Here is a 72,089-nt window from a genome sequence, read left to right on the forward strand (position 1 = left end):
TTCCATACTGACAGCTGGAGGACAACAGCCAGTTCACATACTGAGTGAAAGCCCTGACTGTATGAGGGGTGCTCAGTGCACCATCTGGAATCACTTGTAGGGAGGGGAGAAGGGTTGTTTCCTAGTGGATGTGTGTTCACATCACTAAAGGACCCCCTCTGCCGTTTCAGCAAAAAGACCAAGAGCTGATGGGCCATGGAGACTGAACTTCCTGCTGACCCCCAGAGGTGATCTGAGGGGGAATTTGGGGAAGTTTGGACTGATGGTACCTGTTCTGTGAAGAAACAGGTCTTCAGGCTCCAGGGTGGTCAATCCTGCACCTTTCACCAGCGTTAATTTTCCTAAAAGGAAAGAACACAGGAAGCACCAACACAAGCCAGACAGATTGCAACCTCAATCCAGTGTACTAATAATACTTAGCACTGTACATTACTGTAATTTTACTTACAACATTAACTAATAAATCCTCACAACACCCCTGCGAGGTAGGGAAGTGCTATTGTCCCCATTGTACAGATGGGGAAACTGAGGCACAGAGAGGAAAAGTGACTTGCCCAAGGCCACACAGCAAGGCATTGGCAGAGCTAAGATAAGAATTTAGGTGTTCCTGGCTCCCAGCCCCATGCTTATTTCTCTAGACCATGCTGCCTCTCTGGAGATTAGGAACCCAGGAACCCCTTCTAAAAGTAATGTGTGGAATTGTTGACCATTCACAATTTTTATTGGCAGATAATTATTCCACAGTTTAATCCCTGTACTGTGCAGTGCACCTCATACCCTTCAGAGTTCCACAGCACTCCCAGAACTCACTCCCCCAGCATTGAGACTGCTGTTTAGGAGTATCACAGGGTGCTCTGTGCTTTTATTAAAAAGATGTTTAGACTGGGTTTAATTGGCATTGGTTCTGGAGTACGTGAACTCCTACAGGGCCTCAAAATACAGAGCCGGAGAGGAAGGCACAAGGGAACTGGTGAAAGGGGAATCTGCTTCCCCTCCTGAAGTGGCCAACAGCTCTCTTAGTTTTCTGGCTCTGTAGAATTCCAGTGATCGCTACCAGTAGGAAATGCTTGTCTCCAGTTTGTTGGTTGGTAAATCATAGCCTCAGAGATGTTTTCTTCAGTGCAGAATTGCAGTGAGCACTCAGTCCAAGGCTAAAGATGTGCCTCTCTTCGCTTCTTCCAACCTTCTGCCACTGTCCTGGAATCAGGCAGGCTGCAGCCACTGTGCTCTCCCACTGAGGCGTCTGGGTTATGACCACTGTGCTGCCAAGCAGCCAAACCCAGAGTCTGAGTCTCTTCTAAAACTGGGATTAAATTAAGAGTGCTCGAGGGAGGCTGGAGAGATGGGGACAGAGTGAAGCAAATGGACAAATCCACCCAATGAGCAACTGGGAAGGAAATGTCCCCCTTGTCACTGAAGCAGGTTCCTGTTTACAAGGCTTCTTTCTCCCTCTGGGAACATCTGCTAAGCTTCATCTCGGTCAGCTGGATATACCGTATGACATTGGTATCTGCAGGGAAAGAGGACACACGCACTCACCATGATTACAACTTCCAGTGAGAAACTTACGAACAGCTACACACTCTCCTGCTGCTGTTCGTCATGTCTCCTTTTTATAAATACTGCACCTGAAGTTACTGGGCCGTAGGTACTGCCCCCACCCCCAAGAAAGGCCCTCTGGGTCAGTACCCTGTCACCTCTATGGAACAGAAATCTGCTCTTTGCTCACTATCCCTGCTCTAAAATCTTTGTCCAGACCTTGGTGAGCTTTTGCCCTGACTATTGTAACCTTCTCCTCTCCTACCTGCCTTCTCCCCAATCCACTCTATTCAATATGTTAAGTCATCATCTCCTCTTGCTTTCTGCTCAAGTTCTTTCTACTGGCTTCCTGTCTCTCAATGCGTCATATTCAGGCTCCTCATCTTCATTTACACAGCTCTATACATTCTTGCCCCACCTACATCTCTTCTCTTACTTCTTTCAACTCCCATGTTCAGTTTATCTTCAGCTCCTGGTTGCTCACTTTCTGCCAGGCTGCCACTATGCCTAGAAAGCATCTCTCTTTTGGCTGACCAAGTTACCTCTCTTCTCCTTCAATCCCACTCTGGGAATCCTTCCTACCTTCTCCCCCGCAATAATCCCCACACTTGCACTATTGTTCTTTCTGCTGCCATGTCTATTTTGGACAGTAAGTTCTTGGGGGAAGGAATGTGTCCTGATCTCCATGTGCAGAGTGCTGTGTGAGGCTACAGTGCTGTATAGGTGAGAAACTGAAAGCCTATTTCCTGGATAATTGTGCACTGCTACAGCATGTATAATGTGTGTGATTACTGATCTCTGACCCCAGCTGTGAGAGGATCTGCTTGCTCAGAAGCATGAGGGGGGAGGGATAGCTCAGTGGTTTGAGCATTGGCCTGCTAAACCCAGGGTTGTGAGTTCAATCCTTGAGGGGGCCACCTAGGGATCTGGGGCAAAAATTGGTCCTGCTAGTGAAGGCAGGGGGCTGGACTCAATGACCTTTCAAGGTTCCTTCTAGTTCTAGGAGATTGGTATATCTCCAATTTAAAAAAAAAAAAAAGGACTGCTATCCTGTGCGATTACTTCTCTCTAGATGGTTTCAATACACGCAATATTCCAGTTCATATGTAGCTAATCTTTCCTTGAATCCTCTTGAAGTACTTGCCTCAGTGAGGCCATGTAGCCAGCTGGCCTTTGCCTAGTGCAGTGCCCCCCCCACCTCTTCCCTGTCCACACCTCCCAGAGCTGAGAGCAGGGGATGTGGACAGGGGTAAGCAAGCTAAGGCTGGGGCCACAGGTGGGGCAGGGGTGGGGCCGGGAACAAAGCCTCACCGAGGCTGGCAGGTGTGGGGCTGGCAGCCAGAGCAACCAGTGTGGAGCTCTGGGCACAGGGCCAGCAGCAGGCACTGGGGCCAGGAGCGGAGCTGGGTGGTGCTTCCTCCTTGCCCCCCCATGGGGGCTGGCCATGCCTCCCAATGTTCATCTGCATTGGGGAACCAGTGGCTTAGTGGAAGGAGAGGGAGGATGTTTTCACCTACACAGCAACCCAGGACAAAGGTGGCTGAGAAATAAGAATGCAAAAAGAGACAATTTTCATTGATATTGTCATTCAGAAATGGCTCCTTGCTGCCCGTCTCCCTTGTAAGGCCAACCAAGGCCAGTTTAAGTAAATTTGAGGCCCTGTGAAATCAGTCAATTAGGTTACTCTGTGCACCAGGCCCAAGATTCTTTGTGCAACCTCCTCTCCTCTCCTCATGACCTGCCCAGACTGCTCTACCACATCAGCTGGGGATGGAACCTGCAAAGGGAGAAAAGAGGAACAGGTAACATGTCCAACAGTGGTGGGTGGGTTTGTTGTGTGCACTGAGAACATTATGGTGGCAGGTTTCCTGTAAAAACAAGAAGGGGAAGCCAGGCCTATTGAGATAAACAAGACACATCCAGATACCCCAAGGAGTTCCCAGTGAGTAGGAGTCAGCACCTGAGCCCCACTGAGAGGTTCTCAAGCTCTCCCAGGTGGGACTGGTTCCCCCTTCCAAGAGTCATCTTCAGCTGCAAGTCTAGCAGTTTGTCTGATCTGGTGTGGAGGCCAAGGATTCAGTGGTCATGGAGACTAAACTATTTCCTCACCTTATGCAGTGGCCCTTCCAGGTCAGGTCTAAGGTACATTCAGAGGGCAGCATGAGGAAGCTGTTTGTGTTATATCTGTTCTGTGGATAAAGCACTTCCATGTCCTGGGCTGCTAATTCAGAATATTTCACACTCGCTGAGTGTCTAAGAAATTTAGAGCTGGTCTCGAACTAAAACCCTGGAATCTAAAAGCCCCAGCCACTGGGAAATTCAGATGAGGACCTGGATCTGAATTTTGCAGCTTTGACCCTCCTTTCTAAAAAACAAAAGCAGTGAATGTGCAAGGTATGTGACCTCAAATAGAGGGGGGAGGATAATACCAGCTCAAACACCCTCTCTGTCCCCTGCACCCTCATTCAAATATTCATATCCTTTGCTGCTCCAGGAGCTGATGGGTTACAGCCTGTATGAGCTTCCCTATTGCACACATCTTGCACCTTGAATGTCTGCCCCGTGAAGGTGATAAGTGATGATTGATTGAGTAAGCATGCTAGGAAATCACACCTGCCCGGGCTCGTAGGACCAGCTGGATGCCTGACTGAGGGGAAGAGGCAGAGTTCAGTGCATGATTGGGCAATCAGAGGCCACATCTCCCTCCAGCCTGATAGGTAAGGGAGCCAGTGACTCATGGCACAAATTCACCCACATGGAAAATTTCTCAAATGCTTTCTCCTATATCTCAGGAGCCAGGGGCAGAATAGGATGTAGCATGGTATGTGGCAGGAGACATTCTTACTGCAGGTTACCTAGAAATCTCCCAGGCAAGTCATGACATCTTCTCTCAAGCTCACACTTTTGTCAGAGAAAAATATACACAGCAGTTGGTTACAGAGCAAATGGAACCCTTTCTCTCTCTGCCTTTCCTTTGTTACTAACTCAGGGGTGTCCAGCCTGTGGTTCTGGAGCCACATGCGGCTCTTCAGAAATTAATATGAAGCTCCTTGTATAGGTACCAACTCTGGGGATGGAGCTACAGGCGCCAACTTTCCAATGTGCTGGGGGGTGCTCACTGCTCAACCCCTGGTTCTGTCACAGGCCCTACCCCACTCCACCCCTTCTTGCCCCCTCTCCTGAGCCTGCTATGCCCTCGCTCCTCCCCCTCTGAGCCTCCTGCATGCCATGAAATAGCTGATCAGGAGGGAGGGGGAGATGCTGATCGGCAGGGCTGCTGGTGGGTGGGAGGCACTGTGTGGGGGCTGCTGATGTATTACTGTGGCTCTTTGGCAATGTACATTGGTAAATTCTGGCTCCTTCTCAGGCTCAGGTTGGCCACCCCTGTACTACCTAATAATTCTCTGCACATTTTACCTCCTTGTTTTGGAACATTTCAGTGCATTGTATAAACACTAATCAATTAAGCCTCTGTGAGAGAGCAAATGATGACTTTACGGTGGCAAAGCCTTAGGCAGAGAGAACTCAAGTGCCTTGGCCAAAGTCTTACAACAGGTCATTAGGAGAGCTGGGTGTAAAACCCAGGCTTCTTGATTCTCAGGACTGTGCTCATGCTAGTATATAAAGCTACCCTCTAAGGGAAAGTCTATTGCTTTCCTTGCGGTTTTGGTTTAGTGACTAGATAGAGCCTAGTGGTTAATACTCTGTGGTATCATGACTGTGACCTATTTTGATTCCCAGTCCTTGTAGATCACAGAGATAGAAGGACACAGAAGGCTGACTCTGTGGCTAGAGTGCTACTCTACTCTGCTGGAAAACTGGGTTTTATTCCCTGTCTTTTGTATTTCCCTGCTACAAAACAAATAGAAGGGGCTGGGCCCATGTAGCCTAACTGCTGGCATTTTATGTTACAAGAAGGTCAACTCAAGTTCCTTCTTTGCTCCCAATTTCTATATGCCGTGACTAGAAAGAGCGATGGACAGGAAGAGGTGGAACAACATGTATGGTAAGGCCAAGGTTCCTCTGAAAACAAAAAGGCTTGTAAATAAAACTGATATTTGGCTTCTTCAAAGTTCAAACCACTTTAAACTTTGCTATGTGGATAGCTCAGTGGTTTGCGCATTGGCCTGCTAAACCGAGGGTTGTGAGTTCAATCCTTGAGGGGGCCATTTAGGGATCTGGGGTAAAAATCTGTCTGGGGATTAGGCCTGCTTTGAGCAGGGGGTTGGACTAGATGACCTCCTGATATTCTATGATCAGCTTCTGATCACAGAGCTTATGAAAAGCTGCAATAAGTTTTACATAATTAAAGTAGCCTCCCCTTTCCCTTTCCAAATTGTCTCCTCTAATGAGGGGAGTTACACAATTCTATTTTATTCTTTTCAGCTCTGCTTGTGATTGAGGTGGGAGGGTAGAGAAAAGGCCAATCCCAGCTCTGCTAACCTTTGATGGGGAACAAATAGCCTTAAGGGATTTGCTGTACTGACAAGCCTTTAGAACAGGGAAACCCTCTGAGTGAATTCCTGCTTGCCATTTAAAAATTCCTTCTGTCAGGCGGAGTAGTTTTCCAGTGATTGATCTCTAAATCACCCTTATTAGAGAGAGACATTGCACAGAACAAGATCATACTAATACTCAAAGTGCTTTACCACTACTAATGAACTGACCCTTCAGAGGTAGGGAAGAGTGCTATCTCCATTTCACAGAGGGGGAAACTCGGACAAGAGACATTAAGTGACTTATCCAAGAGAATATAGTGAGACCGTGGCAAAGCCAGGATTAGCACTGAAGTCATCTGACTCCCATTACTGTGGTTTAACAACCCCATCCTCCTTCCTTTCGATGAATACTCCAAATTACTTACCTTTCCCCTACTGTATCCCCCAACTTTCAATAAATAGCCATAAATAAAACAGAATAAGGGCCTGAAATGTCATAGTAATTGTAAATAATACTAGAGAGGGATCCGGGCTGTCGAGTGCAGGTCCAGAGTTATCCTTCCCCTGAATTAAGGGCAGTTTGGGCCATCCCCTAAGTATCATTGTAGCCTGCCGTGGTGCTTGAGGCCATTGCTGTTGAATACTTAGGTATTTATCTTATAAAGAGATGAGAGCAACCAGACCATGTAATACTGCAGGGAATAAACAGCAGAAAAGCATGCAGTAAAACTAGGGAGAAGCCAATTCAGATAATATAAGGACTGGAAACTTTGAAATTTGAAACTATGCTGAATCTAAAAAGAACAGGATAGCTTTTTATTTGGTCCCCACCCCACTTTTTTTTTTTTTTTTTTGGCAGGGATGAGTCTCTGCGTTTCCTGGCTCTGGCTGGAACTGAAAGCAGGAGGTGAAAACTGTACATTAGTTGGGCTAAACTGTGCCTTTAAGCACATTAACTGAGCAAGGGGAACATGCACAGCTGTACTGGTCAAAGGCTTGAGGCATTCTGTCCATACATGGCAGATGGAAGCAAAATGCCTCATGAAAGATTCCAGCACTCACTACACCTATTCATTTTTACAACTGTACACTCATGCTTGCCTTTTTCTGCAGTGACCATGTCCTCACTCCAGCTGGACACAACTCCTCTGGGGCATCAAGCACTGGCAGCTGTGTTAGCCAACCTCCCTGCTCCCCCTTCTGCTCAGGGAGCACTAGCTGCAGCATTCTACCAGGCCTCGGGGCCCAGTCCAACTCCCTTTCCACATTCAAGCTGGAGAAATCACTCTTGGCTTATGTTTGTATATGGCATTTATTTCCATTTCCATTACGTTTTCCTTCGATACTTATAACTTTTTCCCTTATTTTCTCAGAACTGTTTTTAAAAAAATACACTTTGGTGGGTTTAATATCCACGCCTATGTAGAGATGTGACAAACTCTTCAAATATCTATGTCAAAGGGCAGTCAAAGCTGGCACCAGTAAGTCATGAATATAGAGCCAGAAAGACAAAGCTGCCCTGTGTTACTAAAGCGAACAGTCCTGGGCATGTGCTCAAGAGCCGTACTTTTGTTTGGAGTACATTACTACAAGGGCCAAGAAATCTTACAGGGCAGTTTAATTATGCAACCATCGTGCTGGCAGAAAATAAAAATGTTTTTGTTTTTACTGGGCAAATAGGTGGTGGGTTCCTGAACAGGGACCTAACAGATTCCATGGTAAAAGTTAAAGAATGGGGACTGGTGATTGGGGGAGATGAGGATGCCTGTCTAGTGGGGCACAGAGACCTGCCTCCACTGAGATGATGGAAGGTGTGGATGTTAGCAACAGCAAATGGCCTCCTAATTTCCCTATGGAGAAGATGCAGGTGTGTCCTCCTGATGGTCACTTTCAGAGATGCAGGAATCCCTGGGACTGTGGGAGGGGAGCAGTGGGGAGATAGACATCTCCACGTGCTTCCCTTCTTCTTCCCCCCCCACAAAAAAAAAAAAAGGTTCCCACAATACCATTTTCCAGGCTCTGCTGCAGCCTCAGCAGTGGTCAAAAGCTAATACCTTCAGGCAATGTCACTGCAAAGCTGCTGTGCTACCAATGAATTCTTGAAAGGAAATATAACTAGACACAGTAGGCCATGTTCATCCCTGGTAAAATCGATGCAGCTAAACCAGAGATGGATTTGGCTCAATGAAAGGAAGAGCAAAGGCTGTGAGTGTGAAAATCTTGTGGCTACCAGTACCTGTTGGCTGTCGGGACCTTGCTTCTTTCAAATAGTCCAGTGCCTTGTTGAAGTCACCAAGGTGGTAGAAAGCTACACCCGATCGATAGAGTGCCTTGAAGTTCTCTCCTTCCTTCTTAAGCACTTTGAGGCAATACTCCTTGACTCGCTCATAATTCACCAGCTCGGCCTGGAGCAGACATGCTGCAGGACATGAGAACAGGGAGAGAGAAATGAACAGGAACTGTTAGACTCTTATTCTGTCACCTCCCCACATCCAGTGGAAGGAAGATAAAGGTTGAGCTAGGGGTATGGCTCCAAAAGGTACGCAGTCAAATAGTTTAAACATCAAATCCAACTTCTCAAACTGAATATAAAAGTTTTATTTTTGCAATTTCAGTGAGGATAGATTGTTTTTGCAAGGGGAGCAGGGATTTAAACTCCTCCCCCTACAGAGTTGGAACTCCAAGTCCAATAGCTTTGTGCCAGTGGCTGAGCGACAAGAAGTGAAGCGGACTAAAACAAAAAGGAACACAGTGTCCAAGCACAATAAAGTACAAAAATTGATGATCCCGCCTCGTAAAAGTAGAAAAATAAACTAGATTAATTTTTTTTTACAGTTTTAATAATCCAAGGTTATCAAACATACAAGTAAGGACTCTATTTTATAAATATGTTTGACAGTGACCTTTAACTGCCTCTTATACAGTGGATTAGAAGTCAGGCAGTAAAGCTAATGGCATGGAAATCTTTGAACTGATCCCTGTGGGGGCACCTTTCAACTGAAGATCTGAAAGCCTAAACAGGGGAGCTGATCCTGCAGCCCTTCCTTATGCCAAAAGTCCCACTGATTGCTTACTGAATACATAAATAAGGATTGTATGATCTGGCCCATTAGATAATTAAGCCTCATATTATTAAATATAAACTCCTACTGGACATTGGAATGTTTAATACCCATCTTAACCAATGGGCAAAATGAGGCACAGAGATGATACAGGACATGCCCAGGTCGGGGTGAATCAGTAGAGAGCTGGGAATCGGAACCAGGAACAGCCTCTTACTCTAGCCATCAGCACCACTTCCCCTAAACTGGAGGCCTGCATTGCTGTGTGGCCTGTTGGCAGGCACCGGGCAGAGACAATGAAGACTGGCTGCTCAGCTGGAGGAGACAGTCCCACCTCCTGTTCAACCCGAGATGGGGCTCTCAAGCTGCCCCTCCGCTCCCTAGCTGTGTTGAGCTCACTCCCTCTAGTGGAAGAAGCTTCAGCGCTTTTCCTTTTCCCATTCCAACCATTTCCAGTGCTGTCAGCACAGGAGGATGAAAGGAGCTCCAGAGCTCCCCCTTCCTATGTTGTCCCGGTGCCACCTGTACTGTGGGTAAGGGGAAGAAACGAGCACTGTTCAGCAAACAGAATTTCCATCCCATGGGAAATTCCACTATTTCAACATTTGGGTTCCACCTGAAACAGGATGAAAAATTGATTCTACATGCAGAAGAAACCTGGCAGGAACACAGACCACCTGTGTATGTTAGTTTTGATTTAAACACCATATTCTAGTAGAGCCTCATGGCTCTAAGCAGAAACTCCTAATCATGTGTTCCTCACAGATAGTTGCTGTCAGTAGAGAACATAGTGTATTTCAAAACACACTCACCAACTATTTGAGTAGTAAAATTATTGTGCAAAGGTATTTCCTGATCCAGTTTTGTCTTTTTCTATTTGTCCAGCATTGATTTCTTGCTGTGTTTCTAATGGAGCTTGAAATGAATGTGCCTTGTTTTTCTTTCTTTTTTTAAAGCTTCTTATAAAAATGGTTGTGTGAATTTAGTGCTGGCTTGACAGCCCTGGAGACTGGAGTCCTCTATTTATCCACTGACCAGGTACAGCACTGGGAGTAGCTTCCCACATGCTGCCCATCCAACATGCCCTATCCTGTTCTGGAGAGACCAGCTCTTGGAGTGAGTGGAAGGGGAGTTTATTGTCCCTGGTTCTTTCGCTCCTTGATCTCTCCAGTTATAGTAATAGAAGTGTCTCTGTAAAAATGACAGATTTACTCACACTACCTCAAATATTCCAGTGTCAAACTTGCTCGATTTTTTTTTTTTAAACTGGCAGTTCCACAAACTCAACTCGTGTTCTGAAAACCTAGCTGGGCTTCTTGTGACATTAGCAGTAAAGATTCTGCAAACATAATTTAGCTGCTGCTGCTGCTTTTGCTGATGCACAAGACATATGGAGTTGGTTCTGTGGGGCTAACATACTGGACACTTATTTGTCTCAGCAAAGGGAGCAGATTTGACTGGAAAGTGCAGGAAATAGCTATGGTGAGTGAAAAGGGGCCATTCTGACTGTCACTTTTCTAACTCTCTCTCTCAAGGGAGTGTCCCTTACAAATATTTAGTAGCATGTATTCTTATACTCACTTTGCTTCATTGAGAACCATCTCCTTTCTCCATAGTATTAGAGATGACTGTGGATATGATTACTTTATAATGTAAATCTTGAAGCTGTTAATAAAACATCTTTTAAAAACTTTCTTCCTAAGTTGGTCAGGGAAGGATTGTTTTTAAAAAGTTGTTATTCCTAAATAGACTTGTATATCTGTGGCTGGCAGTGTTTGTTTATGGTATCAAACATTTCATCACCCTGGCTCTCTCAGGAATAGGTCTCTGGTGAGGCCTTTCCAGGTACAGGCTGTTCTCGAGGAGACCAAAAGAGACTGTGGTTTATACAGCCCTTCCTCCCTCTCCCTTGATATCAAACTGGTGCTGCCCTACACAACAACCTTTACAATACGTTTTAAATGCTTGGAAGAATGTGCCATTCTTGAAGAAGCACTTTTCTTTCCAACTTGGCATGTAGGGAATCTTTTCCAGTAGCAGTGTTGTTTAATGGTTAGCCTATTGTGGCTGAGTTTTATTCTCAGCTCTGCTAGTGACTATGTGAACTTGGGGAAACATAACCTCTTTGCTTCTGTTTTACTCATCTATAAAATTACACACCTCACAGCAGAGGTGCTGGAACTATTTTTATAGTGGGGGTGCTGAGAGCCATTGAAGCAAACTGTAAACCCTGTTTATAATGACAACCACTTTAAGCCAGGGGGTGTGGCAGCACCCCCAGCACCTATGTCTCACAGGGTGGTTGAGCTTCTACATTATTGTCTATAGGTGCCGACTCTGTGAGTGCTCTGGGGCTGAAGCACCCATGGGGGAAAAATGGTGGCTGCTGAGCACCCACCCGCAGCCCCCCGATCAGCACCTCCCTCCCTGTGCTGTTTTGGGGCATGCGCTCGTGGGAGGGGATGAGGCAGGGCAGGGGTGGAGCAGGGTGGGGGGGTGGCACTGAGGGAAGGGGTGGAGTGGGGCAGGACCTGGGGCAGAGCCAGGGGTTGAGCACCCCCAGCACAATGAAAAGTCGGCACCTATGGTCCATAAAGTGCTTTGAGATCATCAGGTAAAACATGCTACAGGAGGGCAAGGTATTCTTGCTAGCAAAAGCTCTGAGGGAGGTCTCTGCCCACCTAACTTTGCAACTGAATGTTACTGTCTAAGTAGAGATGTGTGGAATGTGGCCACTTTGGTTCATTTGTCTAATTCTGCACAGCGTAGGACTAAACACCACAGTGGTTAAAATGCTAGCAGAGCTGCCCCAAACCTACAACTTGCACCATTGTTGGGGCCCTCTTGGCAATGGTAGGAAGTTTAAAGGAAAAATGGCCAGGGCCTTAGCTACACTAGAGTTTCATTTTGAGGAACCCCAAAAATTCAAAGCAAAGCCACATCTGAAACTGCCATGTTTCACCTGTTTTTCAATAGAAATCTCCCCAGCAGCCTTGGGGAACCAGCCAGTTTACCAAAACAGCCCAGCTTAACCCAAAATGTTGTGAATTTTTGGATGAGTTAGGGGTTTGTAATGAAATCTAAAATAAGGGTATTTGGGTTTTGGTAAAGATGTTTAAAGTCTGGACTATGCTGGGATTTTTGCCACTGGTGTAGCTGCACCAGAGCAAACCCCTATTATAGACACAATTTATACCAACGTCTAAAATCGCACTGCAGACCAGGTCTAAGATCTATCCACCTTTATGAAACAGTAAAAGGAGTGAGCCAAATTACTATGGAAACCAGATTAGTATACCCCTATCCTTCTGGACCAATGCACCTGGCATGTTCCTCAGGTGTCGTGCATGGTGTTAGTCATTATCAGAGATTCCACTCACTGCTCTCCCTATAGGATTAAAAAATTCTTTGCCAGAGAGAATGTCTTGAGTCACAAATTTATATTTCACACATTTCAGGGGTGTCTGGATCTGTGGTTTCAGGGCAGTCCATTATTATAGGCAGGGCTGGTACCACCACCTATTATTAATGTTGCCAGGCACTTCCCATTATAACATTTTTGTTTTCAGTTGCTTATAACTTTGCTAAACTTTAACAGTTTCATCTGAATTTTTCCATAATGGGTGTTCGCCTCAGGCTGATTTCCCTCCCCCTGTCCCCACCCATAATGGTTCATCTATTTCAGAGAACAAGCCCAGGAAAAATACATGCTTCATACACATTGAGTAGAAACTTTAGATTTTAGTTGCTACATTCCTTGAAAATTCTGTCCAGGCTGGACATGCTCCAGCCTGAGGTTAAGCAGGACTTTCCCTGCAGTTGCTGCTCTGGACTATTGCTCATGTTGGGTCCAGGTCTGGGTCAGGGTCCAGGCACCAGAACTGAGAGCAGGGAGACTGTCTCTTGTGCGCTCAGTGACACCTTCCTGGACCCAGGCTTTATGGATTAGGAAGTCGCCTGAGTCGAATGGAGATGGGACAAGAGCTGGCTCATGGTGGGGAGTAAATTTGAGACAAGGAACTTGGGGTGAGGGAGATGGAGAGCAGAAACTGGAACAGAGGCTGAAGGGGGAAGAGGAAAACTGGGACTGGAAGTTATGGTGGACAAATAGCCTGTGACTGGGTGAGCAAGGAGACAAGGACTAGGATCTGGGAAAAGAAATAGGTTGTGGGGGGAGTGGGAGCCAGTGGGTATTTAGGGGGATGGACCAAGACTGGATGAGGTGCTGGAGGAGACAGGGACTGGCTGGGAAAGGGGACTGGGACTGAGAACCAGGGGGATGAAGTGAAGGATGTGAGAGGGGAGGGGAACAAATCTGAGGAGGAGCTGGGGTGCAGGTAGAGAACTGGGACTGGCTGGGCAAAGAAACTAGGCCACAGAGCCTGGGAGAGGGCCATTGAGATTGGATGAGGAGCCCAGGAAGGGAGACGAGGCTTTAAAGCCAGTGGGGATGTGGCTAGGGGTTCCTGAGGAAGAACTAGTATGGGACCATGTAAGGAAAGTGTATATCACAATGCATGAGTTAAGCTTGCGCAGAAACTTTAATTTTGGTATCTCCTAACTTAAGTGTCTGATTTTGCAACCTTAATAGTGTTTTTTTCATGTACGATTTGTGTCTGTTATCTACCTACCTACCTATCTAATTTATATCTATATCGAGAGAGAGAAATGGAAGGGGAGGGAGGCAAGCAGGCCAGTTGAGAATCCAAACTATCCTCAAGTTCGGGGTATTTGGAATCAGGGTTTTGTTCCAGGCCCATCTCTAGTATTCAGAGGGCCCCGCTTACGTGTAAACCTCACTTTTTAACCTCTGCTAAATTCTATGACAAGATTCCAAACTGGCAAGAGAAAAAAGAGCCACAAGGGATGAAAAGGAACGTGAGACAGCTTTATAATGTGGGGGCAGAACAGAGGCTGTATCAGATCCTTCTCTTCCCCTACACACAAGTGGGCTGCACTTTTCAAAGCTGTTAGCCAGAGTTCCCAACATACCCTCAAAGAGTGAAGATTAGAAGTATTCTTTGTTAGAGAAATGCCACATGCTTTAACGCTCCAGAACTGAGCGAATCATTAGGATCTGAAGAGTTTCCAGACCAACGCTCTCCCATGAAATATTCCATATCCCAAGCCTGCAAACAAAGGGGATTTTCTGGCTCCGCACCAATAAGATGCTAATTATAGCCATCTTGATAACGTCTAGCAACAATCTGATTAGCTGACGACTAGTTCCTGGACTGCCTTAATGGGATGAGCAGGGAAAATTAAAGTGACAGTACAATTTTCTAATAAGAAGCAGCTCTCATTTACTCCTCTACACCTACCAAGGCTGTGTAAATATGCCTGCTTGTTGTTACATGCAGGAGACTGTATATGAAATTAAAATCCAGATTGTATGACATGCTGGCACCCTCTCCGCAGGGGCTGATTAATGCTAAATGAGGTGTGGATATACCAACACTGAGGGTCCCAGGTAGCCTCTTCTTCCAAGCCTCCATCCCTTTCCTTTCAGCCTAGTTCTCCACTCCCAGTTCTGACTGTTCCTCTCCGCTAAACCTTCCTGGACAGACTCTTTGCTAACCTTCTAGGATGAGCCGTTTCTCTGCTGCTCGAGTCCTGGATATTCCTGCCATGTGATGCAAAGGGTCATTGTGCTGCTGTCTGTAAGAGTCTGGCTGGCACAGGTGAGTAATCCTTATTGGTAAAGTTCACCTATTTGTAAAAATAAGTTTTCTAAACTCTTTTCAGAAACGTCACCCTCTCCCTATCACCACAATTATGAATGGTGCTTATGTCTCCCTGATAGCCACCATTTTACAGCTAATTCCTAGCAGGAAGTCCTGCATCAGGATATAGTTTGAGATACAGGAAACGGAGCTCATCATTTGAATGTGTAAACACTTAACTTACAACAGCTATGAAAGTTTCTTGCCTTTCCCATGCATTCAAATGCTGTACTGGATCTTCTGTCTCTCAAACTTTCATCAGACTTACAAGGGGGCAGTGGCCTATTTGAATGCTAATTATTCTTTTTTAAAAGTTATCTTTTTAGACAGTAAAATGTTTTATGCTTCTTTTTCATTCGCTGCAGTGACTAGAATCTCAGTTATATGAAGTTGCAGTTTTCCTTTATAACAAGACTAAATTTGTATTGCAAAGATAACCCTAGTGGAATTACAATCTAAGTTTTCAACTGGTTCTCATGGCTTCCAGTTGGCTTGGTAAGTTTTGGAGCACAGCAATGAGTATATTGGGCTACAGCTTCCTATAGTTACTGCCCTCCAAATGAAACCAACACAGGCCAACCAAAGTAGCCTAACAGAATTTCTGCTGGGACACAGCCAAAGGAATGGTCAAATGATGGCAGGCAGACGAGTTAGACTTTGCAGCAAACTCCCTCTCGAAATGTGCAACAATAAATCCTCGTTCCAACAAAATAAAAAGGTGACAGTAGAAAGAGGCCCCAAACAAGATCCTCTAATTCAAGCCCCTTTGAATTTCATGGAAAGGGGATTCAGGAGCTCTGTGTTCTAAGTGATAGTCACACAATGAGTCAATAGCAGAGCCAAGAACTAAGCCTGGTTCCCTGCAATAACCAGTAGGTCATGTTGCTTCCATAAACATTTCTCTCCCCTGCAGCCAGTCTGTCTGTCTCTCTCTCTTTTGGTCATGGTTGCTATTGTTGTTCTGGCAGGTTAAATCCTCTGGAGGTTTCCTTCTTTCTGACCTCACTTAGAATTATCCCAGTAATCCCTGACCTAGCTTTATCTTTTAAAGTCAATACTCATCTAGCCCAGCTGCCTGTGTTTTGCCTTTTGAATCTATTCCAGAGTCCCTTTGTTATTGTTTCTCTGTCAAGCTTTTTCCACCCATACTGAATCTTTCTCTCCCTAGAGCCCCAGTTCCATGTCACATCCTCCTTCCCTGTTGCTTTATCCTCCTGTCAATGCCATTCAAATGCTTCTTTTTCCCATTAGTTCTACCAAAGCCAACCATGGGGCTCCAGTCTCTTGTCATTTCTGTAGGGCAATAGCAGATAATATCTGAAGAGGGATCAGCAAATTCATTAGATGTACCATGACTCTGGAGACCAGGAAGGAGTTTTAGGCAGAGAGTATGGCCATAGGGCTGGTGCTTAGAGTACAACAAGAGGCTTGCTGCAGAGGCCAAAGTTCTCTGAATTTCTAGTTTAGTTGGGCCACAAAACAGATCCTTGGTAGCAAGGTCCTGGACACCTATCTATTGGGCAAATAGCTTCTACAAGCATATATTGTGTGTAAAGTTATTGGGGATCCTTTCCAGTGAAAGGTGCTGCATAGCTGGAATAGCTACATGGCCAAAGTGGGGTCCTGAATGAATGATGGCCAGCTTAAACATGCTCAAGACCAGATAGAGGGGATGTTGGTAGGAAGGGAGAAGCATCTGGAGGAAGTGACAGCAGTAGAGAGAAAAGAATCTAAAACTGGCTTGACCCTTCTCCTCAGATGAAGTCATTGACATAGTCATCCATGCCATTATTGCCTCCACACTGGATTTCTGCCAATGGGTTCAATTTGGAGCTGCCCTTGATGATCACTCAGAGGCTAAAAGCTAGTGCATTATCCTGCCTAATAAACCAAGTAAGCTAACATGGGCACACACCACCTGGGCTCCATGGCCTGCCTGCCCTGGATGTCGTTCACCTCCTGGTACAGCTGAAGGTGTTCATGATTATCTATAAGGTTCTGTAGAGATTGGGAGCAAGTTATCTTCAAGACTTCCTCTCATCCATGCCTCATCATGGCATTTACTATTGGAACTGGAATGCTCTCACCATCTATCCTCAAGTTTGAGCACTGTGTACTCGGCATCCTTGTCCTGATCAGGAGTGCAGTAACACTTTCACCCGACAGTCTGTTACTTTTCTGGAATGTACCTTTGTGATTGCAACCAGTCCCTCCTCCAGTTCAGCTGTAATTTCTCTCCTGTCCTTTACTACCAGATACAGAGTTACCTCTGTATTACTGACATACCTCCCAGACATCCCTCTATGGATGCCAGGACAGCAATGGATTGCTGACCTGCTCTAAAGAGCATTAGATCCTATCCTCTCCTGACTCCAGGACCTTCAAATTCTCACACATTTTAGGTACAGTGTATATGAAGGATAGAAAATGTAAAGCCTGTCACTCTGGCTGGCTTATTTATTTGCTCTCACCCAGGGTCCAGGACTTGAACTACACTCCACCCTGTTTAAAATGTAACTCAGTGTTAAGCAAGGAACAAACAGGGAGAGGTGCTCCTCTTATTTAAACGCCGAGCCATTCAAATTCTGTAACAATGGTCATTTTAGTACTCTGACTTCCCACATTAACGCCAAGTCTGCAATGCAGACTTCTGTCACCACAGCTGTGGTGGTCAGGGATGTGAAGAGGTCTGATTCTTGACCACCATACCTGTACTAGCTGAAGCCCCTACCTTAGTTGCAGTTATATTGGTAAAAAGTTTTTATCCCAAGTAGAAAGTTTATCTGCAGAAGCTAGGAACATAGGAACTGCTGTAATGGATCAGACCAACAGGTCATCCAGTATAATATCCTGTCTCTGACAGTGACTAGTTATGTTGTTCAAAGGAAGGTACAAGAAACCCAATAATTAACCACTATGGAATCACCTGGCCATGGACACCTGCCCTCAGCCTGAGTCTTTGCGCATCCAACATAATCCCAAGCAAGTTAGTTTGGCCCTGAAACAAAGTTTAATATCCATTGTACAATTCTGATCCTGCCTAATGTAGCTGTGAACGTTCTTATTAATTGTAAGTGTCTAATCCTTTTCTAAATCCTATTAGGTTATTTCCCTCAATGACACCTTGTGACAAGCAGTTCCACAGATAAATTATGCATTCGGTTAAAGTGTTTCCTTTTACTACTACACTTTAATCTTTTTTTTTTTAAATCTATTAACCACAGGAACTGGGATGGCTCCCTCCTTGCTTCCAGTTATACTAGAGCAGTTAAGGATGGGAATGTAGTAATGTATACATACAAGAATTCTGATATTTCTTCTCTGTGATTCCTACATGGCTTTGGATATTATGCTGCTCTTGTTTTCTTGGAGCATGAACACACTGCCAAGGCTTGAGCCCTTAATCGCTGCAAATAATTTAAGAGGATAGTTGCCAGGGATTTGAATTACAGTTGTGTTTAAAAAATAAAAATAAAAAAACCGGTGTCTGAAGTAGGAGTTGAAGTGTAACTCTCTGCTACACCCTTTGCCACAAGAATCATGGCCTGGGACATGGAGCAGGTTCCAATTTAATTTTTTGTTTTGAAGTTCCAAAAAAGAGTGGCCAGAGTGTCTTTTCAGGGCTACGGCCAGCTCAAGGCAATGCAAGACCCTGGGGACACCATGATACAGACCCACTCCCTTCCATGGCTTCACTCCTGCAGACCCAACCCTGTAGTGGCAGAGGGGGGGCTGTCTCCCCGTAGAGGCAGGGGCAGTAGCATGGACCCCCTTCCTCCCTGCAGGAGCAGTAGTGGGGTGCCCCCCTCATAAGTAGCTGGAATGGTTATCCCCCTAGAGAGACCAGGGTAGCAGGAAGGGAAACCTCCCCAGGATGTACTGCTTGGGTGGATAGGCAGGGCTCAGTGCACTCTTCTCCTGCAGCCACGTACACAATCTTCTGCTGGAGTGGTGTTGGCAGGGCACCTAGAGCCGTAGGTCTTAACATCCCATTGAGATACATGGAGCAGTTCACCTCACAGAGCTGTTGCTTCAGGCTGTTTGCGGACTACGGCAGAAATCACTGCATTGGGCACACTTCATCTCCGAGAACTGAAAACTGTGGGCTAGATTGAAACTTTGGGCACAGCCCAGAACAAGGGGTGGGGGGCTGGGAGTCAGTGCAGGAGTAGCCCCAGGAAGCATTGTGACTCTGGGATATACCTCCGTGTCCCTTGCTTCTCAGAGCAGGGGGTCTATACCACTCCAGCTCAGCAACTCTGGTCAGTGAATACGGGGGATGGATCCAAGGCAAGGCTGCAGTGCACCTATTCTCTGTCCCTCCTGCCCATCTTTGCTGGGAGGCAGTAAATGGGTGAGTAGCCTGCTGCCTGGACCTAACAGCTGACTATTTCAGATTGGCAAAGGCCTTGAGTGAACCAGTGGGCAGATGTGAAGTCACAGCCACAACAGGCTACACAGAGTCTCAAGATTGCAGCAAATGGGTGGAGAACTCCCTCCACTGCCTGATTAGGTTACATTGAGTAGGATTGAAGCCCTTGCTTTAAGGAGCAAGGGGAACATGGCAAGGCAGACACTTAACTTGATTTCATGCAAGCAGGGAGTTACCTGTCGGCTTAGATCACACACAGATGGCCAAGGTGGAATAGTAAAGCAGGACTGAGAGCTGATGGCTCAGTCAATCCCCCAGAGATGCAATGCACTCCAAATCGTCAAGAGTTAAACTCTGAAGGAAACATGCTGACTACTTCCTAGCTTGTGAATGAGAGTCATGACCAACTGGTGCCACTTCTGACGGAAAGAGCCATGCCTCACTGAGTGAAGGAATCTTCCCTTCCTCCTTCAAACACGCAATATGCAGATGAGACACAGCTCTACCTATCCTTTGCCGCACAGGACCACACCACCACCACCATCACCACCACCACGTTGGCCCCAGTGCATGGATGATATCAGCTCGTAGATGAACAGCTAGCTGAAGCTGAATCTTAGCAAGACAGCGGTGATACTGGTGGATACAGGAAAGTATTTTGAAGAGCTTGCAACCACGTGCAGTTTTCATTGGTTGAAGATACACACCCACAATAGGTCAATTCAGTCCATAGTCTACTAGCGCTCTGATTTCTCATTGATGCTAAGCTCTCGCAGAGCAGTATCTGTGAGTAACACTTTCTACCAGCTCTGCTTGGCTAGAAGACTCCATCCTATCCTGGTGGATGAAGACCTGGCTTCAATTATTCATGCCTTCGTTACCTCTCAGCTGGACTATGGCAATGAGATACACCTGGGTATGAAACCTTCAGCACTTAGGAAACTCCAACTAGTTCAAAACACTGCAGCACACCTGAGCAACACAGGCTACTGCAAACATATCAAGCTTGTCCCCTGCTCCCTACACTGGCTTCCCATAGAATTGCAAATCAAGTTCAAGGTCTCCCTCCTTATCTTCAAAGTGCTCCGTGGACTAGCCAAGGCTATTCAAAAAATTGTCTGAAGCTCCATAAAGGCTGCCATTGACAATTCTGTTCCTCTGGTACAATGGAACTCTCAACAATCAAAGAGTAAAGCTCATCTATGCAGGAGACAGAACTTTCTCCAGCGGTGGTCTGAGACTATGGAATGAATTCCACCAGGAACAAAGGACCACCACAAACCTCACCACTTTCCGCTGTAAGTGCAAGGTGCATTACTTTGGCACTGCCTTCTTTAATATAAACACATAGCAACAGGTATATTTAAAATATAAAGACATCACTGCACATGTTTCTCCCTCTGAGGAGAGGAGGCAAGAACAAACAACAAATGCACTACTGGAAGGTGCTCGGATACTGAGGTGATAAGCATTTATAAAAACCTATATAGAATAGAATAGTGAAGGATGGTTCTTTGATTGCTGACCCAACCGCTTCTCTCGATAGGTCTTAGGGAACTAGATCAATGGACATGATTAGTGGATTTCTGCAGCCTGCAGTTCAGAGGCAAGAGTGGTTGCTGTTGTCAGTGGTGCAGAACTTTCCAAGTGAAAGCCTGCTACCAACTGGCTGTGGGCAAATGCATGCTGGTATTATGCAATCGGGATGGCACAGGAAACGGGGAGGGGATTTGTGAGCAGCAGTTAATAAAGCATCAGCCTTAGCAGGGCAGAGCTGTAACACATCCAACCCTAATATGCCTGGCAAAGGGAAACATAAACACGTTTGCTGATTTTCAAAGATGTTTTGTTTTACACAAAAGGTTCCTGCTGCTTCATCTGTGCCTGCAGGGAAGTAAGTCATAGAATGCTGAATCTGTGATGTCACAATGACCTCCATGGCAACAGACTGAGCAGTCACAAAGACAGGATTTTGACTACACTTTAACGATGAAAAAAAGGAAAAGCTGGGGCTGTGCAAGGCAGGGGTGAGAACTTCTTAACGGGCATCCATGATCTTCACTGCAAAGAAGAGCCTGGATGCCTATGCAAACAGGTGGAAACAACAAGGAGGAGCCAGCACCAGGTCAACAACTAGCTCCCTAGGTCCCCAGTGGTCCACAGGTGCTGCTATATAACAGATCTCCATCTAGCAGCACCTAACCAGTTGCAGTTATTGACACAGGGATGGTGCACAGTAGTGAACAGCTTTGGGATACTATGATGGGAAGTTGGTCTGTACAAACGGAGTTAATCAGTATGATTATTTAATCCTAGATGTCACAATAGTCTTCAGGGCCCCATTGTGCTGCATGCTATACAATTACATACTAAAACATGAATTTACAATCTCAAGAATTTAACCTCAAGAATTTACAGTCTACGAAGACAAGTGACATACAAGAGGTGAGGGATTTCATTGGACATGTACAATTTGTATAGACATTTGCTTTTTAAAAAATTTTAAAACAGAGGAAATACATGTAAATTGACTGATTTCCTGTCGGCATTAGGGTTCAAACCAGACCAGTGAGGAGTTGTCACCATCTGCCCTGCCTGTCTGTGTGCCTGTAATGCTATGCTGCTGTGACTCACAGCCTTGCAACAACAGCCAGCATAGACGGTATGCAAGTCACACTCTTGCTTCCATTACCCAGTTACTGGTTGCAGAAGGATCCAACCCCAACCATCCCCCCACATCCCAAATTTTCACAAAACTGTCTCCTTGCTTCTAAGACTAAAACTTATTTTCAACAAGTTACGATCTTTGCCTAAGCAGACTTCTCACCTAAACTCAGTTCCCAGAGACTTATCAGAGGGTTATTTGTTCAGAGAAGTTGGTGATGAATCAGCTATAAAAATTCACAAAGCCCGGGAAGCACTGAAGTTCTCTGCGGGTCCAGGGTGCTGTCCAACTGTGGATGACCTCAACCTTCTGTGACTCCATCTGAATGCCCTTTGTCTGGGGAAATAACATAATCTAAAAATTTGGCTGTGGCCTGGTCCAAGGTGCACTTCTCTAGTTTGGCATAACAGTTGTATGCATCCACAGCTTCTCCAGGGTGGACCAGGCATGAATGGTAGTGCTGCTCAGGGCGCTCAGAAAACACTAATATATCATCAAGGCAGATGATCAGGAATTGATCCAGGATGTCCCTAAACACGTCATTTAAGAAATGATGGAACGTTGTGGGGGCACTGGTTAAGCCAAACAGTATTACTAGATATTCAAAGTGCCCATATTGGGTACAAAAAGTGATCTTTCATTCAGCCCAAGGTCTTATGCACACTTGATTGTGTGCCCCCTGAAAATCTAGTTTAGTGAAGATCTTGGCAGTCCTCAGGTGGTCCAACAATTCCAGGATGAAGGGCAGAGGGTACCGGTTATGAATAGAAACCTAGCTCAGTGTGCGATAGTCTATGCAGAGGCACAGTGACCCATCCTTTTTTTGCACAGCAAGGACTCTGAATGAAACACTATGAGGTTTTCCTGAATTTACATGCATAGGGCTCCAGCTCTGGTTCAGATATAGTGTATAACTGTCCATAGGGCACCTTTGTCCCTGGTTGTAGGTCTATTGGACAGTCATAGTCCCTATGTGGGGGTAGTAAATCTGTTTTTCCTTTCAAATATATCCATGTAGTCTCAGTACTTGTCAGGGAGGCTGGGGTTCTAGTTTAGAGCCACCCCCGTTCTGGTTAGCTCACTGCTGTCCAGGGTTTCACTTTTGAGGGTCTTAACCAATCCAGGGGCCAGAGTGCAGATCACCTGATGGGGGAGGTGTTGGTCAATTTGTTGAAGGCAAGCTTTCCAGCAATATTCACAGGGGACGCTAATGCTGCTCCGCTGCTGGGAGATACATGAGTCATGCCAAGAATTACTGGGAAGAATAGAAAGTGGATCACATCAAAACTTATTTCCTGGTGTCCTACCACTGTGGCAGATAAGGAGACAGTCTCCTGGGTCACTGGTCCTGGTGACAGGAGTGATCCATCAATCGTCTCCACCAGATCTGGTGTGGGTTTTGGCCGGAAAGGGATCTGGAGGGTTTGGGCTGCCTTAGTGTCTATAAAGTTGGCAGCTGCCCCATTATCTGTCATTGACAGTGGCAGAGGAATCTGCCTTGCCTCCCTCAAGACCTGTAATCACTGCACCACCTGGAAATGCGGGGAGACCCCATGGTTACCAGAACAGGTTCCATTCGAGGGTTAGGGAATGGTTCCAGAACATAGTACTCTGGTGTTGCCCGGGCTGTACCCTGCTAGGGCAAGGGCCTGGGCTGGTCTGTTTCCCAAGCTCTTTCGAGCTGGACAGGAGGCAAGGACATATCCTGGCATCCCACAGAATGTGCTACTGACATTCTTTCTCCTCCGGGGTCATGTGTCATGGATGGATTCAGGACTCGGTTCTACAGGCATTGACATAGCGGGCGGACGTGGGGGCATCTGGCTAACCCTTCTTTCCTCCTCCGGCTCTGGCAGCCAAGAGTTGATGCACAGGGTGAGATCAATAAAGGCCTCTAGACAGGTGGCATTTTCCGTGTGGGCTAGCTCATCTTTTGCATCCTCACTGAGTCTAGGCTGCCTCATTCCGTTCAACATCATCTGCAAAGCACTGGAAGTGAGTGGTGTGGGAGATGGCCGGCCCTTGCCTCTCACGCAGCTTCCAGAGGGCAGCCTCTGCAGAGCGGCCGTGATGCTGTGTCATCAAAGATGGTTGGGAAGGCTGGCAGGAAGATGTCGTAATTGAAGAGCACTGGGCTGTTCTGCTCCAACCTGGGGAAGACCAGTTACGTGATTCACCAGTCACCAGAAGGCTGACTCCTAGCCCCATCTTTCTCTGGTCAGTGGGGTACATTCAGGGGTGGAGCAGGAAGAGCAGCCTGTATTGGTTCAGGAACCCCCAGTGTTCCTGATGGTCCCTGTCAACCCATTTGGGCCGTGGCACCACAGCAGCCTTGTTCAGGCAATGGATGTCTACTCAGGCATGTAGTATAGCTGCTTCTCTGTGAGCATGCTAGCTGCTCATATAGGGTCTGGGCTTTGGCAGTGAGCTGCGTCCCTGGGCCTGTGACTGTTTGCACAGGGTCTGTGCTTTGGTTGCAAACTGCAGGCTTGGGTCTTTAGCATGAGGGTCTGCTTACAGATGGGTGACTCAGTCCTGCAGGTCTCACAGCCTCAGGGAAACTGCTGGTCAGTGGGCGGTCTGCCCCTTCCATCTTCTATGAGGGCTGGATTGGGGGGAAGGGGCTGAAGAGGGTCTGAAAAAAACTGTCTGGGCCGGGCCATGGGTGGCTTATGTGCATGAATCAGTTACCAAGTTGTGGTCATGAGATGAGTAGGGAAGTTGGGGTTAAGCCTGGTCAGGATGCAAGGGAGTCAGGGTTGGGTGCTGAGCTGCAGACAGGAGCCAAGTAGCGAAGCTGAGGTTGAGCCAGGGTCCAGAGTTGGAATCTGGGGTTCAGAGCAAAGCATGGTCTGGAGTGGAAGGAAGGAGGCAGTCTTAGGGCCGGCTCCAGCCACCAGCTTATCAAGCAGGTGCTTGAGGCGGCAACTCCGGAGCGGGGCGGCACTTTCAGGTATTCGGCGGCAATTCTGCAGAGGGTCCCTCACTCCCGCTTGGAGCGAAGGACCTCCCGCTGAATTGCCGCAGATCGCCATCGCGGCTTTTTTTTTTTTTTGGCTGCTTGGGGCAGCAAAACCCCTGGAGCCGGTCCTGGGCAGTCTGCATCTTTGCTCAGACAGTTCTCTGTGATGGCTTCATGGTTTACATACCAGCATAGGCCAGTCAGTGGACTGCAGGGGGGAGCTGACACTCAAGTTCTGGCAGGCAGTACTTCCTGCAGTGTCTAGCTTCACATGGTCCACCAGCAGAAACCTTGCCTGAGCTTCTGGTGGCAATGCAGAGGTGTCAGTAATCCAAAATCCTACCGGTCTCAGGTTCTAGTCCCACAAGGTCTTTACAGCAGGGTGATGTGGTGAGAGGATGTAAGACTCTGGAATAGTCACCTAAGTGAGAACCGAATGCAGATGTAGGTGTCTTCCATCTCTGTGATTGTTTTTCACCTGAGAAGTTATGAAATATCACCAAAGAGAACGAAGAAAATGACTAGCCAGGTAAACTTTTGGTATACATGGTCTTCATGTTATAGGTGTGATGTTGCACTCCATATGATTTTATGAAAATATGCTAATGAGTGTGAATATAATGTAACTGGAATATGCTTCATGCAAAAGGTCTCTTGTAAGGTATCATTACAAAGCTTATAATCTACTGAGTGTGGTCATCCTATTTGTATAAATGTATCATTCTTGTATCTGAAACTAGAAATATGAAATTAACTCTGAGGTCCTATTGTAATTATGCAAAGTGTGGGCCATTAATGGTGGTTTGGAATCTTGATGGCTCCCATTAACCAGGACAATTGACTGTAGCTGGCTCTATTTATTTGCAAGCCTTCCTGTGAGTCAGACTAGGAAGAATGAAGGCTTGGGGTCTCCCAGGACATGTGCCCATGTCACCTGGTACTGGAATCCATCTTAAACCTGGTGCTTTTCCTTTTAGAAGGAGGGGTGGGGACACAGAGAAACAAAAGATTCCTGCCTTGTGCCAAAGCTATATAAGGGGGTGGAACAGAACAAAGGAGGTGGCAGTCATGAGAAATCCCCTAGCTACCACCTGAGCTGGAATTACCAAGGACTGCATCGGGGAAAGGATTGGGCCCAGACTAAGAAGAAGTCTAGTCTGTGAAAGAAGCTTATTGGAACATCTCTGAGGGTGAGATTTATATGTAATCAATTTCTTAATGTATTAGGCTTAGACTTGCGTGTTTTTGTTTTATTTTGCTTGGCAACTTACTTTGTCCTGTCTATTATTACTTGGAACCACTTAAATCCTACTTTTTATACTTAATAAAATCACTTTTTGCTTATTAATTAACCCAGAGTAAGTAATCAATACCTGGGGGAGCAAACAGCTGTGCATATCTCTCTGAGTGTCATAGAGGGCGGACAATTTATGAGTTTACCCTGTATAAGCTTTATACAGAGTAAAACAGATTTATTTGGGGTTTGAATCCCATTGGGTGCTGGGTGTCTGGGTGCTACAGACAGGAGCACTTCTTCAGCTTTTGGGGGATGTGGTTCAGACCTGGGTCTGTGTTTGCAGCAGGCTAGCGTGTCTGGCTCAATAAAACAGTGTACTGAAGTCCCAAGCTGGCAGGGAAAATGGGCTCAGAGGTAGTCTCAGCACACAAAGTGACAGTCCCAAGGGGGTTTCTGTGACCCAGTCCGTCACAATAGGCTTGCTTCATTATAAAAGTTCCTCCCTTTATTAGATTTCTTGTTTTCTAAACTCCATGGCACTGTTTAGAACAATGGTCCCCAAAGTGTGGGGAGTGCAGAGGAATGTTCAGGGAGACATGGACCAGGCCCCAAAGGGGGCAGGAAGGGAGTACCACCCATCCCTGCTCTTCCCCCAGCTACACTCTGGCTCCGGCCCCATCCCCATCCCCACCCCCAGCCGAGGCCCTGGCTTTGGCTCCTGGCCCAGTTCCCAGCCCCACCCCCAGGGGGACACGGACAGATTACATTACGGGGGAGGAAGGGTATAACACAAAAAGTTTGGGGACCACTGGTTTAGAGTATGATAGCTCTGTTCAACGTATTCAATACATTATTAGCACCATCTGGCATGTTTTAGGGTAGGATCAACTCACGTGTGAACAAAGAGGCTATTCGTAGAGGCTTTATTATATTTGGTGCACATTGTGTCAGGACAGTCAGGAGAAGTTTGGCACTCAGAGGTGTGATCTAAGCACAAGGCTAGGAGTCAGGATTTCCTGAGTTCTAAATGCACTTCAGTCACTGCCTTGCTGTGTATCCTTGGGTAAGTCACTGAACCTCCCTGTGCCTCAGTTTCTCATCTCTAAAATGGGGATAATACTTCCTGCCTCACAGAGGACTTATGAGGAATAATTATCTCATGAATGTTAAGTGCTCTGAAGATGGGAAGTGATCAATGTTATTCCAGGGACAGCTCAGCTACTTTGCAGAAGGACCTTGCTTTATGGGTTCCAGCACTATCAAAACCTTAGCATCCACATTTAAAATGAACAAGAACACAGTGTGCGGTTTAAAACAATTGTAACTTTTTTAAATCATTGGTTATTGCTGCTGCTACCTCCTTTCCACATTATTATTCAGTTGCACATAAAAGAAGAAACTGGTAGGGTGGCAAAATTTGACCTCACCTTTTTAATTATACCTCATCTCACGCATCCTTTGCTCTTCCTCTCCTCCTATCATTCTCCCTCACTAGGGCTGCATTTTAAGTGCAGAGCTTATTGGACTTGGGTGTAGAATCTTAACACAGTCCAGTCTGGCCCCACCCTACATAGGCTATTTATTAGGATATGAGGACGTGCAAGAGTATTTGTTGTGACTCACTGGGGGACAATTGCTGGAGGAAATTCCTGAACAGAATTTCAGAGGAGGATATGGTGACATTGACAGGAAAAGCTATTGTGAATCCCTTTCATTAAATATATCAATGCACATCTCAAAGCAGGTGGGCAATGAATAAATCTTGAGCAGAAAAGTTGATCACTGCCCAGTGGTTTTGGTTGGACCTTCTGATTCTTGCCATCCCTTGCTTGACTTTATTTTGAAAGTTTCATGCTGCTGCCTTACCACTAAATCTGCCTGCCCATTCCTCAGTCACCAGCTAGCTGGGTTAACTCCTCCAGAGGGGAGTCGGACAGGATATCCTGTGCATGCAGAGCAAATGCAGCACATCGCAGGCAGCTGTACAGTGAATAGGTGGCACATCAACATTAATAGGCTTTTCTCAAATATAAAAACTGGGGATGAGGGTGTCACTTCGGCTTGTAAAAGAATCTCCATTTTCAAATGGATTTTTGGGAACCAAGGAATACACACACTGTACTATGCACAGGTGTCTTTCCCTTCCTAAGCTATCAGTGACAGGTACTCTATTAGAAAGTTAGCAAGGGGCCAGAGAGCAGCTTACCTCCACCCAGATTTGGAGGAACTTTCATCCCATCCTTTTCATGCATATGTAACTCCATCTGCCTGAACAGGGATCTCCCCGCCACCCCAAACAAAATGGCAGAAGTATTTTACAGTAATGGCTCACAACATTGCCTCTCCCAAGATCGATATTACAGCGTTTGAGACCATCATCTAAATACATCCAACACTCACCCAAGCCACATCCACTCCTTGCCTGCACCTGTAACACCTTGGGCTGTGATCATATCATACCCTATAAATCAGAGGTTCTCAGATTCTCTCATCATGTGGACCAGAAGAGTTAACATCAGGCAACTAGCCAAGTCTTCTCTGATCATCAGCTAGGACACTGGTGATCTACAGACCACAGTTATAATCTAAACAGGGTTGGGTCTGCTCACCATTCAGAAGGGACTCCTTCCAAGGAAAACCGAGGAAGTGATAGTGGTGTTTGAGCTACTAGCTCATTGCAATCCAACAGCCAAATTCTGCCACCCCTATTCATGATGAACAGTAACTTCCTCGGTGATTAGGGTTTTTTTTTTATTTCAGTGGGACTCCTTCCAGAGCAATGTACTACTCATGATGAATACAGGTGGCAGAATCCAGCCTTACGTCATCAACGAGCCAATACCCCAGTGAAGTTCTAGGGGGTTGCTATACTGCCAGAGGTGCCATCTTTTGGATTGGATGAAAAGGGAAGATCTGACGCATTCACAGTTATAAAAAACTACATGGCACTTTTTGCAAGAGTAGGGATGCTACTGGCTAAATTGTATCTTAGATCATTACATTCTGTAATACTTTGCAGCTACATAGTGCCTTCCAGTTGAGGATCCTAAAGTGCTTTACCAACATTTTAATTAAGATATAACCCCTTATAATGTTCATTCATGTAATTAATTAAGCCTCTCAATACCTCTAAGAGATAGCAAGTAGTAGTATCTTCATTTTACAGATGGGAAACTGAGGTTTAAGGAAGCAAAGTGACTTATTAAAGATGAAATAGCCATCTAGTATCAGAGCCAAGCATAAAATACAGATCTCCTGACTCCCAGTACCAGGCCTAATCTACATGGCTATCGCTCGTCTCAACTGGAGAAGTTCTCCTCCCCCTGCCATGGCTGGATTGCAGTGTTTCTCCCATGTGGCCACCAGAGGCTCTTCTTGCAGCCATAGCCTCCCGGAGAGGCGGAGAGGGGGAGGGGAGGAGCAGTAGCTCCTCCCCTGGGGCTGCCAGCAGGGGTTGGGCCCAACCCTCCTCTGGAGCCACAAATGCCAGAGGAGCAGACAGCTGGTGTGAGTTCCCCACCTTCCCAGGGGTGGTGGGGCTCAGGCTTCCAGCTTCAGCCCTGGGGTGGCGGGTGCCAGGCTCTGGCCACAGGGCTTCGGGCTCCAATCCTGGGCTCACTTCCCACCCCTATCACCCCTGGCCCCCACTGCCTCCTTACCCACCTCTCTATCCATGGCTTAATTCTGGCTTGCCAGGGCTGTGTAAGTCTGCTGTGAAAACCCGTATTTGTATGTTTGTTAATATCACTTTTCACTGCCTCCCAGTTAGCTAGTAAGTCTGCTCTGAAAAGTGATACATACAAATAATAGTTCTCAGAGCAGCAGCCTTACTAACTAGCAAGTCTAAAAAAAAAAAGTCAAAAAAGGAAAACAAACAAACAACAAAATACGAGAATGTGCAAAGCACCTTATTTTGTTTCTATTCTGTTTAGGTCCAGTAAAGAACAGACAAAACTGTACATTATTTTTATTACTGAGTCTGCAAAAAAATCATACCTAAATAAATTACAATGATTTGGACATGTGTTTGTGCACATTTGTTTTTCCTAAAGTTAATTAATTATTTTAGGAAAATCTGTCAGAGCGGCCACCAGCAAGAGTTGGTGGATGCACTCAAAGGTCACCAAAAAATTTCTTGTGAGAACTCCTGGTCTAGGGTGTCTGCTATTGTAAGCAAACTCTTGTCAGTTTCCCTATCATTCTTTCACACTCACTTGTAACAAACATTAAAAATTATGCTACTCTTAGCATTTTGCTGTGTTCAGAAGGACTAAGACCTGTTCACCCCTCCCGAGCAGAAATAGCCCTTTCCACCATTGAAAACTGTTATGCAGTGTTGCTGGCACAGAATGGCTATTACGGTCTACCTCTCAGAGATGGTTCAATTTATGGTGTGTGAGTGATCCCTGTTTGTATGCGGTTCATAAAGCACTTAAGAGCCTTCTAGACAAAAGGTGTAGTATAAATGGAAGGGACAGTCATTAATGTATTAATGAGATTTGGTGAGTTCAAATTTGCTGCATACATTCCTCGTACATTTATTTTATTTTTTTAAAATAACCTTTTGCTCAGCTCTAGTGCAGCATCAGGATTTGCCTGATGTTTCTGTTCTTTACTCTATTGTCATTTGGGCTGACTGAGGCAAAAAAGAGGTCAAGTGACTTGCTCAAGGTTGCAGACTGTCAATGAGTCATAATGAAATGTTTTCTTAAAGCTATGTTTGCCTTGTAATCATATGTTTATTCTACAGGGCTTTATGTTGTTGGTAGAATTTTTTTTTATCCTAGCAATTTCAAGAAACTTAAACTATGCTGCCACTCTTGTTTTTTGGTGAAATTGATCAGTAAGATTCATGATAAAAGGAGGTTTTTTGGCAGGCTTGTATAAAACATTGCAACACTAGACTTCACAAATGTGATGAGTACTTTTAAGGCCATCATACTGTTGTATCTTAAAAACACAGTATTGCTAGTAGCTTAGTGCAAGAGATATTAGCAGTATTGCCAACTCCACACATTCAAAAATCATAAGGTTTCCCCTGCCCCAAATCATGAGATTGGAGTTTTTTAAATCTTTGATTTTTTTTTAGGGCAAATTTATTATTTTTATATTTATCATCTGGTTTTTGAGCCTTTAAGGTTAATGTTTTCCAGCTTTCCCCACCACCCTCCACCCCCAACGAGACTTTGGCCTGATCCACACTTGGGGGGGAGGAATCAATCTAAGATACGCAACTTCAGTTATGAGAATAGCATATCTTAGATCAACTTAGAATCACTTACTTCGCATCCTCGCAGAGCAGGATCGACGGCTGCTGCTCCCCCGTCGACTCCGCTTCCGCCTCTTGCCCTAGTGGAGTTCCGGAGTCGATGGGGAGCACATTTGGGGATCGATGTATCGCGTCTTGTGTAGAGGCGATACATCGATCCCTGACAGACTGATCACTACCCACCAATCTGGCAGGTAGTGTAGACAGAGACTTTAAAAAAAAAAAAAGAAGAAAAAGTAATTGGATTGCATGACTCCAGGTGCTTGGGCTTAAGAAAACCACCAAATATCGTAAGATACAATAAAACTGAAAGAGTTGGGAATGCTGTATTACGGTGAATACTTACCCTAGCCTATGTGCTTCCCTGACTGGTACAGTCTCCCAAAAAGTACAATATACAATGCAATGCATCTCTGAAACGGGAGAATGTAGTGGGCACACAAAAAATGACATTGCAAAAGCAAAGAAGGACTTGCAAAATGATAAGCTTAGTGGAGAGATTGGAAGCACTAAAAAACCTGATAATAAGGACACTCAGGTGATAACACTGAATTATACCAACAAAACTGCCTTACTCAGAATTGGTGCATACTCCTCTGAGGTGCATACTGCTAGCATAGTCCAAGCACTATGCAGATATTTATTTATTCTAATTTTTTTAAATACAATTCTAGTGCTCAGCAGCATAATATCCTGTACCACCTCCTTACTTCCCCACACCAAATATACTGATTTCTGCCCTAATGATATCTCCTTGCTAGAGCCCTCTGGGTAAATAATTCAGTGGCTTCTGTTGAACCTCAGGGTTACATGATAAAGTCCTACAGCTACACCTTTTGCTGTTTTCAACAAAGATTCTTTTAGTAACACATCCTAATCCTTATGGCAGTTCAGGACCAGTTCCCCTTTACCTCACTCCTTTTCCTTTTGGACACCAGTTCAAAGAGAATCCTGCTAGAATTTGACCTCTAGAACTAGACTTGTAGTAGCGACACTGCAGTTTTCTGAGTGGAGAGACTCCACTTTAATATGTTGTGTATTTTTTCAGTGTTTACATTTTAAGACATTACATTGGGCAAACATGAAATCATACACTTTGGAGCCAAATTCTGCTCTCTGTTACATATGTGCAATCCCACTGAAAACACGAGTATAACAACTGTCCAAGTATAAGAGTAGAATTTGTCCTACTGCAGTGTCTTCACAAGGGAAACACTGCAGATGATTCTAGGGTTAATTATGCTCTTACGTGTTGAAACAATTTAAAGCTAAGTAAAATTTGTTTAAATCTAGGTTAAACCGTAAGTACATGTTTTCCTGTTGTCTGATTGTATTAAAATCTCATACAGTGGCAATCAGCAATGGTTAAAAAAAAAATCCCAAACCAGAAACAATAAATAAATGAAATGGGACTATTATTATGTCAGCAAAAATAGGATTGTAAACATTTCCAGCAACGGCAATTTGTATACTCAGCAGAAATATTAACAAAAAGCAAACATCTATCCCTTCCAAACCCATTCACCTTCTAGATATATGCCTAGTTTATAACTCAGGACTAAGAGTGAAGATATTTCTTGTTAGAAATGTTTTAAGACTAGGAACACATTAAACTGTATTAAGCTATTAATGGTATTATGGGTTCTTTATATAACGCTGTCAATCTAAACAAGCCTTACAAACAGAGTAAGATGTTTGATTTGAACAAACATCCATGAACACAGTTTTTTTTTTTTAAAGAGAGACAAAATTACACTTAGTAATTACAATATTATAGTGACACCTTCTCTCTCCCCTTATGCAATTTAAATAATAATTGAAGGAACCATAATATTATCCAATTAGAAAATGTGTTCTAAAAGGGACCTAGATTCTGCCCTCAGTTACACTGAAATCAATAGGGTTGTTTGAATGTATGTGCAGGAGTGTAAGTGAGGGTAGAAAATTGATCTACTTTATTCCCCATTTTTTTCAGCACTGCACAACACAAGAAGCAAAGCTAACCAGCTCTGCCTAGACAAGCCAAGTGCAAAATGAAGGTAATCACTGACATGCTAATGTCCTGGCTGTGGCCAAATTTTTGCCAAGGTAACGAGGAAGCATCATTTTGGAAAGGAGTAGGATTTAAGGGGAAAGAGGGGAGAATCTAAAATTGTGCTTTTTTATTAACTCTCTCCCATGTACACACAAACAAGTGTTTTTTTTTTATTTTGGAATTTCCTAGTAAGTATAATAAATAAGGTTTTTGATATTAAAATAACCTTCGATCTTGCAGTCCTTACCCAGGCAAAGCTCCTGTTGAAGTCAACACAAGTTCTGTCTGAGTAAGGACTGCAGGATCAAACTATAAAGTAGTTTAACTCCTCCATAGAGTATTCATTCAAAGCAGATGGGAGGAAGCCAAGTCAAATGCAATGATGATCAAGCATCTATGGCTAGTGTGGCAACTAGTATCTAGCAACTAGTTAGAACTACATTTTCTTTTCACTTTTATAGCTAAGATGATACTAGATTTATATATATATATATATATATATATATATCATTTGTGGTTGTCAAAATGATTTCCAGACATTTCCTTTTTTACACCAGAGGTTGTAGGACCCCTCCATTGTAAATTACAGGCAAGCTATGGTAAAAGGATTGAAGGCAATCTCAGGCTGAAGAAGAGAATGCTGTATAATCTTAGAGAATTCCTGAATTGTACTTTTTATGTATCTGAGCACTCTATACAAACATCTATTCTGTTACCTCTATCTCCCAGGGGGTATGAGAGATTAGTTATATTTTTAAACAGCTGTACAAACATTAAAGTGCTTGTGTGCACATATGTTGAGTAGTAGTAAAAATGCAGATGAACCCTAAAAAGAGATGAGATTTTGATGTGTTCTCTATATTTGCCAAGGAAGGACTGGCAGAATGCTACACCCCTCCCAACTAGAAAAGCAAAAATACTTCTCTCAGACATATGAAAATAATATTTCATACACCCAAAAGGAATCACTGAGGGTACAATATATAAGGCCTTATTTTGCAGTGTGGACTATGGGATTCCTAGTTAATAATAAGAAAGGATGAGGAGGGGAGGGAGAAGACTATAAAGCAGACCCATAGTTTCCCCCTAAGAAATACCAAAGGCCCTTTGTTTTTGTTTTTATTTTGTTTAATATTTCCTGGAAATTTCAGTGTTTATAATAATTTTAAAATGGGTGAAAATCATTACAAAAAAATTAACTCCTGTTTTCTGGGTAAATAGAAAGGTTAATATGGGAGATGGGAGGGTAGAAAAAAGCATCAACTAAAGAAAGTAGGGGTATTTAATGTAAAAGTAGTTTAAGGCTGTGGTGTAGTGCATGAAAAGTACATTAACAGCACCTACACATATGCCCACACATGCCTGTGCGTGTATCTTCCACAACACTGCCTTACTTTAAACAGCCTCCCCTTTACACTTAGACTAATTTATTAACAGAAACACTCTTCCTAATGCAACGTATTGGATTTTCTTAACAGAACCAGTATTTTCACTTATTGGAGGGGTCCAAAATTCGGGTAAAATGGGTAAAACCCGAATACCAGCAGTTGTAAAACCCGAGAATTTCCCAGCAAAAAATGGGTAAAAACTGCACAGGAAGGAGGCCCTTAGAGCTCCCTGACCCCTGAGTCAATCCTGCTGCTCTGCTGTAGTGCTCCTGGGTGAGGGGCAGGAAAGACGAGGGGGGGGGGGCACAGCAACCTTGACATTGCGCCCTTGCTTTGCAAGCGGTGTTGGAAGGTCAGGCTAAAGCCCCAGCAGGGGCATGATCAGACACCCCCAACCCCCGCCCGAAGTTATTGATGGGCCGGGGGCGAGGATCCCCGAGGCCAGCCCCAGAGCAGAGGGGACCACACGCCCCTGCCAGCGCGCCCAGCCCCCGCTGACCTGCCAGGCTGTTGTAACAATCGATCTCGATGCTCTCCGCGCTCTGGCTCTGCTCCGCGGTGAGCTGGCCCCGCGGGCTGGCGGCGCAGCTGGCGGAGGAGCTGGGCTCCGGCGGCTGCAGCCCCTTCAGCTCCAGCAGCGCCCGGTGGTACTTGCCGATGGCCTCGCGGAATTTCTTGTCCTTGTAGCACTGCGCCCCTTGGCTCTTGAACTCCAGGGCTCGCTGGAGGAGCTCGCCGGGCTCCGCACCAGCCTGGGCTCCCGCGGCGCAGCGCCCTGCAGCCGGGCTCTGCCGCTCCATCCCCGCCGCCCCCGCGCTCCGCCGCCGCCGCCGCCAGGCGGGAAATGGGCTTCAAGCCTCCGAGCAGCCGAACGCCCCAGCGCCGCGCTGCGCCGCGCCGCCTCCCGCTCCCATCCTCCCGCCGCCGGCCGGGCGCTGCTCCCCCGCCCGCGCGCTGCGGGCCGGACCGGCTGGGGCTGGGGCTGGGGCTGCCGCCCCCGCGCACGGGGAGAGCGACCGAGCGAGCGAGCGCCGGCTAACCCGGAAGGAGCCCGCAGCCAGGCAGGAGCCCAGCCAAGGATGGGGATGGGGGGGTCCGGAGCAGCCCCCCCCTTAAAAATATCAGACAAAAAGCCTTGTTGCTTTCTGCAGCCAGGCTCTTAAAGGCGCAAGCTCCAATTTCCTGGCCCTCCCGCGGGGTGGGGGTGGGAGGGTCGCTAATTTTACTAGAGGGGCTCACACTCGGTAGCTTCTCCAGGCCAAGTGCTCGACACCCACTAGGGCTTCCCGGTATTCCGCCATTTCTCCCCCCACCCAGCTGCCTGTGTGCCCCCGTCCCATCCTCCCATTTCAGGGACTCATGCCAAGTCCTCTGTGTTCCCCCCATTCCTATTTCCCCCTCCCCATTTCCACTTTCTCTTCCCCGTCCCCAGAGACCCCGTTTTCCCCTCCCCGCCTCCATTCCCCCCACTGAGTCCCTGCTTTCCGTCCCCCATTCCCTTTTGATTCCCTGCTTTGCCCTGCACACACCCAGTCCCCTCACTCTACTTTGCCCCATCATCCAAGTCCACTGGCTCCCATTATGCTTAGACCATTTCAGGACATTTTGGAATTGATTGGATGTGGCATGTCAAAATTATTGCATTAGGTAAACAGAGAAATGCCATTGAGCTGAGTGTTGGACCTCCTTTTGCTCAGTCAGATATGATGTTTGCATGATGTATCCCGTAGTAGTTCAGTATTGCTAACCCTAAGCATTCAAAAATCACAGTACTCCCCTTGAAACATCTTCAAGGGGCCTGACTTGCAGAGGCAGGTGTTCAGCACTTTCTGTGGTCTCAAATTAGGCATTCCATAATTGATTTAAAAATACTTTCTGATTTAGAAATCAAAGGTGGAGGGCCTGTTTTTGTGTAACTTGGAAACTGGAGATGGACAGTGTGTGTCTTAATCATAGAAGTCAGAGGTGAAATGTGTGTGTGAAAAACACACATTAAGGATGGAAAATTCCTGTTGAGTCACATTTAGCCATCCAGTGGCAATACTGTCCAATGTCAATTCAAATTACTCACATAATCTCCTTTTAGATACATTTGATTGTAGTTTGATTTAAACCAAACCAGTGTATGCCACTGAATTTAGAATATTTACTTGCTGGGGAAAAGAGAAGATAGTCCTAGCATGTCAACCACACTTCCTTTGCAATAGGTGTTGAACACATTGGACACGGTCCACACCAGCAAGACAGCCATTTCCAACAATGCTCGAGGGAAGAAAGGCTGTGTATAACACACTTTGTCAAACACAGCAGGATTTACTAGTATAGGAAAAGAACATAAGAGCGGCCATACTGGGTCAGACCAAAGGTCCATCTAGCCCAGTATCTTGTCTTTCGACAGTGGCCAGTGCCAGGTGCCCCCGAGGGAATGAACAGAACAGGCAATTATCAAGAGATCCATCCCCTGTCATCACCCATTCCCAGCTTCTGGCAAACAGGCCAGGGACACCATCCCTGCTCATCCTGGCTAATTGCCATTGATGGACCTATCCTCCATGAACTTATCTAGTTCTTTTTTGAACCCTGTTATAGTCCTGACCTTCACAACATCTGGCAAAAAGTTCCACAGACTGACTGTGCATTGTGTGAAAAAATACTTCCTTTTGTTTGTTTTAAACCTGTTGCATATTAATTTAATTTGGTGACCACTAGTTCTTGTGTTATAAGAAGGAGTTAATAACACTTCCTTCCTTACTTTCTCCACACCAGTCATGATTTTATAGACCTCAATCATATCTCCCCTTAGTCGTCTCTTTTCCAAGCTGAAAAGTCGCAGTCTTATTGATCGCTCCTTATATGGAAGCCATTCCATACCACTAATCATTTTTGTTGTCCTTTTCTGAACATTTTCCAATTCCAATATATCTTTTTTGAGATGGTGCGACCACATCTGCATGCAGTATTTAAGATGTGGATTTATATAGGGGCAATATGATATTTTCTGTCTTATTATCTATCCCTTTCTTAATGATTCCCAACATTCCAACATTCACTTTTTTGACTGCTGCTGCACATTGAGTGGATGTTTTCAGAGAACTATCCACAATGACTCCAAGATCTCTTTCTTGAGTGGTAACAGCTAATTTAGACCCCATCATTTTATATGTATAGTTGTGATTATGTTTTCCAATGTGCATTGAATTTCATCTGTCATTTTGTTGCCCCATCACCCAGTTTTGGGAGATGCTTTTGCAACTCTTTGCAGTCTGTCTGGGACTTGACTATCTTGAGAAGTTTTGTATCATCTTCAAATTTTGCCACCTCACTGTTTACCCCTTTTTCCAGATCATTTATGAATATGTTGAATAGGACTGTTCCCAGTACAGGCCCCTGGGGGACACCACTATTTACCTCTCTCCATTCTGAAAACTGACCATTTATTCCTTCCCTTTGTTTCCTATCTTTTAACCAGTTACCAATCCATGAGAGTACCTTCCTCTTATCCAATAACAGCTTACTTTGCTTAAGAGCCTGCGGTGAGGGACCTTGTCAAAGGCTTTCTGAAAATCTAAGTACACTATATCCACTGGATCCCCCTTGTTCAAATGCTTGTTGACCCCCTCAAAGAATTCTAGTAGATTGATGAGGCATGATTTCCCTTTACAAAAAACAAATTGATTTTTCCTCAACAAATTATGCTCATCAATGTGTCTGACAATTTTGTTCTTTACTATAGTTTCAACCAGTTTTCCAGGAAAGGAGGATAAAGTGGAAGGGAAGACCCTAGAAACATTTAAAATATATAAATTCAAGACACTAGCATGTCAGCATTCGTAACATTATCAATGTTTGTATCCCAGTAGGGTAGATCAATTATGCTCAACAGTTATTCTGTATAACAACCAAAATAACAACCATATGTCCTCTAAGCCCCCCAGTTTGTTGGGGCCTTTATAAGCCACTCTCCCCAGAGGCACGAGCTTGGATAGACTACAGCTCTGTTCATGGAGCTATTAATGCTTTCCAGAATTGTGATACCATGTTTCTTGACATTAAAGTAGCCTGTAGGCATCAGCTCTTTGCTGATCTTGTGAATCTGAATGATTTAGGTATTTCTCCTGATAAAAGAGAAATAGTTGTAAATGGAGTAGTCACTTGAAAAGTAATGCTAGCATGTGTATCCTCCCAGAACCCATTAGTAACCAGATGCATCCCCAGAACACATATCAAAGAACACAGGGTCTGACATCTTTAACAAGCATCAATATTTTTAATCCCAACCTTGTGCACAGGCAGAGACATTGTCTTTCTGTGTGGTTGTGCAGCATCTAGCACAATGGTGTCCCAATTTCTACTGGGGCCTTTGGGTGTTAATGTAAATATGAAATAATAAGATGAGTCAGTGGCAAAGTTCTAATGAGTAGAACTGATAGAAATTTCTGGCACGAAAAATGTTGTGAAAAATTATCTTTGAAAACAAAACTTTTCATGAAAAACTGTCAACATTTATTTTGACATTTTTCCAATTTTTGCAAAAAAAAAGCAACATTTAAATTGATATTTTAAATTTAAATAATCATTTATTGAAAACCAGTACAATTTAATAGTGATTGTGAAAACCATTTTAATAAAAACTTTAGTAGAAAATATCATGGAAATTTCATAGAAAATGGAAAATCTGAAACCCATAAAAAGAAACCACTTCCAAGTGTCCATTTTTTTAATTGATTTGGTTTCCAGATTTTTGACCAGCTGTACTAATGAGGATCTTTTAAGGCAGATTCAGCACCACTGACCAGAGGATATTTTAACTTTGAAACCTGTGCCTTATGAATGGCCTTCAATAATTCTAACTTGGCCTCATGGAGGACTGAAGAAAGGTATAAATGTCTGAGGTTTGTCTCATAAAGGACCTCATTTCCTTTAGAAATGTTACTAGAGAGGTGGCTGCTGTCAAGGCTGGTCCAAAAGAAGCTAGTGCATGGCGACAGTGCCAAAAACGGAGTTTCTGCAAATTATTGATATACTAAGATCTGTAAAAGATCCGAAGGATGTTTCTTCCATGGCCATGACCCTTACAAGAAATTATGAGTTATCTCAGAGTATTGCCTCAGCATGCTATAGAGATTTACATTTTTGAGTTCAACCAGATTGGTCCATATTCTCCTAATATCATAAATTGCTGATCAATACAATGATTTTCCATTCTATGGGCACCTTAAGCTGGATATGGTGCAATACCGTATGCCTCAATGTGAAAGCTTCCTAATATGCCTCTGGGCTAGAGACACTAAATCTGCTATTAGATATGTGTAGGACAATTTAGCAAAGGACAATATTCCTTTGCTAAATTGTCCTACACACAGCTAAATATTTTGTTGATTTTTAGTAAAATATTTAAGGAAAATAAAACATGTGAAATCTATAAGGCCCTTCGTTTTCAGTTTGTATGGATTTTTACTGAAAAATTCTTGAATTTTACAAAAGCTATATTTTGGTTTTTACTGATTTGCAAGTGAATTTTGGACTAGTCAAATACATTAAAATATTGATTATGTTAAGAAAATCCAATACATTATATTAATTAGTTTAAATGTTAATAAGAGGCAGCTTGTTAAAGTAAGGCAATGTATGGAATATACACACACATGCATCCACCTGCATATGTGTACTTACTGTTAAGGTACAGTTCATTAGATAAACCACAGCAGTAAACTGTTTTTACTTTCAATATTCTTACATTTCTCTAGTTGTTGCTTTTTTCTGTCCTCCCAACCCCCAGTATTAACCTTGATATTTACCCAGAAAACTGTGAAGTTAATTTTTTGCATTGATTTTCACCTGTTTTCAAATTTTTGCAGTAATCACTGAAAAGTTCCCAGGAAATTTGAAATAAAATAAAACCTGAAAAGAAAAGGCCTTTGGAAATGTTGGGTGTAGAAACACTATGGCAAAACATTAATGTTAAAGACCGTGTATATGGCGTCTACTGAAAAATGTGAGAGCCTGTCACCTTCTCAAATCAGGAAAGATTTATTTATGGGTGCTGACTTGATATCCGGCTATGTAGGTGTTTCAGCTGTATGAGGGTCCAGCAGAAATTCCAGGGATCAAAATTAAATTTCTCACAAGCTTATAAGACTAGCCATAGCTGTGATGTTATCCAGTGTATTTCAAAACCTGACAGAAGTCAAAAGCATCAACAAGATATTGGGCTGATACTCTGGGCTGGGAAACAAAGTACCATTCACATCAATTAAGTTTAGTTCCTATCTTTAATGCCACCACAGTGCCCTAGTGCAGTCTAATGTTGGCTGTTGAGTCTGTCTCTTCATTTGTGAGTAATTTTTCTATCTGTCTCTGTATCAGCCTGGGTGTGCCTTCCTGCTTGTCTGGTTGTCCCTGGGTGTGCCTGTCTTTCCTCCTTCAGATAGAATTTTCCTTAGCATATGACAAAAAGTGTACATTTGCATTGCTCACTTACTGAGATATGTATATGGAGCTCTGGATCACATGCATGGTAATGTTATTTTGGGATCTCCTTTTATTGTATCTTAATGTTCTGCTCTCACAATTTACCTGAACAAATTAACTTCTTTTTAACAAAGATTCATAAAGTTTTGAACTGTTGGCAGTTGGGAAGTGTGCTGCTGGGCAAAACTCTTGAAATAATTTGAAAGATATTGAAGAAATATTAGTGATGTATCTTCAGTCATCCTTTTTTCTATGATTGCATCTCTCTCTCTAGACTGTGTGATTATTAATATAGTCAGAAATAGCATAGATGTGTTGAATTTCAGAACATGCTGCAAAAGCATTTGAAAGGGCTTCTGTGGAGGGCAGCAGATATGGGCTTTTGAATGGGTTTGGTGCTGTGATTTCTGGCTGGAGATGGATTTTTCTGAGTGTATTGTGTATTTACTAACTGTAATTTTAAGGCTAGTTAGGATGTCTCACGTTTATGTACATTTTTTAAAATGGAAATTTTTATGAATGCAGCATATATCCTGTGTTCTCAGTCCTGCATTCGTGGTGCAGTCAAAATTAATTGATTTTGAGGGGAGTTTTGGGTGCGCATGGAAGCGTATGACTAAGCGCTTTATGAATAATCATAGAGGCAGACCAGAAGTTGTGCCTCTCTCCAAGTGGGCTAAGAGTGATTGTAATTGAAGTGATGCCAAGTCCTATCAACTGGGAGAATGGCATCCCTGCCTAGCTTACGCATAAGGATAGAACATCCCCAAGTTGCATCTGAATTCCAGCATACTCAGCTGCTGCAGCAGCTACAATCTGTCACCAGTCTAGTAAATCATCCATTATTTATTTCTGAATCTTTCATCAAGGTCTGCACCTCACATTACCTTCCCCTCTCCCCACAAAAAGGAAAAGGAAAAGGAAGAGGTGGAATTTGTGATCAAAGCAAGAGACAGCTTGAGGAAAGAAAAGCAGAGAAGCCTCTCTGAAATCCCTGGTCTGCATCTTACTTGTGTGTGGTTGTAATTGGGGAAGGAGAGGGAATGAAGGTGAAACGAGAAGCAGGAAAGTGTTACCACATTTAATGCAAAATCATTTTATTTTTCAAGATAATTTTTTCAATGGGTGGTTTCTGATAACGTGCAAGATTAATTTGACTGTGGACCAAAGAGCAAACAAACTTCAGCCTATGATGCGCTTGCAAATTGTTCACTTTGACTATTAATTGTTTGTGTTTGTGATTAGTTATTAGGTCATGTAGCATTGTTTAATGCTTCCTGATTGGATGACTGAAAATGTTGAAACTGAAGAATAACAAGTAACACAGGAATGGTGAATAATCAATCATGAACAACGATTGTCATTGTTTTCAGGCAAATATGTGTATTTGTATGACAGCCATTCTGCAAACATTTGTGTGACCAAAATCTTATTCACAGAAATGTTTGTAGATCAAGAATAATAAGAGATGCATGGACAAACAAAACAGCTGTTCAGAATTCAAATGAATGCTCCCAAATACTGGCTTTACAATATTTGATCAATTTCTTTCTTTCTTTCTTTCTTTCTTTCTTTCTCAAAAATGATAGCAAAGTGCTAAACACTGTACTTAGCTGTGAAGACTAACAGAGCAACAACAGGCCAACACAGAGGCAGTTGATTAAGCTTACAGTTTTTCTCTTTGGCACTTTTAATTAAAATCAGTGTTTGCTTCAGCAGAAAGAGTCAGTCAAACGGAGGAGGAATGGAGTGCTGACAGATGAAGTTTGACAAATACTTGTAATCTCTTTTTTAAGACCTGTTGTTGACACAGTCCATCTGCAGGCTGCAGTTATAATTTGTCTAACCAACTCTGTATTCTGGGTAGAATCTTGCACTTTATCCAGACTGAGCATGAAGAGGAGACTTTGGTAATTGCTCTGCAGTGTGTGAAAAAAGTGTGCAGCTAGAGATGCCATCTCTTGGAAGAGAGATAAGACTGAGACTATGGGCATGGCTACGCTTGCAGATGTGGAGCGCTGTGCATTAAACCCGTCTTTGGAGAGTCCAGTAGGGAAAGCGCTGCAGTCTGTCCACACTGACAGCGGCTTGCGCACTGGCATGGCCACATTTGCGGCACTTGCAGCAGCATTGGGAGTGGTGCATTATGGGCAGCTATCCCAGCATGCAAGTGACTGCAATATGCTTTGCAAATGGGGAGGGGGTGGAGTGTGACAGGGAGTGTGTTGTGTGTATGTGGGGGGAGAGAAAGTGGGTTTTTGGGGGGCTGAGAGCGTGTCAGCATGCTATCTTGTAAATTCAGACAGCAACAGACCTCCCCTTCCCCCCTGCCTCTCTCTCTCTCACACACAGCATTCCTGGCTGTCAGAAATGGAGCTTTCAAAGGGCATATCTGCATTCCTACAGTGATTCAAAACTATGACAAGAGTGGCCACTTGATTTAAGGGGATTATGGGACGTTTCCAGAGGCTGATCAGAGCACAGTAATGCAACACCTTGTTCACACTGGCGCCGCGGTGCTCCAGCAGGGGCACAGCAAATGTTATTCCACTCGCTGAGGTGGAGTACCAGCAGCTCTGTAGCCACAGAGTCAGAGCGCTCTACTTGCCTTGCCAGTGAGGATGGGTAATGAGCTAGGGCGCCCAGGGCTCCTTTACTGGGCTGTAACTCGCAAGTGTAGCCAAGCCCTATGTCTGCACTAGAGACCTTACAGTGACAGACCTGTACCACTGTAAGATCTCTCGTGTAGCCACTCTATACCGATGGGAGGCAGCCCTCCTGTCAACATAATTAAACTACCCCTAATGAGTGGTGGTAGCTATGTCAGCAGGAGAAGTTATGCTACCGACTTAGCACTGTGCAGATTGCCACTTATGCTGGTGAAACTTTGTCACTCTGGAGTGTTTTTTCACACCCCTGAGTGACATAAGTGTTGCCAACATAAGTGGTAGTGTAACATGGCCTCACATTGTTAACACTTCTGACCATTAAGGAACCGATGTCATTGTTTTGCAATATTAGAGGTGTAAGCCCCAGTGTCCTGGTCATATTTGAATTTAGGTGTATTCCCGTTGCATTTTCAGTCAGATATGGTATTTATCCTCACTTATCATCCTAAAGTGAGGAGGGATGGTGCAGTACACCGCTAAACAGATGCCATATTTCGCCCTAGAGATGGCTCCACTTAGAGTGAAGTAATTTCTATAGATAGCTTGAACAAGCAGTAAAGTTTGTAAATGCTTTGAAATCCATTTGGATGAAAGGTGTGGTATAAATTTAAGATCTTTATGATCATGTGCATGTATTAGGAGAATTCTAAATGCAAATTTTTTGTTGATAAGAGAAAAAAGAATAGGGACAGTGAGCCCAAGCTCAGAAGGAAGAGCACTGCCTACTGTATTGCCAACACAAATCTTCTTGCACCACACTGGCTTTCCTGAGGCCCTCCAATCCAAGGTTTGATCAGACCCAACCTTATGAAGTCTGGTGAGCTTGCTGCTCAAGGTGGTGTGATTGCAAGCTTGCCATCTGAGCATTATCCTTATAGCAAAAGCCCTGGAATGCACAAACAACACTCTCAGCCTTGTTCTTTTGTTGCAAAAATGGTTCTGTTCCCAATCTGAGCAGCTTTTCAGCTCAGGCCTCCCCTCCCAGGGCACTGCAGTGATGGATGTTGGCCAACCCAGCCTGATAAGAATATAATGTTATGTATGCCAGGAAGCTAAGTGAACCTTACGTAAAGAAACAACATTGCTGAATCCTGCAGAGAGAAGAGAAATTCTAATGTGCTTGCCCATGGTTTGTAAAAGCCTACCTACATTTGAAGGTCCTAATGTTGATAGTGGGATGCTGTACGTAAATGGAGTTAAACCTGTGGATTATTACCAATATCTAACCAAGCCCTTCTGTAGATTGTATTATGGAAAATTAGTTTTGTTCAATGATTTCTACAACACAGTGCACTACAATTTTGTTTTTAAAATGTATTTCTTTCTCTGTACACTATTAAGCATGGCCTACATTACAGCAATGCCCTGAGGAAAATGTGAATAACAGCCATTATAGCTTTAGTTCTCTGAGTGCAGCATAAAGCTGAAAGTGCAGAAGAATCCATCGCTGGAGCTGCCAAGAGAATTTCTGAGCCCTGGGAAGGAAGGAATTTCTGAGCCCTGGGTCCTAGAACTTCACAGCTCAGGAAAGGAAGGTTTCCTGTCAACTGGAAGCCTTTGATTGCAGTTCTGGCTTTTGAGCCTTATCTGAGGCCTCTACATTTCTCCCTGTTGCTGCCTCAAGACTCTTTTCCATGATTTCCTCAGCCTCCCCAGTCTTCCTTGATGCTCCTATAACATTCCTGACTTTCTGTTGGCCTGTTTCAATATTCCCCTGTGCTATCCTTCAGTGAGTGTTATGCTCCCCAAAGTCCCTCTTGCAAATTGCATTCACTTCTGGCCCTTCTCCAATGCTCCCTAACTCTCCTGTGCCATTAGATACTCACTGATGCGCTACTGACCTCTTCTATGCATCACTAGTCATTTCTGCTTGCAAAGTCTCTGACCAAAGTGACCAGTGTAAGTGCTGCATATATGCAGACATTATAGTCATCGGCTAGAAGACCATACATGTGCATCAGGGATAGAATCCAAGAACTTCAGTTCCTAAAGTGCAGGTTTCTACCACTTGTATTTAATGGGAATTTCCATTAGTTATCATTGGTAATAAGTAAAGCTAAGATTTAATCATGGGTATTTTTAATGAAAGTCATGGACAGGTCATGGGCAATAAACAAAAATTCACGTCCCGTGACCTGTCCATGACTTGTACTAAATATACCCCTGACTAAATCTTAGCTGGTGGGGGGTGTGCTGCTCTGGGGGACTCCCAGGGGGAAACTGCTCTGGGGTGCCTTTTGGGGGATGTTGCTCTGCGGGGGAGCCTGAGGCTAGCGGCATCCATGGTCTGCCAAGCTGCGGCTGCTCCTGCTGCCCCCAGGACTGCTGCTCAGACTGTTCCTGGCTCCAGCTGCACCGGCCGCTGCTTGGGCAGTCCCTTGGGCCAGCTGCCCGAGTAGCGGCCAGTGTGGCTGGCCCTGAATATACCAGGTAAGCAAGGAAGTTATAATGCTGTATTTGCAAATATCTGAAAACCCAGAATGCTGGGAAGCTGCAGTGATGTGGCCGCTTGAGCCCTAGAAGACTGAAGTAGGAAAAACAAAAAAAATACAGAACATATCTCAAAAGAGGTTTGGAAACCTACTATTACATACATTTAATGCTACAGCTTTCTATGTCATTTACTGCAACTCTGATCTTCCTGTCTTGATACATGCAATTAAACCAGCAATTTAACTGCTTCCTACTTCATTATTTCATATTTAAAACTATTAATATTCAGAACATTTAAAATAAATGGTTTTGGTTTAGTCATGTTTTACATTAAATCAGGAGATTGTAAATGATTTACTATTCCATTCTGTTTTTCCTTTAAATACTAAATAGTAACCAAGGAAAAGGGAGAGACATTTTCTGCAGAGATTTGAAAAGATGTAGAGTCAGTCATGTTGAGAACTAGAGGAAAGATATTCCAGATGGCAGGAGACACAGAGAAACCGCTCACACCAGCAGTGGTGAGATCGTATGAAGAAACAAAGATGAAGTGGAGTGAGTATGAAGTGAGGCAAAAGAAACAAGGTGCTGGAGGTGGGCTGGAGCAAGTCCATGGAGAATTTTAAAACCGAGACGATAATTTTGAATTGGATCATAAAATGAATGGGGAGTCAGTGAAGTTGTTTGAAATGGGGGGCAATGCAACCATGCTTCTTTGAAGGTGTGAGGGGATGGTGTACTGAAATCTTCTGTGCATGTGGGTGTCTTGAGGAGGGACAAGAAGAGGCCATGGAGCTCCAGTGTCAAGGTGAGAGGAGAAGAAGACATGGAAGAGGTTTTCATCAGCAGGGAAGTTCAAGCATATGCAAGCAAAAGGTGCAGGAACCTCTTACTCTCAACTGGGAATATGCCTACAAGGGGAGATTTGTTATCTAGAGGGGCTTTCTCTGGAGAGGCCAAATGAATCTTATAGCAAGACAAGTGACACACCATCTTCTAACTATCTCTGTGATAGGAACAGCAGTTTCAGCTTTAACTTGTGGCCTTCCCGTGACAGATCTGTACTCCTTCTCACCACTTTCATTGCATGCAATCATAGTTTCCTAGTTTGGGAAAGGATAAGACCTATTGAAAAGGCTGTACTGAGAGGCCTTGGATCCATTCAAGTAATTAATATAGATATTACATCGTTGTGAATAATCAGATATGCTGAGGAGGTCACAGTGAAGAAGAAGAGTTTGAGGAGAGCATTTGTTTCCTAAGTTGGGACAAAGGACTATGGGGACTGGGCAGGTCCAAGTCTGCTTTTATGGGAATCAATGAGTATAATGGTGAAACTATGGAAAGTTTAATCTTTTTATGTGGCTTCTGTTCCAGAAAAATAAAAAGAGAAATGCATTGTAGTAACTGTCCTCTGGTTCTGCCATATCTGCACCTGATCACACCTACAGGATGAAAAACCATTTAGACTAAAGGCAAGATACTGCTCCCCCTGAAGCTAACAAGGTACCCATTTTTAAAAGCTCTGCATGCAAAATGCTTGATGGGTGAATGTGTATGCAAATCTCTGATGTGTGCAGCACACGGGCCTTACTTTGTGGGAACTATTGTAATAATTCATAAAAGAGAGGGAGTATGTTGTAATAATTGGGCCTACAAATTTTCTCTAATTGTGAGTGCAAGTCTAAAAAGTATGCAAAAGGTATTTTCTTTGTCTTTAATAGAAGGTTAAAAGGATCTTTAATAGTGTGTTTGCCATGGTACTAAGCAGGCTAAGGTCTCTGTGCACCAAACTCCAAACTTAGTTTAACACCTTTTAATGTTGGACAGTAATTGAGTTATGTCCCTTTAGCCTATATTCCATCTAAAATAATACAACAGAACCACCTGTAAATCTGCTAAGTCTCTTGATTTTTTTTGTAGGTAACAGATCTTTGGGCTTTCTTACATGTCTTCAGGGAAATTGAAGCAATATACTGGTTTTCCTCATGCCAGGCTCAGGCGTTTTGTGTGTGGGGACTTCATTTGAAATCAGAGAGTGATCTAGGAAATAGCCCTGGCACTAATGTGCATCCAAGTCATCATCTGTTCCTTTCACTTTTCTCATAATTTAGCTTAACCAAATCTAGATTCACTGGACAGTCACACAGAGAGAAATCTAAACAAATATTCTCCCCCTCTTATTAAATGTCCACATTTTTCAGACTTCTCATTGAATCCCTTTCAAGTTTGAAAGATTCTATCAGAATTTCTTGGGCCTACACCTCACTATTCAGATTCCCTGAGGTCAGAGAGAAAAGCTTTTGTAAAAATAAAACAAAACAAAAAGGGAATGCATCTGTTGGATTCCTCCCTTTTCCATTGTAGAGATAAGATACTATTACGATTTTGGCTTTGAACACAAGTACAATGCTGTTGAGAATTGCTTGACATTCTGTATTTCCTATTCATAGATTTTAAAGCCAGAAGGGACCATCCTGATCATCTAGTCTGACCTGTATTACATAGAACCTCGCCCACTAATTTCAGCGTCCTACCATTGGATCTTATTCTACCTCCTTCTGTTAGACTAAAATAGCCACATATTATCAGAAATCTCCTCTTCTTGTAGGTATTTGTAGATCACAAGCAGGTCACCTCCTAACATAGTCTTGGATAAATTAAATAGACTGAGCTTCTTTAGTCTCTCACCATAAGGCATGTTTTCCAGACCTCCAGCCAATTTTTTAGCTCTTTTCTGTACTGCCTCTAATTTATCAGCACCCTTTTTGCAATGGGGATGCCATAAGCGGGCAGAGTATTCCAATAATGATGTCACTAATGCTATATATAGAGGAAGTACATCTCCCTACTTCAAGGATTACGTTCACCCTCATAGGGTATGGCTACATAGCAGCTGGGAGCATGCTTCCTGGCGTGGGCAGACAGACGCACGCTAACTGTGCTGGAGCACACAAAAAATGGCAGTGTGGCTGCAGTGGCACAGGCAGCAGCTCGGGTTAGCCACCTGAAAACAAAACCAGCTGACCTCCTGGGCATGTACTCAGGTGGCTACCTGAGCCCCTGCCTAAGCTTCCGTGGCCATGCTGCTATTTTTAGTGTGCTAGCTCAAGCAGAGTTAATGCATGTCTGTCTACCTGTGCTAGGAAGTGCACTCCCAACTGTGGTGTACACATACCCTTGGCTACAGCATTGCCCTGGAAGCCCATGTTGAATTGGGTTCTCTGCTGTGACCCTAAAGTCCTTTTCAGAGTCACTACTTTCCAAGATCCAGTCCCCATCTTGTAAGTGTGACATCCATCCTTTGTTCCTAAATGAAGGACCTTGCACTTAGCTGTATTGAAATGAATGTTGTTCAAATGATCCAGCACTTCAGATTGCTTTCTATAACTGACCTGTCTCATCATCCTTATTTACCACTGAATCAATTCTTGTGTCATCTGCAAATGTTACCAGCAATGACTTTATATTTTCTTCCAGTTCATTGATAAAGATATCGAGTAGCATTGGACCAATGACAGATCTTTGTGAGACCCCACTAGAAACACCGCCATTGGAGGATTATTCCCCATTTACAGTTATTTTTTGTTATCAATCAGTTAACCAGTTTTTAATCCATTTTCTATAGGCTGCATGGAATTCGTATAGTTCTATTTTTAATCAGAATGTCATGAAGGACAAAGTCAAATTCCCCTACAGAAGTCTAAGTATATTATGTCAACACAATTACCTTTCTCAACCAAACTTGTAACCTCATCAGAAAATGATATAAAGTTTGTTTGACAAGGTCTTTATTCCATAAACCCATGTTGATTGATATTGAGTACGCTACCAAACTTTTAATTCTTTATTGATTGTGTCCCATGATTTACCTGGGATCAATGCCAGGCTAACTGGACTATAGTTTCCCAGGTCACCCTGTTTACCTTTTTTACATATTGGCACAACATTAGTTATTTTCCTCTCTTCTGGAACTCCCCCAGTGTAATAAGATTTCTTACAAATCAACATTAATGGTTCAGAGAGCTCTTCAGCCAATTATTTTAATACTCTTGGATGCAAGTTATCCAGTCCTGCTGAGTAAATATGTTTGTTTAACATTAATGGTTGCTGTTTAACATCTTCCCTAGTTACTGATGGAATAGAAAGTATCTCATTACCACTGTAAGATATGACTACATCATCCTGTTTCTTTCTGAATACAGAACAGAAATATTTATTAAATACTTATGCCTCTCTCTAGTACTTTGTAGATTAACTAAGTTAAACATTGGGAGTAATACAAGCATATCGCCACAATGCATTTTAAGATCTGGAAGTTTACATTAATTTCTTTCTTTCTTTGTGTGTGTGTGTATATGAAATCTATCAAACTCTCTAGGATTGCCACAATTGCAGGCACCTCCATATTCCATCTAAAATAATACAACATATTTGGGTTTTGTTACAGCATAACTGTAAAATGTGAAGGCACCTGCTTGTGATGGCTTGTGCCTTAATTATGCAAATATATGCAAATATCAATCTCATTTTCTGTTACAGAATATTTGCAGGTTTATAAGCATCTCACATTGTGCTTTGACATTCTGCTATTGTTTATTTAAGATTATTGCTCTTACATTGACCACACATCAGGTTATGTTACTCTGAAAACTAGTGCTGAAATATGTAGTCCTGTAAGAACTGTTAGCTTTGCTTGCACTTATGAGCAAGAACACTTGGGTTATGCTCTGGGACACAGGGAATTAGGCCAAGCTGCTGGGAGTTGTGGGATATGTGGGGACTGCCTTCTTCTTGTTTGCTTGCTAATTTCTTTAATGTTATGTTTGCTTTATTGATCATAATTTTTTTTGCCCTTAGTGTTTTTTTTTGACAAGTGTTCATATGTATCCTACTTTACGAAATGCTTATGGTGCTGCATAAACTACACTCTCTTCAGTGAAATCATTCTTAGAAACAGGATGATACACATTGCACACAGATGCTGATGACAGCTGGAGGCACTGTGAAAAACAAACAAACAAACCCCACTAGTTGATTACTCAAAACCCTGTTGCCAGTGAGCCCACAACATGATCAATACTATAACAGTAGCCACTACTGTTATATGACTGGGGTATTAACCTTTGTAATTCAGACTCAGGTCAAATGACTGGAGCCCAGGATTAAAGTTCAATCTCTTACCAACACTCCTATGTATTGCAACCTTATTATAAATACCACCCCCATCAACAAACCCAGGTCCCTGGTACATATCAGCTAGCACCATCTAGTGGAATAGGGGTTATGTAGGCTTGACATTTAACCACTGCTATTACAGAAGGGTGGGGAGTCGGGACAGATTTAATTTCATTGTAAACATAAGGCCATATGGCAAATTCATATTATGTATTAAAAACTTAATGGGGAAGGAAGGGGAGCGGAATGATCAGACCCAAATGGGTTGATATCCCTTCTTCTAAGCATTTACCACACAGAGGAGGTGACATTTAAATTGTGGGGAAAACTGTGTTGAAACAAATCAGCAGAGCACCATCAGGGCACAGGAGTTGATGGAAACACACCACTAATTGATTATAATAGAAATACCCCTCTCCTCTAAGAAATCTATGTAATATATGCTCTTGAGGCTGAAGGAGAGCAGTGTCCTTTCACACCACAAGAACCATTTCATATAGCAGCTGACCTATGTATACTGTTGGCATTATGACTGGGTAGCTCTGCGAATGGGTTTTGAGAGGTGAAATCTTGACATAGCCGTAGCTCCCTATAAATCCAATGTTTATAAACTATCTAGTCACCTGCCCGAGAACTCAGGGTTACCTAAGAAGGAAGCAGCAAAGAATCCTGTGGCACCTTATAGACTAACAGATGTTTTGCAGCATGTCATACTGCAAAACATCTGTTAGTCTATAGAACCAGACTAACACGGCTACCCCTCTGATACTAAGAAGGAAGATGGCTCTAAACAGGCACCGGGTACTGGACCGCGGAAGTTGTTATACAGAAGAATATTAAGGGAGAGCGAGCCAGCAGTTAGTGTCAATGACACCACGTGCCACATGCAGTCTCCTCTACTCAATCAGGTATGAAACCCAGCTGGGCTGAACAAAAATATTTACAATTTTGAAATGTAATGCCTTCCTTTGACCCAGGTGTCTGAAACCTTTTATGTGAAAAACAAGGCCTCAGGGAAACTAATAAATTCATGGATTTTTTCCAATAGATGGACTGAAAAAATTAGATGTTAGACTAAATGAGTATAAAAGATTGGGGGGGAGGGATATTTATTTTAACAAATGGCACATAGCCAAAAAGAGAGAAGGGTAAATGAGTCCATCTTTCCATGTCCACCTTTGTAGCTGTCCAAACTGGGACAGTATTCAATTTGAAATCCTTAGGTAAATCTGAGACCATTACACATGCTAGCTTGTTAAAAATAGTCATGTAGCTGGGGGTAGGAAGGGCAGCAGCTTGGGCTAGCTGCCTAAGTACAAAACTGCCCGGACCCCCTGGGGGCATGTAGTCAGGCGGCTTGCTACCCCCAGTGACACTGCTTTAGCATGTGACTGTCTACCTGCAATAAGAGGAAGCGCCCTCCCAGCTGCGGTGCCAGTGTACCCTGAGTGTAACTTATGTTAGCCTGAAACATGATTTGAAGTGGTCACTTATTTTCATAAGAGCTGGTAAAGATGTGGTAGGGTTAGTCACAAAGGCTAGTAAGCCACAGGTATATAATGTTCCTCTCCTACCACCATTATTCCCTTTACCTTTCATGACACTCATATACAGCAATTTGCTGCAGCTATAGCTAGCTTGGGAGAGAAAGGTGAAAGCAGGCGTTCCAGCCTTGGCCCGTGACTGAGGTGAAAAATCTGAGAGGGTGCCCAGCTGACCACAGCTCCTATAAATGGATTGACTTAGAGCAGTCAAACTCATTTAGCAGTAAAGTCTTCCTTAAATCTATATCTTTCTATTCCTTGGATTAGGAAAGGCCATTCAGCATGATTGAATACCTTGGCTGTCTCTTTGGAGATGAAACAAGTGCCAGCAGTGTATTTTTGGGAATGGTAAACTAGATTGTATAACCTTGTAAGGTTCCCTGAAGCTCTCTGTAATGAGTCATCACTGAGCCTGATGAGTCAACCCTGAGCCTGAGTGACATGGAGCCCCCAGGTTATCAACCAAGGCTCAGCCAATCCACAGGTGTGGGTCTAACCAGGTCACCTCAAGGCCAGGGAGATAGGCTCCCAAAGAGAGCAGCCACTCCTGCCTGCTCAACATTGCTACCTGGCTGGAAGTATCCTCTGCCATTTGGTAGTTCTGACAGACTTCCTGCCCCAGCCCTGTTTCAACCCTGTTCTTAGTTCCTGCTCTGACCCCTGGCTCCAGTCCCTGGCCTGACCACTACCTCACTGCTGCTGCTCCAAGCACTGGGCCTGACCATCCACTTCTCAGTTTCTGACACTGTCTTTCTCATTATAAACCGTGGGTCTAGTGTACAAGGGAGTAGACTGCCTATCAATTAGATTGTGTTATACATAGCATGCAAATGACACACACTTAGCTATGTATTTCTATATTAGGCCTTACTCCATGTTTGGGCAGGAATAACCTGGCAGTCCTTCAGCAGTGCTTTCATTCATGTGCTGATCTCCCTGCTTGTCACTTTGTACCTTGTGCTTATACCAACAACACTTTGCACCTCTGCAGTAGGCATCAAGGTTATTAACGTGTCTTTATTATGTATGGGTGGAGTGTATTTGGGAATAGCATTGTAGAATTTATAGCTTGTCTATATTCCTTTCCCAATTCTCCTATTAGCATTATTTATTATTTGGATTATGATAGCACCTAAAAGTTCCAAATAGGGCCCCATAGTGCTAGATACTTGTAGTGGGGTAGTCACCTGCTCCAGCCCTGGAAGGGTTAAAGCCAGCCCTGGGAGAGGGCTGAGGCTGGGAAGGAAAGCCTGGGCTGACTGGGGAAGGCAGTAACAGCTGGGGCCACGCCCCAGTCAGGCCCAGCTGGTCCCTATAAGAGGCTGCGAGCCAGAAACCCAAACAGTTTCTCTCTGTTTGTAGAGAGAGAAGGGCTTGGCTGCTAGGGAGCCGAGCAGGGTACTGGGAGTGGAGCAGGGCTGTGGAAAGGTAGAGGAGCTGGGGAGCTCCAGCCTGGAAAACCCCCAGGCTGCGGGCCTAGCTGAGGGCCTAAGACAAGTACTGGGGTTGCAAAAGGGCAGCCCAGCAATAGATAGAGGCAGCAGGTCCAGACCCAACCTTACCTAGTATGAGTGGCTGACACTGCAGTCTGCCCCAGTGCACGGGGGTGAGTTGGTGACTGGCAGTAGCCTACGACTGAGGTGAGGTGGGGGTAGTGGGTGGGGGTTCCCCTGAGTGGGGAGACCCGGAGAAACAGTGGGGGTACTGCCAGGGGGCAGCACCCAGTGAAAGGGTCATCTGGGGTCCGGGAGGGACATGGGGGCCAGCGGTAGTGTGACACCTGCCAACAGGGGGTGCTCCAGAGCCTGGAAGCTAATTCCCTGAGATGACCAGTAGGAGGCGCCGCCGGGTGAGTCTGTGCCCAGTTACAGTACTGTACAAACAAAAGACAGTCTTAAGAATCAATTGCAACAAGAGATCTATGTCTATACTGCAGCTGAAAGGTGTAATTCCCAACTTGGGTAAACATACCTGCACTTCTCTGCTTGAGCTAGTGTGCTAAAATGGCAGAAGCACAGGCAGCAGTTTCAGACTAGCCACCTGACTATCTACCTAGGATCTCAGATGGACTTATACTAAGGCAGCTAGGCGGAGCTGGCGCCTGTGCCATCACGGCCATGCTGCTATTTTAGAGCACTAGCGTTAGCAGAGCTAGTGTGTATACAACTACCTGATCTGGGAAAAGACAGTTACCTTTTCCATAACTGGGGTTCTTCAAGATGTGTTGCTAATGTCTATTCCACAGTAGGGTGTGTGTGCTTGCCACGTGCATCGGTGTTGGAAATTTTTCCCCTAGCAGTACCCGTAGGGGAGCGCCCCCAGCGAGCCCTGGAGTCAGGGGCGGCTCTAGAAATTCCGCCGCCCCAAGCAGGGCGGCACGTCGGGCCGCTCGCGCCGCCCTTCCCCGGTCCTGCGGCCGGGGCAGAAGTGGCTGCGGACGGTCCCGTGGTCCCGCGGCTCCGGTGGAGCATCCGCAGGCATGCCTGCGGGAGCTCCGTCCGAGCCGCGGGACCAGCGCACCCGCCGCAGTCATGCCTCAGGGAGCTCAAGCGGAGCCGCGGGAAGAGGGGACCCTCCGCAGTCATGTCTGTGGCAGGTCCGCTCATCCCGGGGCTCCGGTGGACCTCCCACAGGCATGACTGCGGAAGGTCCGCCGGACCCAAATGCCGCCCTGCCAGGACAATGCCGCCCCACGCGCCTGCTTGGCGCGCTGGGGTCTGGAGCCGACCCTGCCTGGAGTGGCACTGCCATGGCGCGGTATAAGGGGTGCTGCTTGCTCCCCCAACCCTCAGTTCCTTCTTGCCAGACAACTCCAACAGAGGGGAAGGAGGGCGGGTTGTGGAATAGACATGAGCAACACATCTCAAAGAACACCAGTTACGGAAAAGGTAACTGTCTCTTCTTCTTTGAGTGTATTCTGCAATAGGTGATTCCAAGCTATATCTGTTGGAGGTGGGTAGGAGTTCAAAAATTCTTGGGACAGAGCACAGCCCTGCCAAACCCAGTGTCATCCCTGGTCTGGGAGACAATTGCATCATGAGAGGTGAAAGTATGAACTGAAGAGCACGTAGCAGCCCTACAAATGTCCTGGATGGGCACATGGGCCAAAAAGGCAGCCAACGAGGCCTGCGCCCGAGTCGAGTGCGCCCTCACAATTGACAGCGGGGGGATTCCCACCAGGTTGTAACAGGTATGGATGCACTATGTGATCCAGTTGGAGAGCAGCTGAGCAGAGTTCAATCCTGGAGGGGGCCACTTGGGGATCTGCGGCAAAAATCAGTACTTGGTCCTGCTAGTGAAGGCAGGGGGCTGGACTCAATGACCTTTCGAGGTCTCTTCCAGTTCTAGGAGATAGGTATATCTCCACTTATTAACTATTATTATAAACAGAGTTTTGTTGTCAAATGGGAGGTCCTGCAGGGAGGTCTGCGCCTCACTGGACAGCCCAGAGAGCAGGAGCCATGACGCCCTTCTCATGGACCACGCGGCCATGTCCACCGCATCCGATGCTCCCTGCAGGGTTGCCCTGGCAGCCGCTGTACCCTCCTCCACCAGCGCTTTGAATTCAGTGCTGTCATGCTCCTGGAGGAAGTCCTCAAACCTGGACAAAGAGCCTCACATTCTGGCCCAGGAGAGCCTGATGGTTTGCCACCCGTTACTGGAAGCTCAAGGATGAATAAATTTTCCTTCCAAATGAGTCCAGCCTCCTGGAATCTTTATTTTTCAGAGTAGGGGCTGGTTGGCCCTGTCACTCCCTGTGGTTGACCAACTCGATCACCAGGGAGTTAGGGGCAGGGTGGGTGTATTCATGCCCCTTGGCAGGCACAAAGTGGTTGACCAACTCAACCACCAGGGAGTTAGGGGCAGGGTGGGTGTATTCATGCCCCTTGGCAGGCACAAAGTACTTCCGTTCCATTCTTTTAGAGATGGGGGGGCCAATGAGGCTGGGGTTTGCCACAGGGCATTTGAAATTTTCGCCACCCCTTCATGGAGAGGCAAGGCCACCCTGCCTGATACTGAGGCAGACAGTATGTTAAACAGGAAGTCCGAGGGCTCCTCCACCTCTTCTGCCTGGAGGTTGAGGCTTGATGCCAACCTTTTTAATAGTTCTTGGTGGGCCTTAGAGTCCTCCTGCAGGATGGAGGGAGGAGGGGCCATAATTGCCTCATCAAGGGAGGGCGAGGAGGCCGGCGCCATACTTTTCATGTCCACCAGCACGAGTGGATCCACCACCTGTTCAGTCTCCAGGCACAGTGCTGAGGATTTACGTCCCACTGACTTCTTCCTCGGAGGCCAGGAGAGGGAGGCTGACGGTCTTTCTGAGGCTCTCACCACCGAGCGAACTCCCACCAGGGGTTGCGTCGGGGGCCACAGTGCCTGGCCTGACCCATCGATGGACAGATACAAAGGGAAGCCAGGCTGATGTACGACCTGCCACTGTCCCTGGACCGGGAGGAGCGGTGGCACCGGTAGCGGTGCCGACCCCGAGCCTGCGACCTCGATGTGGAGGACCGGTACCGCTGGTAACATCTGCTTGGTGATCAGCTCCAATAGGAAGATCCGCGACAGCGACTCGCCAGTGATCGATGCCTGGGGCTTCAGTGGCAGGGTCCTGGAGCGAGACGACAAACGGGAATGGTGTCGCTGTTTGTGTTGAGACGGGCTACGATAGCCCCTCTGAGACGAGGACCTTCGGTGGCATCTGCCTCAGTCCCGTCGGTGTTTGCTCCATGAGGCAGAGCAATGCCTGGAGTCTTGGTCAGATGGAACCCAGCCAGACAACCTGGTGGGAGTCGATGGCGACCCACATGGACTACACACGGAATGGTTGCTGAGCGGCAAACGGCATCGGGAATGTTTTCTCGACTGAGACCAGTACCGAGTCGGGGGCGACTGTGGAGATCCCAGCAGTGGCTTGCCTCCGGAGCATGGGGCCAACATTGGCGGTGCTCCTAGTACCAGCATGTTCATGACGTCCCGGGCTGCCTGCAGGGCCTCTGGTGTAGAGGGCATCCGGACATCTGGGGAAGTCTGCTCCGAATGGGCCGGGCTACTCTGCTCGACTTGATTTGGAAGCCTGGAGGCCGATGGGGATCGAGGACTGCCCAACGCAGGTCTAGTCTCTGCCCCAGATTTACTGCCGCGGCGGAGAAGGCATCTTCTTAGCCTTCTTGGCATGCCCCATTGATGGGGAGCAGTGCCGACTAGTAGATGGCACCAGGGGGTTGCCGCACACTGACATCGCGGTGCCGGTGTCGACTGGGAGTGGCGTGCTGGAGCTGGGGTCAACGCTGACTCCATGAGGATAACCCAGAGCCTAATGTTTCTCTTTCTCTTGGTCTGAGGCTTAAACGACTTGCAAATCTTACAGCGATCGCTGAGATGAGTTTCAACCAAACAGTGTAAACAGTCTGCGTGCGGATCACTCAGTGGCATCGGGCACCTACAAGTGTCGCATGACTTAAAACCCAGGGCACGGGGCATGCCCCGGCCTCGGTGCACTAGCTAAACTGAACTAAAACTAATCGAGTACTAACTACAGGTCACATACGCTGACCGAACAAGAGTTCTGGGGACGAGCTACAGCAAAGCTGGAGCAGAGCAGTTCTGAAGCACTTTCACTGGTGGCAAGAAGGAACTGAGGGTTGGAGGAGCATGCAGCACCCCTTATACTGCGTCATGGAGGTGCCACTCCAGGGATTGCTAGGGGTGCTTCCCTATGGGTACTGCTAGGGGAAAAACTTCTGACACCGGTGCATGTGGCGAGCACACCCTATTGTGGAATACACATGAGCAATCACTCGAAGAAGAATTACACCTTCCAGGTGCAGTGTAGCCATACCCTGAAAGGTTTGATGTGCCTACAGCAGAGTCGGGCCTGAACCAACCCCTTGCTCCTGCCACCTCTAAGCTTAGCAGTGCATCTAACTCCAGTAGATAGTGTGTAACTTGTTATATATCCCCTCTTCCATGTCTTATTTTTCCCCTTAATGAATGAAAATATTTAAAACAGAAGAAAAACTCCAGATGCACATAAGAAACATTTTGCTTGTTCAGTTGAATAAGACCCAGGGCCGGTGCAACCATTTAGGCAAACTAGGCGGCCGCCTAGGGCGCCTAGTAGTTGGGGGCGCCTAAAAGCCCGCTCAGGTGAGGAGGTGGAGTGGAGGGCGCCGCCTGCAATATCCAGGGAGTGGGGACGCACAGGGAAACTGTTCCCCATCCCAGATCACCTCCACTCTGCCTCCTCTGCTGAGCACACACTCTAAGTCTCCTCCAATCAGCGCTGCAAGCCTGGGAGGGGAGGAGAATTAGAGCAACGCTGGTGTGCTTAGCAGAGGAGGTGAAGCCGAGGTGGGCTCCCCGGGCTCGGTTAGCTGCCGCAGGGGATGGGCGCAAGGTGGAAGTTTCACCTAGGGCGCGAAACTTCCTTGCACCAGCCCTGATAAGGCCCTATATATATGGAGATATGCCTCTCTCATAGAGCTGGAAGAGACCTTGAAAGATCATTGAGTTCAGCCCCCTGCCTTCACTAGCAGGACCAACTACTGATTTTTGCCCCAGATTTCTAAGTGCCCCCCTCAAGGATTGAACTCACAACCCTGGGTTTAATAGGCCAATGCTCAAACCACTGAGCTAGCCCTGCCCCCACAGGGTTCCTTGCTACATGTCCCATTGCATCTATAGAATAATGGGACTGATTTCTGCCAGATGTGCAGCTATCATAGCATACACTATAAAGTAGCTGCATACCAACTGACTTCAATGTGCTGTGCAAAGCAGAGAGCTTCTATGCAGCTTTTAATTATACAGATGCGGTGCTTTGCGTAAGTGCAGGTTAGTTATTTACTTGGAGGATATCACACTTCTCTGTGTTGGAAGCCTAATTAATTAAACTTTTTTTCCTGCTCCTAAGCTCCTGCTGTAAAATGCTAAGCAACCAGCCCCATCTGGGCTAGCGGAGAGAAGGAGAGAACGTCACCAAATGGAGCTTTGCTGATGTGTGAAATGTATTGGAAAGCACTTGTCTGCATCCCAGTGGCAGCTTCTTTACCTCTTGAGCTGGACTGTTACTGGCATTGCATAGAGTGAGGGTAGATTTACATCTGCAGTCTCTCCTGGATCTATAGGCTGAGGCTATGGCTACACTACAGAGCTTTCTCCCATCGGCTTATTTACTCCAGCCCCCACGAGCAGCAGTAGCTATGTGAGTGGGAGAAGCTGTGCCCTGCAATAGCGCTATGCACACCATCACTTAAGTTGGCGTATTTCACTCAGGGGGTGGCTAATTCAGACCCCTGAGCGACATAACTGATGTCAACTTCAGCTGTAGTTTAGCCATAGTCTCACGCCGCAAGAGTAATACTGCATCCTTACACAGCAGACGGGAGAGGGGGAAGTGTCAGCCTTGATCATATGACACTTGGTTGAGTGGTGTGGTATTCACAAAAGCCCAGGCTATCCTATCTGGCAAAACCCCAGGTAGAAGACTGGAAACTCCACAAGGTTCCTCTTGTGGGATTTCCTAGACAATTATCTGTCAGGGGAAGTTTGCTCCTCTTTTAGGAAATAAAAGAGGAAGCACATACCCCAAAAGTGAGGATCCCCCATGAGCTGCAGGCCAGAGCTATTTGAACAGAGTCCCTTGGGCCTCTACATTGGCTCCAGGCCCAACTCTCTGGCTCCACTGATACTCTCCTCCCTGCACAGAGGAGTTCTCCAGCATGGAGTAAGTCCATATAAGAGTCCGTATTATTAAACTTTGTGAGGATTTCCTGTGGGTTTTATGAGGAAATTATGTGCAGCCCTTGGCCTAGCCTCTTCTCTATTCATGGAACTCCAGCCCTGTGCAGCAGCTTCTGGGTGAAAAGGAGGATAAGGCCACAACCTTACCGCCCATGTGCACAAAGCCCTTTGTGACCAACCAAATCCTCTTCCTAGAAAATGCCTTGTGTGGACAAAGGAGGCAAAAAATTCCTTTAGCTGCCTAAATTGCTAGTTTCCCCACACAAGCCTTTGAAAATTCTGCTCTCTAGTTCCTTCTATTCACTTATTTATTCCCCCAGTATGATTCAGTAGTCATATGTGTTGCATTACAAATTTTAATCACCTGGCAAATAAAGCTTTGATGCTGCTGGTTTCCCTGACAGGTATATACGGTGTTCATATAGCACATCTGACTGTTTCACAGGATCAGCAAATTCCCCAGCCCCACGCCCTAGGGCTTACCTAATCTTCAACTACTAATTCATTCCTTTTCTACAGGCCCTGAAGATGAGGCTCCTGGGTGCTTGGAGGTGGAGAGCTGGAGCTGCCACTCGATCTAGCATTGGAATCAAGAGGTCATCATAAGAGGTTAAGGTATTTGACTGAGTGGCATAAAGTACATTCTCCATCAACATCATTCTCTGTTGGTATCAGTGGAAAAAGATTATGCCAAATAATATGTCTAATACAGTGGTCCCCAACCTTTTCAGTGTGGCGGGCGCCTGACGACTAGCCGCCGAGGAGCGCAGCTGCCGGGCAAGCAGCTGCCAAAATGCCGCCGAGAAGTGGCAATGCGAAAAAGCATCTGTACAAGTTAACTTTCTCACCTACTCTATTCTGGAAACATTATCAATATCTATTAAATAATAATAAAAAGAATTAAGTTACAATTGAGATTGCTGGTGGAATTCAATAACATCAATAGTACTAAAACACATTTTAAAAACCTGAACATTAGGATGAGAACCCCAACCCCTTCTAAGATGTCTTTGCCCTGCAGAGCAGCATACAGGGACCCTCACCAGCCCTAACTGAATCCCGAAATCGTGTGATGGGCTTTTCACTGGCTCCTCCTGATCACACTCCTTCCTTGCAACCGTGCAGGGCCATTGTGGGGTGGGTATGTTTTGGGTGAAGAGTGAAGGCTGGAGCATGATGCTTTTTGCTAGCTTCCAACCACTGGACTGGTCCCTCAGGAGCCATTCCAGCTGGTGTAGGTTAGGACAGGTTGCTCTAACTTGTGGTGGTTGTTTGTTCATCTCTGGCTGGCCCAAGGTCTGAGGAAGGCATTAAGGTCACCTTTGACACTCCTGATGTCTCTGCCCTAAACATTTGGAAATCTCTAACTAATGTTATAGGAACATTTCTGACACCAACCCTACTTCCAAGCACATAGACTATTAAACAGAAAACATCCAAATGATCAGGATCCAAACAACCTTAACTCTGTCCTCAGATTTGGTAGTGGTTTATGAGCCAATCAACTTCCATGCAAGTGGATTCTTTAACATTCTATTTTACTGTCAGCATAATATTATACTTTACAAGTGTAATCAGCCTCTTTAACATTACACTGCTGGAGAACTGAATACATACATTTTGTATTTGTTCTGAAGTACCAAGGTGGATGTTAGGACGTGAACAGTTGCTGTTTTAATGAAAGGGACTTCACTTCAAGTGTGTGTGTGTGGTGGAGCAGGAAATGGAATATGTGGTGGCAAGAGAGTAAAATGGGACAGGAGAGGGTGTGGGGAGCAGGAGGAATCAGAGTGGGACATGCAGAGCTGGCAAGTCATGGGGGATGTGATGGGTTTGCAAACGTAAGGAAGCAGTTGGGGGCTGAAGAAGCATGAGGGTGAATGCTACATTGGGGAACATAGGAGGGTGGAGGGCTGGGAGCTCAGGAGGAGTATAGGGGTGCTGGACAATTTCAGGAGGTTGGGGAACATGAGAATGAAGGGAACTCATGGGGAACACAGTGGTGGGAAGGGCGACTTTCTGCCAGATTCCCTTTGGGATGTAGGAATGCTGAGCACCCTGCCCTCACCCACTCCTCCCAAGCCATGGATTCCTGACCCCACGGAGAGCTTCATGCAGGTGCCTTCCATGTTGGCCCAAGGGAGAGAATGATTGGCCTCTCCTGGGGCTCATAATGAAAGGGGTAGGAGGGTGAAGTCTCTGCTTATCCAGCTGTGCAAACGGTTGCTCATTTAAACAGAAAAGGTCATTACAAGTGATTCTAATCTTGCTGAGTGACAAATAAAACCGGCTCTGATTAACATTTTGGTCACTTGATGACCTTCAAGAGGTGGTGCTAGGGAGTCACAGACAGACAAGAAAGACATCACTGAGGATATGAATGTTGGTAGGGAAAAAATTGTGTAAAATGAGTGGGAGTGAAAGAAGGGGACTTAGGGTTACCAGGCAACAAGCACTGGTAAAGAATAACATGAAAGGACAGTGGGGAGGAAGCCCTCCAATCAGTTGGCTGCCTGGGTAATTAGGTGCCTGAGAAAGCGATGAAATTAACATATTAACATTTCATAGAAGGTTAAGAAATCTGTTTGAAGTATGTAGAAGAACAGAGAAATTATTTGAACAAAGGGGCACAGTTGAGATGAAAATTATGCATTAAAAGAAAATATCTTACCTTAGCCATTAATAATACCTTTGATTATTCAAATGGAAAGAAACATAAATCGTTCATTTGCTTTCCACCACTGCTGCTGTTTCTTTAATTTTGCACTTTCATTCATCTTGAACAATGAAACTAGGCTTTTCATTTTCACTTTCTGCATCCAGTCCAGCTTGCTGGGTTTTGTTCATGCCAGTTGAATTAGGTTATCAGTTCTGTGCTGCTGAGGAAGGCTTGAAACCAAACAAAAATGCTGTTTTTACTGAAATTAAAGAAATGAAAAAATCTATTTCTATTTCTCAAAATTGGGAAGTCCTTATTCAGTCATAACACTCATTCCAAGTGTTTTGCCTGAGTAAGAACAGCATAAAACCCCAGGACTTCACAATTTGATCCTGAAAGGTTTTCTAAAGCCTTGCTCAAAAATTAAAATGGGGGCCTATTTGACACTCTCCTGTAAATGGCTAGATTTTTAGTGAGTCTGCATATACTTTTATCATCACTATTTTTTTCAGTGTGGCAACTGCAAAAAATGTGCAATACACATAAGCGCTGGTAAAAGACTGCTTTTTATCTCCTTGGTCCCAGTGACCTGATGTGGGGTCACAGTTACAAAAGGTTACTGCTTCCTGCCATAAAACAGGAATCTGGCTCCACTGAGGCCAGTGGCTACTGGTGATCTTTTTTCTTTTTTAAAATCAAATGCAAATAAAACATAATATCAATCAAAACCAAAGCCCACAAACTAATCCAGTCAAGTAGGGCAGAGGTCAGTCAATGACTCCCCCCGATGTCAGAGGAGAGGATTATTTTGCCTCTTATTGGGCATCTGTCAGTCACTACTATGTCTGAATCTCCATGGCTTTCTGATCACATGGTCATTCTTGTTCACTGAACAGTTCCTTCTGTGCCACTGAGATGGCGCCACCAGCTGGAGCCTGTATATGTTTTTCTTTATTAATAACTGGGTGGGCTTTTGTGTTTCTTCTACCAATGCTGCAGCACTGTCAGTAGCATTCCGGATGTCCTCAAGAAGCATACCTCTAGTGACCTCCCTGCTTTTGTTTATCTGCTGTTCCTCCTTTGGGATTGAACCCCAAGTGTGGTTATAATGTATGATCTTGGGGCATACAGAATAGCTATTACTTTCTGTTTAGAAGCCAACATTCTCTCCCGCTTGCTATGGAGGTACCTGTTTGGCATTCTTATAATAATTCTTCTCTTTTTTCTTCCTCGTATAGAACTATATTGCAAGTCTTTTTTCAGGAAGCTTGTTAGATGTTGGCAAGATTTTGTCCTTCTTCCCAAGAATTCGTGAACTGATGACTCTAATAAAGCATTCTGAGGGTGTGATGATACTCTAACAGTGCCAGGCAAGGAGCCCTTTAATGCCCAAAGTGTTTTCCCCCCTCAAGTTTTTGCAGTTTGTACTCCAACACTGTTAGCAATGTTGGGAACTCTAGTCTGGACAGGTCATCAGCTGCAGTCAACACTGTAATTACCATATCAATTAGATCTTCTCTGCTCTAGTAAGAAAAGAATGATGCAAACCAGGTCATTCTTTTCTGTAGTCAATGCATATCTTTAGCTGTAGTTATGAAAACTATATGCATGGACAACAGCCTAACTGAAGGGAATGCTCTAAGGAAGATATAAGCCAGTTCACAGTTTAGGGTTTTTAAAGAAAATAATGCTCCAGCTCTATTTTTATGACACTGTTTATGAGCACAAAATTCCCTGCACAACCCATGTTTATGTATACAGCATACATAGTGTATGTAAATGACAGACTGTCTGTAACTTGAAGTCTTTAAATTATAATTTGAGGACTTTGGTAACTCAGCCAGAGGCTAGGGGTCTATTACAGGAATGGGTGGATGAGGTTCTGAGGCCTGCAATGTGCAGCAGATCAGACTAGATGATCATGATGGTCCCTTCTGACCTTAAATTCTATGAGTCTATCAATATAATTATTGGACTTTGCACCACAGCTAGCGTCAGGTTGAATGGCTGCAGTAATTATTCGGAAAAGGGATGAACATTTGGCAATATGTGAGGTTCAGAACTCAAATAGATGTGAGGTTCAGAACTCAAAAGACATACGGTATTTGTGGCCTGGTATAGACTCAGGGCACAAATACAGTGTGCACTTCTGAAGCAGCTTTCATCTAAGGATCTCAACATGCTTTACAGATATTATCCAGTTAAGGCCCACAGTGTCTTTGGGAGGGAAGATGACTTTGGGGATTTCCAATGGTAAACACAGAGCTTTTCACTTAGCTCACTGGTTCAAATCCATTAACAGTGACGAAAAGTAAGAGAACATTCTGCATGTTAGATGCTGAGGAGCTGGGTCTTGGAGTAGGGAATGGCATTACAGAACATAACGGCTCTGAAGGAGTCTTTATTGAACATATGTATTACCTTTCATATGCACGTTGTATGAACCAGTGCTTAGATATCAAGATTAAAGGCACTCCAGAAATATTAAGATAGATAGAACTAGTTTTAATCATTAATGTTTAATGGAGTTTATGTAATGATCATTGTACATTGTATTATTATTTGTACATAGTATAACGTTGCAAAGAGATGAAAAGGTCAGGGTGCTATATATATGAAGTATATTGAATTGTGTGTTAGATCAGATGTCAGGACTCAGGAGTACAGAAGAGAGAATAGCACCTCCATGTTGACAATACAGTACTCTGAAATCCTTTGGGATGGAATGGGCTATAGAAATGTGAGACCATTTGTGATGGGTTCGGTCACAGAGACTCCCTTGGGACTGTCACCTGACATGCTGAAACTACCTCTGAGCCTGTTTTCCCTATCAGCTTGGGACTCCAGAACCCTGTCTTGTGGAGCCAGACATGCAACACAGACCCAGGGTCTGAACCATGTCCCCAAAGCTGCAGGCTTTAACTAAAAACCACTCAGCAGGTACTCCTGTCTCCAGCACCCAGACACCCAGCTCCCAATGGGATCCAAACCCCAAATAAATCCATTTTACTCTGTATAAAGCTTACACAGGGTAAACTCATAAATTGTCTGCCCTCTATAACACTGATAGTGAGAGATGCACAGCTGTTTGCTCCCCCAGGTATTAATCACTTACTCTGGGTTCAATAATAAACAAGTGATTTTATTAAGAATAAAAAGTAGGATTTAAGTGGTTCCAAGTAATAACAGACAGAACAAAGTAAGTCACCAAGTAAAATAAAACAAAACATGCAAGTCTAAGCCTAATACATTTAGAAACTGAATACAGGTAAATCTCACCCTCAGAGATGTTGCAATAAGCTTCTTTCACAGACTAGACTCCTTTCCAGCCTGGGCCCAATCCTTTCCCCTGGTACAGTTCTTGTTAGTTCCAGCTCAGGTGGTAACTCAGGGATTTCTCATGACTGCAGCCCCCATTGTTCTGCGTCACTCCCTTTTATATCTCTGGCCCAAGGCAGGAATCCTTGGTCTCTCTGTGTTCCCACCCTTCCTTCTAAATGGAACAGCATCAGGTTTAAGATGGATTCCGGTATCATGTGACATGTTCACAGGTCCTGTGAGACTTCATTATCCACTTCGCATACACAGGAAGGCTTGCAGGTAAAGAGAGCCATCCTAGTGAATGGGTGCCATCAAGATTCTAAACCACCATTAATGGCCCACACTTTACATAATTACAGTAGGACCTCAGAGTTAACGTCATATTTCTAGTTTCAGATACAAGAATGATACAGACATACAAATAGGATGAACACTCAGTAGATTATAAGCTTTGTAATGATACCTTACAAGAGACCTTTTGCATAAAACATTCCAGTTTACATTATATTCACACTCATAAGCATATGTCCATAAACATATGGAGTGCAATGTCACACCATTGTCATATACCCTGAAAATATTCTGCATTTAAAATAAATTATGGTTAAAGAAAAAGAACATTCAAGCAGCAAAACTATCATCTTGTTTTAATGCTATGTCTGACAGATTCACAAAGGCCAGTGTGAAAGCAGACACTGGGCCTGTAAGTCAAGCCCTTCTGTCTGTCCTTTTTCAGTGATGTGCTTTTGAATCTTTTCCCTGCATTGCCCAGCATTTTTTCAGAGTTACTTGGTGTTACCTCAGTGTGTACTTTGTTCTGTGGTTTCATATTGTTCTGAAGCCAGAAAAATTTCAAAGAATTCTCCTAGCACCATTTACTGTAAACCCAGTAGCAACTCACTCATATTTCATTAGTAATTCAAGCCTTGCAGTTCTGCATTAGTGTAGGGAGTGTACTCTTCTGTGCATACACTTTAGAATTGTGCTTGTGGGTGACTGGTAATGGGAGATGGAGCTTCTCGCTATGTGGGTGCCAGTTCAAATCCAGCACATGGGGGTAGTGTCCAAAAGGTTGTTAATGATATGATAGCTTTTCAGCAGCCTCTGAAATGAGTTGAGAGTTGTCTAGTGCTTAATGGCAGGTGTATACACAAAAAACTACCACCTGACTGACATTAATTGGCTTCCTTGCTGTGAGTGTCAGTAGACTGCCCAGGGATCTACATGGGCCATGAAGCCAAAGTTCCCTTTTGGCCTAGAGGTGGTCCTTTCAAGTCAGAGTTTAGGTACATCTGCTAAACAGCTGAAGTGAGGCTTGCACTGCCACTGCTCATGCTGTACCTATTCTGTGGGTAGAGGACTGCAGTCTCCAGAGCTATCAAACCTTTTATATACTGAGCTGTTTAGAGCAGGCACTGTCTTTTTTATTATATGTGTGTACAGTGCCTAGCACAATGGTGCTCTGATTCCCGGCTGGGATTGCTAGGAACTAACCTAATAGAAAAAAACAATAATAATTGTACCAGGAACAAAAATCATTAAATAACATGCAAATAACAGCACCATGAAGAATGCCAGTTTTTATCTAGTTATTTATTTAGATTTAAAAAAATACAAAAAGATGTCTGTCTTTTTTATTATTCTAGGTATCAGGAATCAGGGCTTGCTGCCCTTCCAAGAGTACACCAGGATTCTAGCGATAGTTGATTTCCTGATGAAGATGGCACATTTTATACCATGTCGCGGCCTCCCCACCGCCCAGGAAATAGCCTGTCTATTCAAAGACTACATCTTTCACCTTCATGGGTTGCCCACAAGCATAGTATCCAGCTGGGAGTCCCCGTTCATTTCTTGCTTTTTGTGGGAATTTCTGCATCTTTTTGGCATCGAACCTCGTACCTCAACTGTTGAGTGAGTCAATCAAGTCCTGAAGCAGGACCTACATTGCTTACTAAACTACCAGGACGATTTCCTGGAAGTCATTCCCCACACTGAATTCACCTACAACTCCACACATGCCCTGAATCGACAGACCCTTTTCTTCACAAATTATGGGCTCCACTCTTGGTATCACCTCAAAATCTTCCTCAACATTCACCAAGTGCACAGGGCTGCTGGAACAATTTTTACAGTGGGGGTGCTGAGAGCTATTGACTTAAGCTGTAAACTCTGTATATAATGGAAACCACTTCAAGCCAGGGGGTGCGGAAGCACGCCTAGTTCCAGCACCTAGGCAAGTGCATCAAGGACTCAAGCACCAGTTAGAAGAGTCTAAGACAACATACAAATGCCATGCTGACACTCACCATCAGACGACCCCCAACTTCACAGTAAATGACAAGGTTTGGCTTGTGCATCCCTGAAGCTGGGCCACAAGTACTAAGGCCATTTGCAATCATAGAACAACGTAACTCAGTAATATTTTGATTGCAGCTGCCAGAATCCCTTAAGAGCCATCCTGTGTTCCACATCTCTCTCTTGAAATCTTTTGTTGAAAATCCCTTCCCACACTGCTCTACTCCTTCCCTGCCGATAACCATGCAGGACCAAGAGGAATATGTGATCCAGCAGATTCTGGACTTCTGCCAAGTCCAGGGAAGACTCCAATATCTGATTGACTGGGATGGCTATGGCCTGGAAGAGCGGCCAGGGGAACATGTGGAACACGCTCATGTCCTGAACCTCCTGCTCGCCTTCCATTGGGCCTACCCCAAGAAACCCAGCCCAAGTGCTCCTGGAGAGCAACCCCAAAAGGAGAGAGGTGCTGTCAGGGCCAGACCAGCTAGGATCAGCTGCTGGCCTACTCCTTGAATAACATCACTATAGGCAACAAATGAGCCTCACCGCACTGCCTTGGAATTGACAGAATAGCCACAGCACCTCATTGGCTGTTTGTTTAGCAGCCCTGCTTACAGGCCTGGCACCCACAGGAGATAAATGGCTGCTGAATGAGAACCACACCCACAGCTGTGCTTGCCTGGCTCTTGCTTTCAGCCCTTGTTCCAGCCTACTTCCACTCCTTGGTCCTGCCTAGTTCCTGTCTTGCTCCTGCTTTGTTCTTGAACCTTCTCCTGCTCCACCTACCACCTGCACAGGCTTCTGACCTCTGGGTTTGATCCTTGGCTCCACCTCTGGCTTACGACTCTGGTTTACCGTCTGTCGCTGACATTCGGCTTCTGTGCCTGTGGTACTGACCCTCAGCTCATTCCTGGACTCCAGGGCCATCCTTACCCATACGCAAAGTATGCAACTGCGTAGGGCACCAGGAAATTTGGGGCAGGCCCCCCTGCTTTCCCCCCACGGAGGCCTGGGGCTGCGTAGGGCACCAAAATAGCTAGGGATGGCACTGCTGGACTCTAACCACCCTGGACCCAGCTCTAACCTGTAGGTTGAACTCTCATTTTAACCGTTAGGCCTAACTGCCTATGGCCTGGTTGTCTACAGAAATATGATCTAGATTAAATTACTATAATATAGGTGCATATCTGGTTGAAAGACAGTACTCAGAGAGCAGTTATCAGTCTTAGAATTGAAGGACTGGAAGGGACCTCGAGAAGTCATCTAATCCAGTCCCCTGCACTCATGGCAGGACTAAGTATTATCTAGACCATCCCTGACAGGTGTTTGTCTAACCTCCTCTTAAAAATCTCCAATGATGGAGATACCACAGTCTCCCTAGGCAATTTATTCCAGTGCTTAACTACCGTGACAGGAAGTTTTTCCTAATGTCCAAACTAAATTGCCCTTCCTGCAATTTAAGCCCATTGTTTCTTGTCCTATCCTCAGAGGTTTAGGAGAACAATTTTTCTCTCTCCTTGTAACAACCTTTTATGTACTTCAAAACTGTTATCATGTCCCCTCTCAGTCTTCTCTTCTCCAGACTAAACAAACCCAATTTTTTCAATCTTCTCTCATAGGTCATGTTTTCTAGACCTTTGAATCATTTTTGTTGCTCTTCTCTGGACTTTCTCCAATTTGTCTACGTTTTTCCTGCAATGTGACACCCAGAATCAGTCACAATACTCTATTTGAGGCCTAATCAGTGCAGAGTAGAGCGGAAGAATTACTTCTCACGTCCTGTTTACATCACTCCTGCTAATACATCCCAGAAGGATGTTTGTTTTTTTTGCAACAGTGTTACACTGTTGACTCATATTTAGCTTGTGATCCACTATGACAGGGGAGGGCAAACTTTTTGGATGGAGGGCTACATCTGGGTATGGAAATTGTATGGCGAGCCATGAATGCTCGCGAAATTGGGGGTTGGGGTGTGGGAGGCGGTGAGGGCTCCGGCTGGGGTTGCGGGCTCTGTGGTGGGTCCAGAAATGAGAAGTTCAGTGTGCGGGAGGGGGCTCTGGGCTGAGACCAAGGGGCTCAGAGGGCAGGAGGGGGATCAGGGCCGGGGCAGGGGGTTGAGAGGGGGTCAGGGGTGCAGGCTACGGGCGGCCCTTACCTCAAGCAGCTCCCAGAAGCAGCGGCATGTCCTCTCTCCAGCTCCTACATGGAGGCGTGGCCAGGTGGCTCTGCGCTGCCCCGTCTGCAGGCGCCGCCCCTGCAGCTCCCATTGGCCATGGTTCCTGGCCAATGGGAGCTGCGGGGGTGGGACTTGGGGCGGGGGCAGCGTGCAGAGCCCCTTGGCTGCCCCTACGTGTAGAAGCTGGAGGGGGAACTTGCCACTGCTTCCAGGAGCTACGTGGAGCCACGGCACGCACGGAGCAGGGCAAGCCCCTGACCCCATTCCCCGGCTGGAGCACCAGAGGGGGGCAAGCCCCGGACCCTCCTCCCCAGTGGGAGCTTGAGGGCTGGATTAAAATGTCTGAAGGGCCGAATGTGGCCCCGGGGCCATAGTTTGCTCACCCCTGCACTATGATCTCCAGATTCCTTTCCACAGTACTCTTTCCTAGGCAGTCATTTCCCATTTGGGTGTGTGCAACTGATTGTTCCTTCCTAAGTGGAGTACTTTGCATTTGTCCTTACTGACTTTCATCCTATTTACTTCAGACTATTTCTCCAGTTTGTCCAGATCCTTTTGAATTTTAATCCTATCCTCCAAAGCACTTGCAACCCCTCCCAGCATGGTATCATCCACAAATTTTTAAGTGTACTCTCTGCCATTATCTAAATAAGCGATGAAGATATTGAATAGAACCAGACCCAGAATTGATCCCTGGGGGACCCCACGCATTATGCCCTTCCCGCTTGACTATGAACCACTCATAACTACTCTCTGGGAATGGTTTTTCAACCAGTTATGCAGCCACCTTATAGCAGTTCAATGTAGATTTTATTTCCCTAGTTTGTTTATGGTTCACTGTCAAACTGGGAGGACCCACAGGGGATTGTCCTCGGTCCAGTATTATTCAATACCTGTATTTTC

General features: G+C 45.1%; 1 protein-coding gene and 1 long non-coding RNA gene across 5 annotated transcripts; one reads left to right on the forward strand and one right to left on the reverse strand.

Moving 5' to 3' along the window:
* Positions 1-385: 385 nt before the first annotated feature.
* TTC9 (tetratricopeptide repeat domain 9) lies at positions 386-35,620 on the reverse strand. 4 transcript variants are annotated; one of them, XR_005597413.1, is made up of 4 exons: positions 35,191-35,620; positions 8,215-8,397; positions 3,233-3,316; positions 386-1,510 (listed from the first exon to the last, which is right to left on the reverse strand). XR_005597413.1 is itself a non-coding variant. In XM_039533655.1 (4 exons), the coding sequence occupies exons 1-3, from the start codon at positions 35,489-35,491 to the stop codon at positions 3,300-3,302; spliced, it is 501 nt and encodes a 166-aa protein (XP_039389589.1). In that variant the 5' UTR covers positions 35,492-35,620; the 3' UTR covers positions 386-1,510; positions 3,257-3,299. The 4 variants fall into 4 exon arrangements, 2 of the variants coding, with proteins under 2 accessions (XP_039389589.1, XP_039389588.1); XR_005597412.1 differs by having other exon boundaries at positions 3,224-3,316; XM_039533655.1 differs by having other exon boundaries at positions 3,257-3,316.
* Positions 35,621-46,619: 10,999 nt separating this feature from the next.
* LOC120403006 lies at positions 46,620-68,525 on the forward strand. The gene is made up of 4 exons (XR_005597414.1): positions 46,620-46,819; positions 47,642-47,770; positions 61,252-61,347; positions 68,359-68,525. It is a non-coding gene; the product is annotated as an uncharacterized LOC120403006 (long non-coding RNA).
* The last annotated feature ends 3,564 nt before the right edge of the window (positions 68,526-72,089 follow it).

This window comes from Mauremys reevesii, linkage group 4, assembly GCF_016161935.1.
Source record: "Mauremys reevesii isolate NIE-2019 linkage group 4, ASM1616193v1, whole genome shotgun sequence".
In the NCBI taxonomy this organism is placed as follows: domain Eukaryota; kingdom Metazoa; phylum Chordata; order Testudines; family Geoemydidae; genus Mauremys; species Mauremys reevesii.

Coding starts and splice junctions, on each gene's coding strand:
- TTC9 (XM_039533654.1), bottom strand. CDS start 35,491: ATGGAGCGGCAGAGCCCGGCTGCAGGGCGCTGCGCCGCGGGAGCCCAG. Junction 8,398..35,190: donor TTGTTACAACAGCCTGGCAG/GTCAGCGGGGGC, acceptor CATGTCCTGCAG/CATGTCTGCTCCAGGCCGAG. Junction 1,511..8,214: donor AAGGTCCCGACAGCCAACAG/GTACTGGTAGCC, acceptor CTTTCCCTGCAG/ATACCAATGTCATACGGTAT.